The sequence below is a fragment of the Patagioenas fasciata genome, chromosome 6 (assembly GCF_037038585.1).
Source record: "Patagioenas fasciata isolate bPatFas1 chromosome 6, bPatFas1.hap1, whole genome shotgun sequence".
In the NCBI taxonomy this organism is placed as follows: domain Eukaryota; kingdom Metazoa; phylum Chordata; class Aves; order Columbiformes; family Columbidae; genus Patagioenas; species Patagioenas fasciata.
The window spans coordinates 31,146,379-31,218,048 of record NC_092525.1 but is presented as its reverse complement, the minus strand read 5'-3'; the positions used below and the strand labels follow the sequence as shown (position 1 = coordinate 31,218,048).

Below are 71,670 nucleotides of genomic sequence, written 5' to 3'. Positions count from 1 at the left end.
GGGAGGAGCGGTCGGGACGGGGCTGGCAGTGCCCGGCCGCAGCGGCAGGAGGAGCTGCCGGCGGTGCCACCGCACGGCCGCAGCGCTTCTCCCGGAGCCGCACGGCCCCGCGGCGCGCACGGCGGTCGCTAGTGCCGTCCCCCAGCGAGCGCCGCCCCGCCACGGTCGCCGATCCCATTGCGCCCCGGGCCCGCCGGCCGCCTCCGTGCAGCCCGGCGGCGCGGTCCGGCCCGGCCCGGCAGGCCGGAGCATGGAGCGGCGCGGGGGCCGGCAGCAGGTGAGCGCCCGGCCGGAACGGTGCCCGGGGCAGCGGCGGTGGGAAGATGGCGGGGGATGGTGGAGAGAAAAAGTTGGGCCGGCGCCGGGGGCCGGACCTGCCCCGGGCCGTGCGGGGCTGCGGGCAGTGGGAAGGGGGTCGCAGTGCGCCTCGCTATAGACGAGCTGCGCAGGTGTTGCAGGTAGAGGACTACCAGTTGTTTGCCATTTTAAGTGCAAGGTTATGCTTTTTCAGAAATGTCAGGTGTTTGAAACTTTATTTTAATTTCACAGGAAGTTTGTCTTTTTTTTTTTTTTTTTTTTTTTTTCCCTAGGATTCTGGAGATGGTGTTTCTGAACTAAGGGAATGGAGACCAGTCATTTACAGAAAGTGCACAGACACCCTCTGGTTGCTCCTTTTTTTTCTTTTCTGGGCTGGTTTGGTGAGCGTGCTTTATTTTCTGAAAGGAAAATCAGGTCCAAAGTTAATGGTGTTCTGCACTAAATCTAAACTGAAATTACCATCACTCATTTGTTCACATAGTGAAAAAAATTGAAACCATGTTGGTAATTCTGTGGAAATGCTTGTCACTGGCACATATAGACACACCCCTCCAGCAGTCATACAGTCATACATTACTTAACAGTATTTGTGGCTTGTATCCAGCATTCTGCACTGAAAGAAAAAAAGTTGCATGTATACAGTATTCCCTATACTGATGGCAATAGACCTGTAATGTCCATCTTCAGAAGGAATGCCAGAATTTTTCTGAAAGCATATTTCAGTTTGAGTTACAGTGCCAGCTCTTTTCTTCTTCTGAGAACAATTAATAACAAATATGTGTGATGTAAATAAACTGGATCTGAAAATATTTTGTTATTGTAACCAGTACCACATACACAAGTAGTATGTCAGCTTTAATTGTGGAGTCTCTGCAGAGATCTCCATATTAAGATGGCAATAACATGCACTCAATATAAAAATATTACTTAAGTAGTTAGACTGCAAACATATAAGCAAAAATGAGACTACATTGGGGACTAAGAAAGCACATACTTATGTGTTTGAGTCTGAGACTCAGTTTTTGCCCAGATCCCATCTTTAGTCACAAGTGTTAAAAGTAAAAAAACAAAACCAACCAACCAAAAAAAGACCAAAAAAAACCCAAAACAAACCCCAAACAAATAAAGGCTTTAAACCCTCCAAGAAATCAGTTGTGCTGGATCTGATATGTGCAATCTGTCTCCAGCACAGCTGATATTCAGCAAAGTCTTTGTGGTTAATGTGGGACTGAGAAGAGCTGCTGCTGCCAGCAGTTGGCCTGTAGCCATAGGGCTTAGTATATTGTCCTTGGTGTGTGTGAAATGTGGTTTATAACCCATGGGACAGAGGAGACGACTGAATCACTGAGTTCTTCAATAGTTGGAGTGCTGTAAATAACCCTCCAGGTAAAGTCATGCCCAGGGTTTCACCAGCTTCCCAGAAGAAGAATTACTACTTCTTGGCACTCAGAAAGGATCTTTTCAAGGGGTGTTTTTGCCCTCATGGGGTACATGGGCAGGGTTTAAGCTCTATTCCTAGGCAGAGCGTCTTATATTGACTAAGAGTCACTACTGCTTGGCCAACGGAGGTGCTTAGCTGCTGCTGGGTAACAGGGAGCTGGGGCTGTGATCTAACAGCAGGGCACCTGAAAGATCAGTGCAGTGTCACCTAACTCCACAGTGTGGCTCTCCAGGTTTTTCACGTGTGTCAAAGAATGAATCTTTCTGAAATTTCAGGTAACTTGCATTTTAATGATAAGTAAATTCACTAACAGCTGCAAGGGCTCAACATATATTGCCCAGGTGTGTCTTGAAGGGCACCCTGGAAAATTAGAAGGAGTGAGCACATAGGAAAAATGACCATTTGAGTGACCTTGCTTAGTGACACAAACAAACTTCAGTAGAGGCAGATTTTGCACCTTACTACTACTTTCATATTATTTTAACCAAGAGCCCTATCTTTCTTCTCCTGTGATACTCTGTTTGATTTATATACTTTCAGTAATAGATGAGGGAAAGCTTTAAGGAGGCAATAGGGCTAAACTTGTCCATATTACTTGCTCCAGCCTTGGGCAGAGGAGTGAATTTTAGATTTAACTGTGTGCATCCGCAAGACAAAAATACATGGGCTTAGAAGAGTATTTATTGAATGGGAAGGAAAAGATATTGTAGCATGATTTCACATTAAAAATATTTTAACAGATGTTTATAACTGGCTATGCTGTGATGGCTGGTGCAGCAGAAAGACTTGTGCTTGGATATGACAGCTTCGGGAACATATGTGGTAGGAAGAACACTCCTGTAAAAGGGGCACCCCTTTCTGGACAAGACATGACTAATAAAAAGTAAGTACATCAGAGAATGTCTAAATAAATCAAATGTTTGAGAACTTAATAAGATATACATCTTCTAGATGTCAATTATATACATGTATATGTATACATGCTTATATTGAAAGTCAAAAAAGGTGTGACAATGGTACAAAATGGTGAAACTAGAAAGTTAAGACAGAGTTTGAAATGTGCTACATTGTTATGCTTTATGCTGGCTTCTTCTTAAATAAAATCTTAAATAGGACTTTGGCCAAACCAGTAGTCATTCTTTGTGGCAAATCTTTGTACTTAAGAAGTTGCATGTTGAAGTTTCCACTCATTCTGTTGACTCTCATGAACTTGTCCTTGTAGAATGGCACACACCTTTGCAGCTTCTCATCCCATTTAGGAACATAAAATCAAGTGTACAACTATAGTATATTTTCAAATTGCTTCTGAAATTCTGACTTCAAACTCTATTTTTTCCATTATATGTGGAAAAAAGTTTCATTTGCTTTGTAGAGGTTCAAAAAGGTGGAAAGAAGGCTCAGAATTTGAATCTATAAACAGCAGAAATCTTGTTTGTTGAAAAGAGAATCTTTTTTTCTTTCTAGGTATGTGTTCTTTCTGAATTCATGCAGCCTGGAAATGCCAAACCTCAAAATCAGTTCAGTTTCCTTGTGCGTGTCTAGTTGTCCACAAGAGCAACTCAACTCTTTGGAAGACCTCCAGAGTTTTGCAAGGAACAATGGTGTGCAACAGGGAATATTAATATCTCGATGTATCTGTAGAACAGTTGAGCAGCTTCCGCTTTTTTATTCTTAATATTTGCTACGCTAGGGAGTAATTTCTTACTGTTAATTTCCTGCACAGTCCATGGCAACAGAAAATAAAATGGCTTTGTTTTATTTCAAAGCCATAGTTTCTAGAAGTGCTACAGCTCTCTTTTGCAAATTCAAAAGATGTTGATTAATTCCTGCACTTGCTGAGATTATCCAGCAGAAATCTGGCTGCTGAGAATGAACTAATGCGGTTTGGTGGGGCTGCCAGTAGGTGGACAGAGCTCATGTGCTGTTTGAGAAACTCGTCCAACTGTTCGTTTTGAATTTAATTAAAACTATGGCAGAATTATTAATTCCAGAGGTACACACATGTTGTTGTCCCTTTAGACATCAGATCCCAAAGTTTTCTCTTCCACTTGTTATTTTTTTTGAATTTTATTCTGGTGTTCAAGATGGATATGACTTTGGAAGTAGGTATTGTACAAGAGACGGCTCCAGTTCATTTATGTCCAACATGTAAATATAATAACCTGTAGCCTAACCCTTATTCCATAAGGTATGCATAAACTGCAGACCATGTGAATATTAATGGCTATTTTTATTGGAGGTCAAAATTCCATTCTTTTTTGTTTTGTTGTTTTGATTGGGAAGGATTGCTATTTTAATTGACAGCATCTGTTTTAATTGCATTTGGGGGTATAGTACCATCATTTGGTATGTACAGAAAGCTGTAAACACCTGTGATATAAGTACATTCAGTGTAACTTAATATAATTGCATGAAATTCCATCTACACGGTAAAACTGCTTGCATGTTTATCTTGAGGGAGAGGGCTGTACTGCGTTTTGAATGGCTTAAATGTATCCAGCCTTTCTTTCCCAGAAGCATTATAAAATGGAACAGAGCATTATGAGCTGAGTACCTGGTAGTATTTAGCCTAAAGCCTAGAAAATGTTAAGTTTCTGGATAGATATATATTCTGTTCTAAATCATGAGGGGTCTAGTTCTATTGTAGTTTTTGTCAGTTTAGGTTTTTCTGTTATGTTAATGAGTAGGAACTTAAAGTACTGCACTGTGGAACAAATAGTGTGTTTGCCCTCCAGGAAGATCAGTAAATGGTAATCAAGGTTAAGTCTAGAAGGAAAAAGATTCCACAGAGGTTCCTTTATATTTACCCAATTAACTAATTTGTTATTTACATATCCACTGGAATATCAGGGATTAATATGGCCTGCTAAGGGATCAAAGCAGAAGTGTAAACAAAACTTAATTGATAATGTGTTTTTCTCTGGAACTGTAACAAATATGAAATTACCTTTTATATTTTTTTATAGGTTCTTGTCTTTGCATTTACAACCTGAACATTTCCAGTTACACACTAAATCCAAAGGCAGCTGAACTGTGTCCCGCACTGCCAGTTCCACCAAGGTAAGAATAACTGGGTACTTTGCAACACCCTTGAGTCCGAACAGCTTCTTAAGGATTGTTAACTTCCTCGCGTTTTGTATTTGACTTGATGCTTCGCAGTCAGAATGGTTTTGCTTTGTTTATTTTTTCTGTACACGTCCTTAGGAGTTCTCATGTATACCTGTGAACACATGAGTCTCCTCTCCCACAGAATGAGCAAGGACTACATTCCCTCCATTCCTCTACTGTTTAGAGATTTTTTTCTCTCCAAATCAGGGGAAAAACTCTCCATATGAGGAACAGCTTATCTCCTGCACAGACTTTTGCTCTCTCCCTCAATGCCAAGGAAGAGGAGCTGTGGTCTTGGGCCTTGCTTACTATCCTGAACCCAGAAATTTCTATCCACTATTTCATAGCCAGCTGGCTTGAAGCACAGGTCTGTGGATGGCACTCTCTTTAGCATTTGGCATTTGTGAGTCAAAATCCTTAAACCCGTGATTTTGAATTCCACTGCGTCATGAAAATACAGCAAAGAATTGGAGTCCGCATATTGGCAGAGCCCTCATATGCTCTGAACAAAATAAAATAGAGGAAAAAAGCAAACAGAAGAGAACAGAGGACACATAAAGACATTACATACAGTGGATCAAAGGAGAGCATGTAAATTGATGAAAAAATATGTGATATTTTACTTATTTCTTTGACTTCTTAGGGTTTTTTCTTTTTGGCAAGGAACTTCGGAAAGTTATTCATCTTGCACAGGAATATTTCATAGTAGAAGAAAGCTGGTCAGAATTTTTAACTGTTGATGAGCAAACCTGTCCTTTTTAAGTATGAATATGTCTTTGACTGTTGTAGTACAGCGTTGGTTGCTGAAGTGGGACATTAAATATATTCAAGAATCTTGATTGGGAGTGACAAATAATTTCTTATGTAAATATTTGGTGGTGTTAATTGTACCTTACAAACATTGTTTTGTTGTGGCTTTCAGAATGCTTAAATATCATAAAAACAGTACAAGATGTTTGTGGCCTAGAATTGTCTACAACGTAACTTACATGCATGTTAGCGTGAGTTTAGTTTTTACATAAACACATGGGAGCAAAGCAGTTGAACCCAGACTGGAACAGGAATAGGAGCTACACGCTGATGGTGATTGACATAGTAGTTGGTTTTGTCCTCTGGTTGATCTTGAATGGATATCCTGGAACAGTGGCACAGGCATGATGCTGCTAGGAGTTGATATTTTGCAGATGGAACATAAAAGTACCATTTGTTAGAGACCACTCCATGCGCAGTGCCGTGTTGTGTCAGACTCCATGTGGAGGGTGTCCTGGGCAGGGAGGTTGCCTGCCCCGTTACAGATCAGACTGGCTGGCTGTGGCTGCAAAACTGTTGAGGCTGCCGGTGGGCTGCTACAGGGGGCTTGAAAGAGCATGGTAGAATGGATCTCCCTGGTTTTGAAACTGTCCAGTAATTAATTTTGTTTAACCATCTTTGTTTTTAACCTTCCAGTAAATCTTTTCCATTATTTAATCGATGTGTTCCACAAAATCCTGAATGCTATTCCAAATATGCATCTGTTTTAATACGTATGGTTAATGAAATGGATGTTTTCCATCGAATTCTAAGTGGAATATTGGCAGGAAAAGATACTGTGATAGGACTGAGTGTCCTTGCACTAGGTAAGGTTATGAATTAGATATAAATAATGATATTAAATTAAAATGTGAGGTTTCAAATGTTTTGATTAACTTTATGTTTTTAGTTCAGCAGTGATCTTTTTCATGTTTTCTGGGCAGAGTTGTTTTTAAGAGTGATTGTGTTTTATAAGGAGGCATTTAGTAGGCTGATGAAATACAAGTCTGTGAAATATCAGATTCTGTGTTCTTTGATATGATCATACACCTCGTTTCAGGGGACTGTAAGAAATTGTTTTTGAAAAAAATGGAATCAACATGAACATTTTAACTTAAATTTTATACAAAGTATTATTGAAAAGCTAATAATTTCCAAGATGAAATATTTTAGTTATAAGTTCATTATTAGTAAGTTATAGGTAATTGTGTTTTAAATGTTAAAAAATTTGCCAGCTTTGCTAAATGGTGTTGCTTTTGAGACTACTGTTTATTGATGAAAGCCCAAATTCTGCAAGAACCTTATATTTATTTTAAAAGTATAAAGAGTTAAGTTAAATGTGTTGTGACGTTCATTCATAATAAACTGATTTTGTATATTTTTCAGGCTTCTCTTTTATACTGGTTTTAGCCTTCAGATTCATTCGGACACTTCTGGTCCATACTTTGATTGCACTAGTTGTATTTGGGTTGTTATGTAAGTATATTTGTCTTTTAGCATATGCTTAGTTAAATGGATCATCTCACTGAACTGAAGGAGAGGCAGCTGAACAAACAGCTATCCTTCCTTTTTCTCCATGGCCATCCTCAGTGACCTTAAGCTTACCGCATCCACTTCCAAGCTGAGCCCTGCCTGCCTTTGGGTGCCAAGATCTGGCTGTGCTGTTCCAGCTGTTGAGTGTGGGATGATGATGAGTTTTATTTTTTTTGTAGATGCCTGGAAACAACATTTCTTTTGGCAGATCACTGCAGTTATTAAAATGCTGCTATTTCAAAGAAAGTTCACTAAAGTTCTACATTGCCTGCTTTAGAAAGGGAGAGCTATAGGAATGTCTCCACCTAAAGCTTGTCATTCCATAAAAGTTAGCTTTGTATCTCCTCAATGAAGTTATGTGCCTGAGCTTTAGAATAACCACAAGAAAACCAAACATTCTGCTGTGGCTTTACCTCAGACTAACAGAACATTATGCGAATTTTCTCTGTGGTCGTTGACACTGTGCCTCTCTGCTACGTGACAGTCTTCCTGAGCTGAGCTTGGGTTAGGCAGAAGGGCGAGGGATTCTCGAGGGAGACTGGGCAGACATCAGCCTGCCAAGAGCAGTGTGCCGCAGCCTGGGGCGTGCTGCCCGCCTTCATCCTGCTCTTGTTTGCTCAGTTGTCTCAGGTGTTCTCTGGTGGCTCTATTATGACTACAAGAATGATCCCAGCACTGAATTGGAAACAGAAAAGGAAAATGTAAAATTTCTACTTGGATATGCTATCTTCTCAACAATAGTTACTGTAAGTAGCATTTTACCCTAGGCAATGGCAGAAGCTGTAACTTGAAACTTGAACTACTGTGATTCTGCAACAGTAAAAGTAATTCCTCATTCCTTTCAGATTTGAAAATGAGAATCGATTATAAGATCTGCTTACACTCATATAAATAGTTTTATATCTTCATTGTGAAGTTTGTTAGCACAGGACTCTGCCACACTTCAACCCTGTCCAAACACTGTTACCGTTGGTGGTATAGAAATGCAAGAATTGCGTTCCATCCCTATTCTTCTCTGCATCAGCTAACTGGAGAATCATGTTGAGTGAACATATGGGCACTGGCTCGGTATGAACATGAGATCTGTGGATTCAGCCCACCGTGTCAGTAGGAGAAAGGAGTGGTAGTTCTTGCAGACAATGAACAGGGTAGTGAAGCACAGGCAACAGTGTCTAGGCCTTAAGTTATTGGGTTAAATTCTGCTTTTTTCTCACTGAACTTGTTTTCCAACAGAAAACCTGACTGTGGCTTGCAACTTTTAAAGTTATTTTTTCACTTGATGTTGCAATGTTGAAGTCATTGCTCAATATGAGCGCAGAGACAATTTGTATTTCATGAGACCTTTGATGTCTCAGAAAGCTTTTCCAGTGCACAGTAAGTTTGTGTAAATTGCCCTGCTGTCATGTCTTGGTGAAATCTGTACCCCCTGATCCCACATTTGACAACACTGCTACTTTTCTTAAGGAGGGAAAAAAAACACCAAACAATTTGTCTTTTTATTTCCTGTAACAGGTTATTCTGATTTCCCTTATATTTGTACTAAGAAAGAGGCTTCAGTTCACCGTACAGCTCTTTCGAATTGTTGGTAAAATCATTGGCAGAATTCCTTTCCTGTTGTTCCAACCACTCTGGACCTTTCTGATTCTCATTGTGTTCTGGGTATTTTGGGTTGCTGTGCTACTTAGCTTAGGAACTGCAGGTAAGTATATGCTTTTCATATTTTTGGATGAATGTTATCTGTTTCCTAGATTCATCCTAGATTTTTGCTCCTAGATGTTTTGTTCTTTCTCAGTTATTTAATTTTTTATTAGATTGTGGTAGGTACAGCATATGTTTGATATATTTAAATAAAGTAACAGGGGGAGGAGACAGCTTTTAGTGGGGTTATTATGAAATGAGTATGTTAATGTCCTCTGACTATAAACAGTTGTCATGGAGGCAGAATGTTGTTTTCTGAGCAGTGGTTCAGTGACAACTGCTATCATTATTTAGACTGGTACAACAGTATTCAGATTAATCCAGAGATTCTTGCAGTTGTAGGGGAAGTGATCCCTAGAAATAGTCAATCTCAGTGAAAGATCTGCAGTAACAGATTTTGAGTATGAAACTGGTATTACTGAGGGACATACTTCTATGAGATCGGTCACTGTTTGAACCAGGGTAGTTTGGATGCTGTTCCTCGGCCCAGCATTGCACTATCCCAGGGAGGGGGAGGTTGTTCTTCCATACGGCGTCACCTAAAGAAGGGAAGCTAAACTCTGCGTAGCTCTGGGGAGAACTCCTAATGCAGACATCAGCCTTTGTACATAGGAAGCATTATGATTTGGGGTTTGGGGTTTTTTTGGTTTGTTTTCTTTTTAAATTTCTAGGACCACTGCTAGGAGTCAGTTGTTGTCTTTTGGGCTGCAGCTGATGCAGAATTGATGCGGATAGAGACAGTTTGTCATCCCTGTGTTTATTCATGGGTTTTCTGTTTTCTGAATTCTGGCAGTGGTTTCTGTGTGGAAAATCAAACATAGCCTAGCTCTTCAAGTGCTTAAGTGTTAGCATTTCATCTCATGTTTCCACCATCCCTTGAGACAGTGACTGCAGTAACTCCTCTGCAGGCTTACAGATTCCTGCTAGTCCAGAAAAGACTCTTAAGCTTTCTGTAGCTGAGCCCATTTGGCAAAACTGGCAGTATTTCCCATCTCCATGGGTCCAGTACCTCACTCCTCTTCCATCACATCTGCTTCCATCTCAACCTGTTAATTCTGGCTCTGTACAAGACTCACTTCACTTGTAACATGAGAGTCCATCCGTCTGAGTCCATCCTGGCATTGCACATCCCTCACCTGTTGCTTAAACAAGACTAGGATCCGTTTTCCTCCAGCTTTCTTTGGAGAGTCACGCAGGTTTGCAAGGGTGTCTCTGTTTCTGCTGGCTTTCCCTCAGTAGTTCATGTCTGTCAGAGATGGCTGCTTGAAATACTTGTCTGGCTGATAATCTGCTTCTGCTGCAAAAGGGTCGACCAAGCAAGGCCAAATGTCAAACCTGCAGTCTCTTTGTGAGTTGTTCCTGGTGGACTAATTAGTGAAGCAGATTCACTTTGCTTTAGGTGTCATAGATATTCCTTTTCCATACTTCTCTGAGTTGAATTTTCCATTTACAGAGGCAGCATTACATATGAGACACCACTTTGTGTGGTTGTTAGCTTGTCTGCAAAATCTTCATCCCATTTATGCCCGTATCAGGCAGGCAGCAGTAGTTTTCAAAGTGGCCTTGTGGGGTACTTGATCACTGGTTCAGACCAGTCCTTCATAGAAAGGAGCATCTCCTGAGCCACCGGCCACCTGTTCATTTCATGCACCTGCTTGGATCAGATGCAATTTAAAATAAACATTAACCATAGTAATCTAGTAGCAGGTAAAGAAAATGAATGATAACACACAGATTTGCTAAATATATAATTAACTATAATTATTAGAAGAAATAATTACATCCTTGATGTTAAGCCGGGCTGGCCCATTACCGTTCACTGGTTCTTTTAAAATGCACATGTAAGGATGTGAAGCTTGCCCTTGTTAAATCTGAGTTTTGAAAATGCCAGCTGAGTCTGTTGTATCCAAAAGCACCACAATCAAGAGTAGAAGTATTTTACGTTGTATGACAGAAACAGCTTGATGGTAAGTGCAGGATGGGGAACTAGTCAGGTATTTCCTGGATGCTTTTACATTTACTTTGCAAGAAAGTATTGACTTGCACATTATACCCCAAAGCAAATTCCACATGTATTCACAGGAAATAAAAGTCAGTGACAACGGCCCTGGAGAGGATTTTTATGCATTTTCCACGTTGTGCCATTTTGCTTCATTGGTTATATTCTCTGTTTCCTGCAAGACACCTCCATTCTACTTTTTGGTTTTTTTTTTCCCCTGCCTCCTCGGGGAGTAGGATTCAAACACTTTGTGACCTGCTGTTATATTCCTAGTGCAGCACACATCTCTTGGCTCAAAGGTATTTTATTTTTTGTCTTCTCCCTAGCGTAATAGGAATGCTGATGTTTTCCAGCGAATGATACAAACAGTGCAGTACAGAGGGCAGCATAATCTTGCTGCACAGTAATGTTAAAGTTTCTAGGATGCTCTCAATTTTGAAAGAATTGACTTTTTGGAGATTTAGCATAAGAAGAGAAGGTCATTTCCAGGCATTTAACTGTCAATATATTGCTTATATGAGGAATTTAGTAAAACATGCTTTTTGACTGCGATCTTCTGCTTGGATATTTTTAGTGTAGATGTCAGTCCTTGTAAGATTCTTCTGTTAACAGCAAGCATGTTAATATTTAGAAGAGAATGTGCATTTGATAAATAAGCCAAATCAATTCTAAGTTACAGCCTAAGCATGAATGCAGATGGAAAAATGCCACTCTATGTATTTGATTATTTTTCTGGTTAAAATTAAATTCTATTAATTTTATTGTTTGTAATGACTGTTTTTGTTAAGGTGTCCATGTTAAATGGTGGCTGTTCTTACTCAATGCGTGTAAAGGGAGTTGCTAGCAAGGTGTAGGGGTTGAGGTGTTGATGTAAATAGCGTGTGAATGACCTGCAGCAGCCGCAGTGCCCACTAGGCGCCGATCGAGGAGTGTGGGGAAGTCACTTCTGAATCTGCTTGCTTGTATACAGCTGCTCTGGTTACAGAGTAACTCCTCCTGAGAGGAACTGGGAGACAACAGGGGCAATTGTAGCCTTTTAACGATCTGGGGAGGTAGTGAAGGAATGTTTTATCCAGCTTTCAGGTTGAGGGGATTTGTTGAGGTGATGCAGGAGGTTGGTATTGGCAAAAAGTATGATAGTTGTTTGGATTTCCAGTCCCATACCATACCTCAGATTTGTTTTGTACTTCAGAACTTGGAAAATGAGCAGTGGAATAGATTTGATATTGAGAATATTCCTTTAGATTCCGTTTCAAATTTTCGACCCAAATATGCGTCCTCTGAAATGCTGCCTGTTAAAGCAGCTCACAGGAAGGTAGCTTGTTGCGAGTGGTTTTAATGTTCTAGGATGACTAATACCTACACATCCCGTAAAAATAAATAAATATAGTACTTTATGGATAATAATGTATTGGCAGAACACCTTTGTATTTTCTACTAGTTTTCTACAATTGCCTTGTAAATGGAAGACGTTTCATTTGGGTTTCAGTTTTGGGGACTTTTTGTAGTAGCCGAGAGTACTTCTCTGAAGATCTCCTGAGATATGCTCTCTTTGAGTAACCGATTTTCTCTGTTGACAAATAGTTGCCTATCCAGAATTCAGTTTGTAAAATACAGGTGGTGGTTTTCTTGGTTTTGACAGTTTGACTTTTCTTTTTTTTTTTTCCCTCACAAATACATTTTCTGGGGCTATGCAGACTGTATTTTAAATGCAGATATACCAAGAAAACTGAAAAAAATGAAATGTTTACAAAGACGCTAGTCTTTTGTCTAATACAAAGAGACAGGGAAGTGAAATTGGCTTGCTGCTGTGGTGCACCTGTTCTTAGTGTTTTCCCTGAATCTTCTCTAGTTATATAATATTTATAGCATCTCCAGATCTTACAACTCTGGAGCACTTGATACTCACTTCAGCTATGGTGCACCTGATCGTTATGCGACCACACAGACAGCGTATTTACATCCTCTCCAAAAGTTAGTGTTACTCTGAGGAAAGACTGTCTTCTTGGGAGCTATAGGGAACTATAACCCACACTTGGAAAGGTACTTATGCATATGACTAACGCGAAACACATGGATAATCATATTAAAATCAGTAGGACTACTTATGCATTTTAAGACAGGCACCTGCTTAAGTACCTTGGTAATTCAGAATCTGTAACAGCAGCAAAGACTGAGTGAATTCCAGACCTAGAAAACTAGGAGAAATGCCAGACTCCATGAGACTTGAGACAGCACAAGCAGTGGCACCAGTTAGAACCATTAGCTGGCTAGGAATGGAATTCAGCTGTGCTTTGGAAAAGCTGATATGTCTTAGGGTCATTGAGTCTTATTGTTTGCTAATTTGTGTGGCATTTCACTGCAGAACTGAAGTGGCTTGTGGCACAGCAAAGCATGTCTTTCAACTTCCCAGCATGTGGAAACTGTGAAGTCCACATGGCATAAATACTGAGCATGTAATGTGGGATGAGAACACGGTGTTAAATGGTTGTCTAATGAAGGTGCATCCTACAGGCAAGTAAGCAATAAAACTGCCACATAGGGCTGTGCTGTAGCAAACCCAGCGATAAAAATGTATTTCCTGCAGGGCCCTTGACATTCCAATTACAGTCAGATAGCTTAGCTCTAAATACCACTACATGGAAAAAAAAGCTAAAAAAATAACAAATTCTGTTGCAGGAAGCATGAAGATTCAGTGTATGATGCCAGAGCCTTTCCTTACTTAGCAATGAGAAGGGCTCATCATATTTTCATGTTAATAGGAGCTGATAAACAGGCTCTTAGCATTTTCTGGTCAGTGATTCTTTGTTTCTGATAAGCAAGTTGCTGAACTAGACTTTCCAGGAATTTTCATCCCTTACGACAGCCTATTGCTCCAGGCATCAGCAAAATTTTGCAGCAGCAGTTGCCAAATAAGGGCATCTGACATAAGTCTGGAAGTGCCAAAATGTAGCTAATGATGCTGCGTGTGCACACAGACTTTTGTGTCATTGCCTTGCTGTGCTGACTGCCATAGTGGCACAGCACTGGGCTGCAGAGTCAGATGGAGAAACTCCTCTGAATTCTGCTACAAACACTTGTGTCTGTTTGCGTTGTTAACAATAGTTCTTTGAGTTGTTTGCAGCAGATCAACATTTGTGCTGATCAGATGTTTTCAGATTTGGTGATTCAGCTGTAGCGACTTGAATTCTTCACCAACTTCTTAATGTTACAACTAAGAGTGTATAGTATAATACATCAGAAAGATTCATGATTATGTAGTTGGAGAAAGAAATTCTGTTGACAAATGAAACCATATTTCAGGGCTTTGTTGAGAAAGTTTGGCTTGTGTGAATGGGTAGATCGCAGTGGGGTGATGAGGAAAATGGCATATACTTTTCTCAACAGGGTAGCTAGAATAACTGTAGAGTTTATCTGTGCTGCTAAGATTGCCATATGAAAAACAGCATTGCATGCAACTCTGTTGACAAAATTATGCATGCATGGCAGATCCAGAAGACAGGGTATCAGTCAGACACAGATGTTTATGTTGGTAAACAGGTGCCTGTGAAGTAACAAAACCAGTTTACCATACCTAGACAGCAACGCGATCAATGGTGAACTCACAGGTGGATGTGCAGCAGAGCACAGCGCTGTGCACGTGCACATGTGTAAAGCTGGCCAGGAAAGACAAAGCCAGTACTGTTGTTACTGCAGGTGATTATTTCAGTAGACTGGTAAAAAAAAAAAAAAAGAAAGTGGAATTATTTTATCATGCATACACTTGTCAGTCTTCATGACAGAACTACAGAAGCAAAACCTTAAATGCGCTTTTCTTTGGAAAAGAAATGCTCAGGTGGATTGTATGGTGGAAAATGTGCTTGATTTTGCTACCAAATGACATAACGTCTTTGCATAAAAATGGGGAAGTAGGAGACCACCTTGCATTTCATTGACCTATCATTTGCATCAGAACAAGAAGGAATGGTGTAGCACATAGCCTATTTTAATGTACCGAGGTAAATGAATCTATCTTCAAATATTCGCTTTAAAAAAAAGGAAAAAAAAATAGGAAAAACATCTTTTACATCCAAACTTAAAACCAGGGAGGCAGGGGATGGGGAGGAATGGCTGACAGTTTGTGAGATGAGATCTGAGATATGAGTAGTAGTTTTTTCACACCATCAAGTATCTTGCTTAAAATACACTTGAATATAACAGAAGCAACAATATTTCTGTGAATGACCAACTATGCAGCACTAGAAAGAGCTTGCTTGTTTAGCTAAAATTGATAACCTTTCAGGAAATAAAATAGCTAGAACACGCATCTGTGTTTGCACCTCAGCAAAGGCTGCCTGGATGAACAAGCCTGACACAGGACCTACAAACTCCTCCCTGAGGCCAGCTGTACTGTGCTGATGGATGCAAGGCTTGATGATGAGTGCTGAGAATAAGATTGACTCAGCTCCGGGATGAATGCTTTGTTTATAGGCTATAAATTTATTCATAGACTGACTCTTTCCTTCTTGCCTTTGAATAACCAATAGCTCTTCTCTGAGCATCTAATTTTGCAGTGCTACTATGGAGTAGATGAATAATTTTCATAATTTACAGACAGACTGTGATTCTGAAAAGTTATAAAGCTTGTCTAAACCTGATGGCTTTGTTGAAAACAAATCTTCATTGTTTCTATTTGTACCTATTCTTGAGTATTAAGTCTGTGGCTATAGAAAAATAGGTCAGAAATAAGTGAACCATTTCATAGATAGCTTTGTATCTGTGGTTGTGTTGAACTTGAAGGTGGTACGCTGCCCAGTGGGAGAACATAAAGTATTAAAGCTTAAGATATAATGCTTTTCTAGCAGTAATAGACAATTCTGTGTCTCAATTTGTTATTTATTTCATGGAATTAGAGTTAGAAACTGCTCACCACCAGAAATCATTCTATTCTGTGGACGTGTTTATCTTTAAGGTTAATAGACTTAAGGCTTGGTAAGATAAAAAAAATAGCAGGTTATGGGCCTAGAGACCTTTAACTAGGAGAAATATCCTGGTGCCATTATCCCCTGACTAGACTTCTGAGTCAAGTGGCATAAATAGGATTGCATAAATAAAGGTCTGGTTGCTAAGTTTTCTAAGTTACCCTGACCTTTTGTGAAAAACCATCTCTTGAATATGGAATAAATTATTTGCTATTAACAGAAGTGGAGACAGCTTTTTTAGGTTGAATAAGTGAATTTCTCAATGTTTCTGAATAGAGCAATAACATTGGAGCGTGTACTAACATATAGATGTCTGCTTTTTATCTTTTTTTGTTCTGAGAGGTTGCCTTTATGTGCCTGCATTTTACACAAAGATTGCAAAGTATGGAGAGTAGAAAACTAGTTGCCATGTTCTAAATAGTAATAAAAATAATTTGGTTTTGTTGCAGTGGTAAGTTGTGCATCCTTAATATTTTTTTGCAGTCTTTCTCTTTTGCTTCTTATTAAAAAAAAAAAAAAAACCTAAAGCATTTCATAACTGACTATGAATTTATTTCAAATTTGAATGAAGAACATGAAGATTTCATTTACTTCTGAAGCATTTGATTACTCAAACCTTGAGTAGTATTTTCTCGGAAGTCTTTACTAATTTGTGGCTATCCTCTTGACCTTATTGGCAGCTGTGTCTCAATCCCAGTTTAAACCTAAGCTTTTGCTTTTTTTAAGATTTTATTTTTCAAAATTCCACTTAAATTACAAAATTTTGGCTCTCTGTTAGAATAGGTAGAATTAACTTGAATTTATTTATCTCTAACTTTATTGAAGAAAAGTTAAGAAAAAGGGTACAGAAACACTTATATGTGTTTTTTTTTCCCCTTGTCTGGTGTGTTATGATAATCCAGTGGTGTAATCCCAACTCTAGGTACTGCACAGACAACTCCAGGAGGACAGGTAGAATACAGAGCTCTGTCTGGAATTTCCTACATGGCATGGTACCATTTCGTTGGCCTGATCTGGACTAGTGAATTCATTCTTGCCTGTCAGCAAATGACGATTGCTGGAGCAGTGGTTACTTGTTACTTCAACAGGTGAGTGCAGAATAGCGCCCATATAGTTGGGGGGATTTTCAAGCATTTATTTTCAATCTTTCTAGGCAAAATAGTCTCAAATAGACTGCAATTGATGTCAGTATCTTGGAATATGATTTAATATAAAATAATGTTGCTTGTTGCAAGACCTTGAGTAAGATTTTACACTGTGTATGATATTGATGTGACTCACCCCTACTGCTGGAGTTACCAGGCCAAACTGATCCTTGATACAAGCCCACAGAGCTCAGCTGACTCTGCTGAAGTTACCATTCGTAAGGCACAGGCTGCTTTTGACCCTTTTCCAGGAGGCTGCATTACCTCCAAATGGAGATGCAATATATAGCTCCTTAGTAATTTCATGTATTCTTAAGCAGTTTGACCTCTTCCTAAGTGTTCATCGCTGCTTTGAGGTTCCATTTGTCCTGACTGCATAAATACCTAGTCTGTGTAAACAAATTTTCTTGAATTTTATATTGCCCTGAAATGTAAATGTGGAGGAAATTAAGAAAAATCCCTACTTGTCATGGTCTATACTGTTTTCTAGACTTGCAGCATTGTAAAATGAAATTAAGTTGGTTTCATGCACTGGAGTGGTGCTATTCTGTCATTGTGGGAGAAGGTCTAAATCTCACAATACATTGTTGAATTTTTTGACAGTTAAGTAAGTATTATCCTGAACACTTTTTTGTTTCGAAGTATTTCATAAGCTCTCTCACCCTCATTGCTCTGTTCCTGTATGCCCAATTATGAGATTTTTCTGATCTGTGAAAAACTCTGGCATTTTAAGGCATTTCTTCATTTGCATTAGAGGAATATGGTGATAATCTCAATTTGTTGGAAAAGTAGCCCTTGAGGAAGGTGACCTGGGAGTGAGTCAGGCAGCGTGGCAGGAGTGGTCCTGGGGGCCCTGGAGCACTGGCCTCAGCTGCCTGCAACTATGGGGCTCAGGCAGCTCAGGAAGGAAGCTTTGGGCTTCCCCAGAACCTAGGTAGCAGGTTTCTGTTAATGGTCTCTAGAATCTATCCCTGATGTCTCAGTTGCTGATAGGAAGACCCCCTGCTGAAAGGTTTCCAAATGGTCAGCTCCCCCCTGCCCAGCAGAGACAGCAGCACAGTCCCTGCTTGCAGCCGGCAGCGGCTCTGCTCCAGACAGAGCTGCACAGCTGCAAGACCTGCTAACAGCCAGTGCCCACACATGTTTTAAGAGATGTTTTGTCATCCCATCCAAAAAGCCAAGGCAGGGCAGTGTTTAACATGTATCAGGAGCCTGTCTCTGCTAGGGTTTTCTACATGGCCAACAGCCATGCCGCTGAATTGGTGTTAGTAAAAGAGCAGACAAAATCTCAAATGCTGATTTTTCAAAGGTTGAGATCTGTAGAGTGACACCATCTCAAACTACTATTTTACATGCCATGATAGGATCTGTAAAGAGAGGAACTCCCATTTCTTATGTACTCTCCTTTTTTTCCTATTAAAGCAGTGATTGCAAGTAAATACCATGGCTGTGCTTCTGTGGGTGATGTGCTGCTCTTCAAAGAAAAATTGTGTTCCTCAAGGTTTAGCTATTGGTTCAGCTTTAGAAGCTGAATGCTGAGGCAGTAAGTGTTCATTTAAATAGGCTTGCTTGAGAAAACACAGGAAAGAACAGTTTTACTGACTTAATGGGTTGTGTGCTACAGTGCATTTTGATACAAAACACAATATAAGTCCCTCAGGCAAAAACACTGTCCATACCTTCTTCACACAGAGCAGGGAAGCACCTGCTGTGATGACATTTACTGCTCTGTTAGGGTCTTCCGCTTTCCAGCTATTTTTTGCTGTTGCAGGAACTAGATGCAGAGCACAGAAGGTTCCTGCACCCAATTGTATTGAAATAATTTTGTACCTCTACAGTTAAGCACTCCTCTTGCATGCCAGGTGACATGTACTGTGTTGAGATAGTTGTGCTTGGAAAAGGAAATGCAATTTTTCTGTGGTGGTGATCCCTCTTCCTGGCATTTAGGCTGTCAGCATAGATCTGCGGAGATGGGGAGAGGAGGGGCTGCTGCAAGAGCAGTCGCACCATCGAGGGCAAGGGTTATCTCAAGCTGTTCCAGCAATTCTGAGTTTGTCTGCTGTGTGTTTTTAATGTATTCCCTGGGGCAGCATCATAAAGGCATGTCACAGGAGTTTGTTTATGATACCTCACAGAGAGGCTTTCTTCTTGGCTTGTAAGTGCTCTGAGGAAATGGCACGGCCTTTCCCTGCGGAAATCTCCTTCCACAGCACATGCAGAAATGTGCTGCGCAGCCAACAACCAAACTGCAGTTTCAAATGGGGAGGGCAGGGGCTCAGTTTAGCTGGATTAGCTTTACAGGTAGCATATATTTAACCTGTAGTACCACCACTGAAAATGGATTTTGCCTCCTTTTATTTCAACTGAAACATGAATACGTGGAAGATTTTATTAATTTAATAAGTAGAACTTTTTTGCTTAATGGTTACTTTTTATGACTTGTGAAAAGGGCTCAGTCGTTCAAAAAGGCTTCTTTGTTACTATTGCTGTTTTACATTAGAGTTTATTTTCATCTTGGTGTGCTTAGGCGTTATGTGTATATTGACCTTTTCAGCGAAGTGAGGCTTTTCCCCTCTCTGGAATTAAAGGAAGGTGGTATAGTAACTTGACCCAGGTCACAGGCATCACTGTCCTGTCCATGTTTGAGCTTGTTCGATAACAGCACGTATGTCACTGCACAGGGTTGAAATTAAGGAAGTATATAAGCATTTGCAGGATTGGGGTTTTCCACTCAACTCTAAGGTGTTCAGCACCACAAATTCTGATAGGTTCAGTGAGAGGTGAAATACATACATCTCCCAGTAAGTCAAAAATCCAGGTTTATAAATTTGCACTAAAGTCATTGAGAGATGAACTAGGACCAGATTTTTAAAGGATTGCTCCTCCCTTATCAAATACATCTGCAATATTATGAGCATCCTTAGCCCTACTTACGTACTTGACCTAACCCACGTAAAATAGCCAGGAGCATGTATGTAGTTAGACCCGTCCCTGGAGGTTTTGAGAGCAGGTAAAAGGGCAGTTGGAAGTACACTCTATGGATTCTCTGTTAGTCTGATAATGTCTCTTCTATTACAAATCTTGTAATTTATTGTATTTGCTTAAAAACTGGGGTTCGTATTTCCCTGAGGAATACATGATACATTCCTTAGCCCTTCAAAAGTATTTTACAAGAAGTGTCTTTTTAGACAGTCTTTGAAACAGATCACAGTTCCAAATGGAAGAACAGACTTTTAAAGAAATCCTATTTTTCTTTTTTTTTTTCTTTCAAATGTGTATGTCTTTTGGGTGTGTCAAGATTTCAGTTTTTCTTCACACAAAAAAGTGATTTTTAAATGAAAGCCGAGATGCATGTGTGATCATTAGATTCTAGGCACTGTTAAGAAAGATATTAAGTGTCACAGGCTCACAAGAAAATACAGTTGGCAGCACTGAAGAAAGAAAACTATTAAAAGATGATGTGGTATTGAGTCCAGTTTCACAGGATTTTGGAGCAGAAGTGTTCTGTGTAAATCAAACAGTCCCATGGTAGCATAAAATAGGAATACCAAAGAGGAAAAGCAAGCTGTGGCCCTACTCAGTCTTGTAACCAGTTCTATCAGGCAGATTCCTGTTTTTCCCCGATACCTTGTGTGCATGCGGTGGAGTCTGCATGCACAGAGTTCGGTGCACAGTGTGAACTGCCTACAAAACCTTATACATGTGGCTGACTGTATGCTTGTGCAGAAGTCATTTCAGGATTGCAGCCATAGAATATATAGAGCTTGGTGAAGCTTCATCCTTAAGGGTAAGTGGATGTAGGTGGATGGTGGAGCCAATCTGGATCTTCCTTAGAGTCACGAGCATCACCTCTTGTGTTTACCTAACTGTTTTTCGATATTTTCTACTCTGAGCCAGAATTACAAGGAAGATCTTTGTTCTTTTTTCTAATCTGTTTGGAAGCAAGGCAAGAAACCTTGTCAGACCCTGTTCATGTGAGAGTTCCTTTGCTAGGAAATGAAGGTGTGGAAAAGCATCCAAATGTGTAGAAATTTATCTAAACTAGACTCTAGATTTTGACATTCCTGCTCATTAACCAACGTGTTAAAAATATCAAAACCCTTCTTCAGTTCTCTCTTCAGTAGCAAGTCAATTATTAACACAAGACTGAACTTTGTCCTTTCTGCATTTCTCACCCTTGGTAAACATATAACTTGCAGAAACTTAATCTTTTATATTCCAAGATCTAGCTGAGACTGTCATATGTAAGGTAGTGTATGAGGGGAAAAAGAAACAATGGTACTGTATGGATAGAATAACGCATGTATATTGCGATATATATGTTTCTAACACAGAAACCCGATGACTTAAAAAAAAAACCTGCCTTATTCAGTATTAAATTCTACTATCCCCCAAGCTGATCCCCTAGTTGTAAGACCAAAAATAATAAATGCAGCAATGGCTTTGCTGGAATTTCCTATTTAAAATAATGTGGTATATTCACATATTTAAATACAACTTCTCAGCTGCAAAGCATTTAGTGTTTTGAATGAACTGCAATGATACCTTCAGGATTCTTGCAGAACTGTGATGCCTATCTTGATGTAGTGTGTATGATTTAAATCCTTCCTAAAATGAGGATTTAATGAAAATATGTTTATAGAGCTTTATAACCCCAACCAGTCATTGTCTTATCACTGCCTTTTTATTTTTTAGTTTCTTGTGCAAAGTATTAATTTTTCAAGATAACAGAGATTTTGAAGGAATCACTTATGAAAATGGGACATCTTATTTGTGATATGAGGTCTGATCTTTATTTAACTGCTTAGTCAAACTGCTTCTGGTTCTGTTGCTGAAGTAAATTTTTCAGGGTTGGGCCAGTTGCTTAAGAGTTCCTTTATAGAAGGGCTATTTATGACTATTGATCAGTTTGTTGGGTTTATTTTTTTTAAATATTCTGCAATATTTCTTAAGGTATTTATAGTGTGTATCTTGTGGATTTTGGCTTTTTTCAGCATTTGAAGAAGGGTGTGGAGTGGCTTCAAGTTCATTTTCTGGTTTTCATATAAATTCTTGAGAGCTGTGTCATACTACTCTCTGTAAATGATTGACATTAAACTGACCTTTATAAGGGAACCAAGAAAATAAAACTTGTATTTAGGCCAATTTTTTGTCTTTGCTTTTTAATTTTGGGAAGCACTATTTCTCCAAAACAATACAGATTAGAGTGCAGTAGAATTACAAACTTTTTAGGCCAAATTATAACGCTTAACATATAGTATGATATTCTTCTTTTGTGTATTCCATTTTAAAGTAAATCTAATTCAGTGGGGGAAAAAAGCATTAATTATCTGAAAAAAAAATGTAAAACAAAATTCAACCAAATTGCAACAATGGAAGTAGATGGACCTCAGTTTTACATGTGAGAGCTTGTGATTTTTTTTATAGTTTTAGTTTTATCACTAAAATAGAAATACCAGATTAAAATAGAAATTACCAGACTAAAATCTTACAGAAACAACAGTCAAATAAAAGACTGTGGAGAAAAAGAGAAGTGACAGAAACTGGAGAGAGGTGTTCAAGGAAATGTTTTTAGCTGTTGTTCACTTCTGGTGTTTTCCATTGTAGTTTTTTTCTAGATATTTTTCCATTACTGAATATATCAAAACAGTCATTGCTTAAGAATTAAACTAATCCAATAAAAGTTATAAACTTGGCAGCTTTCCTTTGGACTAGGGTGAACATTCAGATGAAGTTGGTAGAAAAACTGGGGTTGTTCAAGTGGGAAAGGAGATGCAGCTTAATTATTTAAATTTCCAAATACTGAAAAGGCACGATGTATATCTTCTTAAATAAGTTCCTGAAACATTTATAAATGGTTTGTTTTTCTTTCTAGAGATAAAAATATCCCACCACCTCACCCGGTCCTGTCTTCCATATCAGTTCTTTTTTGCCATCATCTAGGAACTGCTGTAAAAGGCTCACTTTTAATCACAATACTGAGAATACCAAGGATTGTTCTCTTGTACCTTTATAATATCCTAGAACAAAAGGTATGTATATACTTCTGGAACACTGTAAAAATGAAAAAATATTCTTGCTTACAGATGGATGATACAATGTGGATTTTATATTTTATCCTATTTTTTTTCAGGAAGAAGGCTTTTTCCATCTGTTTCCTTTTTTTTTCCTCCCAGATATTTTTAAGAGCAGAAAACAACATCAAAACACACTTTCATTTAGGGTTTATATATAAAGGTTTTTTTTGAAGGATAAAGGGAAAATTTGGCAGAATGCTCCCTTTAAAATCTTTGCATAATACATTTTTAAAAAGGAAAGGTAAGAAAGAACATAATTATGGCATATAAAATATCTCTTAGAAAAGATTTCATCTGCCTCGTAACATGAGTTTATAGAAAGAATGTATGAAATAAGAACTATTCCAGAGATTTGTGTAGGATCCAAACCACATCTTTTAAGATCTATAAAAAATATAGCTGGGGTGTTTTGATTGTTGCTTGCCTTCTATCTTTCACGCGTCTCTACATCTCTTCTGCTAGAAACATACCATTGCAGTTAGTTGTGGATCTTCGGCAAGGAGAGAGGAGTGTCATGACTACGAAGCTCTGACTTCAGAGAAGGATTTAGGCAAAGTTTTTAAATGTAGGTCTTTTCCTCTAGAGTTTACCTTGGCCTTGAAACATGTTATGGGTAGTTATGACAGAGTATTTACATTGACCACCACTGGTACCTATGAAGCATGTGTGCGGAGTATAGTGTGTGAACGCTTAAATAAAAGTCCCTTGTAATAAGACACTTGAAAAATGTGTGTCTGGGTTTACGTGACTTTCATATGAAAGCCTTGGTTATAGAAGCTGGTGAGCTGGCTCAACTGAGAATGTTATTTAAAGATGATAGGTGGGAAGAGTTGTGCTAGAAAGAAGATAGTTTCTGCCTGTAGAGGAAGCAGAATAAATAAGTGGATTTGTTTGGTATACAGTTTTGTAATCTGAATAGCTGTAGAAGATTTAAGTAGCAAAGAAAGATTATTTCCATCTATAGCAGGGCGCTACAAGCGCCTTTTGGTCCAGTTGCCAAGCATCCAGCTGAGGATGTGACATGACCCATAGCTGTAACTGCTCCTAAAGAGCCTATAAAGTGCTGTTTAAAGGCCCGCTTGTGTCCCCAGTCCACAGAAGGATCCCCCCCCACAAAGTAATCCTGCTCCTTCCCATGAGAGAAAGGACAGGCTATGGCCCATTTCCTTCAAAGATCTTTCCATCCGGAGCTGGAGTAGTGATACTAAAGGATGGGGAAGTGATGCTGCATTCTTGTAGAGCTCACCCAGACTTTGCCACTCTTTTAAAAAAAGCTGCTGTTTTCTGTGAAAATGAGGAAAAGCCAGGAGTGTGCAAGCTTGCAGATGATTTGCAGATGATTTCTATGCAGCAGTCTTCAAGCAGAATCAGAGAGGAGATTGCAGTTGAAATCCCTTGCTCTAGGTTTTAGTAAATAGTACTTACTGAGATTAATACAGTTTTACTAAAATCATCTCTCCAGCAATGCAGGGCAAGATTAAAGTATTTCTCTGCTGTCAGGAGTTTGCATGTACAGTCACCATGTTAAAGTAATTATTACTGGAGTAATTTCAAGAACTTCTTTGGAAAAAAGTTGGGAGATTCATGGTTTCTGCATGAACAATGGCAGTTGTGGGGACCTGAGGTTTTCCTATACTGACTGGGACACCTCTGCTTTCCAAAACAAAACAAAATCAGTCTGACCTCTGGAAAAAGAAGGTTAAAAAAGGCTGAAGTATCACTGAACTGAATTTCCTTTTGCTGAGAAAAACAATCAGTTAAATTTAGAAGGCTACCATGGCTACCCAGATGTCTTTTTCCTCACTTGCTTGGTAACATCTTTATATGACGAACAGTTCTGAGCTTGTGATGTGATGGGAGTAGGAAGGGTGGAACAAAAATTGAGTTTTCTGCTCTGTTTATGATATGAAATTAATATAAATCAATGGTCTATGAAGGATCTGTTCTAATGCATGCTTTTTCCTCTTGCCCTGGAAAATGAATGTATGTTCTAAGTAAATACACGTGCATCGATATAAGTCCTTCTGCCCATTCTTTTATTTTTATTCATTAAGATACCAGTCATTTTAAAACGTGAAGGTTTCGAAGTCTGTTGGTGTACTCCCTGACTACTGCTAAGTGCTGTAAGGGTTACTGACTTGCCTGTCTGTTTTGTTCTCCAAGCAGCTGTTAGCTCACAAAGCTGCTTGCAGCACTTATTTTCTTTTCCCAGAGAAGAGTCTTCCATCCACAGGAAGACAAAAAAAATAGCTCATCAGTCATTAATACTGAAGGGAAGGGTCTGAATTAAAAACAGTTCGTGTAATCCAAAAGGAAATATGTGCTGCCTAAGTGAATGCTTTATTGGAAGAGTCAGTCACCTGTAAAGCAAGTTTCTTCTAAAATGGCAGTTTTGTTTGAGTCTAATTCTGTGTCCAGTCACCAGACATTTCATTTTATTGCAGGAGAGTGCATGTGCAAAGTGCCTGTTCAAGTGCTGTTTCTGCTGGTTTTGGAGCCAAGAAAGTTGCTTAAGATACCTTAACCAGGTACGCTCTGTCATCTGTCTGTCACTGAACCATCTGCATACGTAGGCTAGGAACCATGTGTGCATGCTAGCTCTGCTTAGTACGATTAAAGTAACACCAGTGCATGCACATCCAAGTTACCTGCTGGCCAACTAAACTGAACAAACAAAAAAGCCTTCAAGTGTAGGTGGGAATTATTGCAAAGAAACAGAGAATTGACAAACATGCAAGGTGTGAGATTTTAGAAAACATATTAGGAGCTTGAGATGGCCTTTTTAGGGGGCCACTCATGATTCCTGAATGTAAGAAGACACAACATCTTCTTGAGTTGTGCCAGACAGACTACTGAAATGTAGAGGGCCCAGGTGGAAAGAAGCAATGAAGAAGTAAGAAACCCACCTGGAGCTTGTCATTAAATTGGATACAGTATTTTCCACCTGAAAGTCCTGAGTAAAGAAAGTTGAACTCCTGGCTGACTTCCATTATCAATATATCTGGGAATATGATCCATGATAAAAAAGCCGGCTGATAAAATATTATCTTTCTTTGAAAGACATCCTTATTCTGTTGGAAGTTTTGTTTCAAATTTATTTTTATTGGAAATGTATGATTTCTGACATACAGCAGTTTTTCAGATACTTGACTCCTAGGTTTTCCTTCCTGATCCTTTTCTCCAAATGTTTTCCAGCTCTGTATACATCATTGTAAATAGTTAATTTTTCTCTTTGTCAGTCCCCTTTTGTTATCACTGGTGATTGCGATATTCTTAATGTGAAATGGAATCAGATGTTCATGCTGATTCCTAAGTCTCTGACTGTTGCATTCTTTGTTCTCATTGCTGTGGGCAGTAGTGAAGTAAACAAGACAATTCCGATAAAGGGGCTGACTTCTCCTCTAAATTAGGTGCATAAATTAAGCTTAATCTTGGACAACTACAAAGAAAAAGTTTTTCACTTAGTTCAGCCTAGATTAAATATTTGTGCAGTGAAATCTTGTTCTAGACAATGAGTTTTCCAGACTTAGTTTTTTTAAGCAGATCTTATGGTCACAGCCTTGGTGAGGAATCTCAGTTCGTTTTGACTCCAGGCTTTCTATTTGTAGGGCCCTTTCCCCTTGGCTTCCTGCCTTTCAAAGAGATATCCAGCATCCTAGTGTTTACTTTCTCCAACTGTTGTATGCTATGTGTTTGTTAAAAGAAGAATTAATTACCGTGATGTTCTTCCTTTTGTTTCAGAAGGCTGTATTGTAGCTCTTGTTCCCTTAAAAGATTTCCTGTTTCCTAATCTATTGTAGGCAGATTTCTGTTTTTATACGAGTTGTGGTTTTCAACCTAATGATCGTAATACTGTGTTTGCTCTTAGAGAATTGTTTGTTTGAATATCTTTTTGGCAAAGATGAGGGTGTTCCACGTGCTCCAAATCCAGGGCAATTTGGGCAAGGATTAGAGAAGAAAAGCAAGAACATGCTGTAAGATTTTAGTTGAAATTTTATCTGTATAAAGGGGCAACATTGGTCTCAGGTCATTGCATTTTGTAGAGTAATTCATGTGTCTATTTTTTTTTCCCTATAAAGAATATATTCCAGCCCATTTCTTAAAAAATATGTATTTTGACTCAGATTGAAAACCTTTATCTTCAGTTTTGCAAAATCTGTTTTCAAATTTGAAAAACAACAAAAAATCCCACAACAACCACCAAAAAACAGGGCTGAAAGAGAGAGAAGTCTGCTGTTTTAAACATCATATGGTTTGATTAAGAGAGGTACTGAACTCTTAGGGGCTTTTACTGAGATCCGTGAAAGCTGCTGGGTACAGCCTTAACATTTCACATGGGTGTTGAACATGGATTTGAGAGTAGGACTTGGGAGGGGTTAAAAATTGGTTGTACCTATGTTTCTAACATTTTTAAAGTATTTTTTAGTTCAGGTTTTCATTTTTGTGTGAGTTGAAATTACTGAAATGTGGAACAGCTGTTATAACAGTTGGTCCAAAGCTCATGGTGTGTGTTAACATTCCTTACTATATTTTTGCCTTTTATTCTAGTATTACTTCCACTATATTAATAAGCATATAATTACTTGAAACTCTAAAAAAACCCAAAAACTTCTGCATTATTTTCTTCAACCTGTTATTATATTGTTTAAATGACTTAGGTTATTTCTGCTCCTTCATTCAGAAGTTTAATTGAGATTAAACACAGCCTCTTGTTTTCCCTCTGGGAAACCTGCAGATGAGAAGCAGGTGGTGGAGGAAGTAACGCTGGTGGATAGAGTGCGAGCTTCTTTCGTCCCGTGCAGTATAGACCAAATGTTCTATTATAAAGAGTACTTTTTGAGCTGAGATCCCGTCTTTCAGGTGGGATTTAACATTGAATTTGATAGTTGCATGCATCCCTGAAGTGACTTGTTCTCTGCAGGCTCGGCTAAGTTTTGTTCAGATCTGGACCTTAACTGAAAGGTGGCCAACAAAGGTACCCTGTCATCTTCCCATCATGGCAGAGTGCTGTGCTAGATGCTGATGGTTGCCATATTTCCAGTGGCGGTTGTTGGAGGAGGGGTAATGTAAACCCAGCATCCTGTGCAGATTGCAATGTGGATAATTACATTCTGCCTTCCTAAATTTCTCTTGAATTTGCAACTGGATCCTGTGCTAAACTGTGGTGTAGTGTTGCTATGTGCTGTTAAACAGTTCACTCCTTAAGCTGTTCCATTTCAGTCATGGGCAAAGTGATTCATGTGTGTGTATAATCCATTAGTAACAATTGTAAAGCACTCTGGGTTCTATCTGGATGAAAAGTGTTTTGTGAATATGAAGTCATTATCCTTACTTGACAGTTCTGTTTGCCAACACTTGTCTGATTTACCACAGATTTTTCATCTTCTGGCTCTGATGGTTTCAGTATGTTCCAGATAAACATATCCAATCATCTCAAGTAAAATCTGGGAGACTGAAATTTCTCTTCCGTAAAAAGAGTATACTGTTTTTTTAATGTGGTTTGGGAGCTACAAGGCCTGTCTGTCTCCTGCTTTCTTAAATTGTAGTGGTAGTCTTAACTTTTGATACATCAAAGCGCTCGCCTTTTTTTTTTCTTTACAACCTTGTTGCAGTGACTGGTTTTTTTTTTAACAATATATCTATTCCAGGATAGTTTTGTTTTTGTCTTCCTGCTTTGGGTTCATCTGCAGCCAGTTGGCAAGCAGCCACTGCAAAGTGCAGCACGTAGATTTCTGAAGGAGCAGCTGAGCAGTGTGTGGTTTCCCTGTTTTGATCAGCACGGTTCCTTGCAGTGTGGCATTCGGGGCCCTGTGGTGGCCATTGCTGAGGTCGGTGGGCTGTGAGCCTGCAGTTGCTGGTCTCGAGACCATTCACTGATCCTGAAAGCCAGCAACTGTCTACTGTGAAAAAACAGAAGCAAGTCTGTCTTGTGGTCATATATCCATGGCAGTTGATTGTCTCTTAAACTTTGGATGGAAGCCTATCAGGAGGCTGTGGTTAAATGCCTTCTGGAGAAGTGACCTAGATAAAACCAAAATTCATTCATGCTAATGTAAGTACAGTTCTTCTGCACACTGCCAAATACATTGTGCCTCATCCCATCGAATACTTCTTTTTCCTCCCAAAAACAATATTGCAGTTTAATGTTATTGGCAAAATTACTTCTAGATGTTAAGCTAAATTTTTGATTCTCTTGAAAATGCGGTTGGCTAAAATGTTCCTCTTCAGTTAACTTGTATTTTAAATATGTTATTTTGCCTCTAGAGCCTTTAGGTATGCAATAAACAGGATATAAAATTCCTTAGGTCTTTACTTTCTCTGTAGGGTGAATCATGTAGGGAATAGGGATGAACAAGACTAACTAATTCTTGCTTTGATAACCTTTCTCCTCTCTGCTGTCCCATTTAAAAAAAAAAATAGAAAAGAGAGAGAGGGAAAGAAAATAAAAAACGATGAAGTGAGTGACCAATGATTCAGTGCTTTTGAGCAATTTCTGAACAACTCTCTGGAAATGTTCAGTTTGCTTGTATTTCAGAAATCCCAAATGAGAACACTGTCGCACTAACGGCAGAAGCCACTGTAAGCAACTCTGGTAATCATGATGCAATGGGCACTTAAAGCAGGATCCTTGTGGTTGACCCCCTGTGCTTGAAATCGTAGGTGTAGCAGTGAGATACTGCAGGAGAGGACAGCCAGCTGCCCTCCCAGGAGACAGTTGTGTTGGTCCTGCCCACTGGATGAGAGCCATGGAGGGAGCAGATGACACAGAGAAGTAGGAAAGTTGAAAGACAAGATCTTCTCCAGTAGGTCCAGCCTGTAAATATAAGTTGTAATAGAAATAAAAGAAGGTTGTGCTTCTCAGACTGCTTGTGAAAATTGGGGAGTCTATTGCAGGGTTTATTATAGATGGCAATTAGCCTAAGAATCAAAAACAACTGTTTGCATATTAGCTGTCTGATTATTTGTTAGAAGTGGGGGAAGAGAATATTCTCTGTGTGTTTGTAAACCACAGGACTATAGCCTTTACTTAACAAGGCTGCAGAAAGGGCAGGTTCGGTCTGGAAAGTATGAGATTAAATACTTGTACCAGACAGAGGGCGATAAATGCCATTATACCAGTTGCTGGTTAGGTGATCTGGCTTCTCTCACAGAGGGGAACTGGAATATCCTGGTGTGTGTCTGCTGTGACAAGCGAATGGTAAGAGCAAGGCCATTAGCCATCTATGAGTATATCAAGAAGAGAAACAGTAGGGAGGGTATAAGAGCCAAGGCAAGATCAGCAGAAGAGTGAGTAGATGTAAGCTGTTAGTGAGTAAATGATGTCTGGAAGTTGGAAGAAGGTTCCTAAGGACCAGAGGGACAATGGTCTGGAATAGCTCCAAATGTAAGAGCTGAGAGAGACAAAAGCCCTGAGTAGTTTTAAGAGGGAGCTCTCCACTTAAGGGAAGAAATCATATAATGTGCTAATCTGAAATAGCCAGGGACTGGAGTGGCTGAAAGTCCCTTCCAGTCTTACATGTCCTCAGCACTTTGGTGGGGCCTCACAGGTCCACATTGCTCTAATTTCCCACTGCTATCTGTGAGACACGATGCATCTGTCTTGCTGGGTCGCTAACTGCTGTACAGCAGCCACAGAAATGTCATTGCCTCTTGCTACTGGATTTTGTTTTCTGAGGGGATTCCGCTGTGACACTTGCAAGCTTGGACATTTAAAAGTCCTGCCTGAGCTGCACAGCAGTGCAGTGGGTGTAGCCAGCCAGGGCAGCCCCCAAGAGAGTTGGCAGCAGCAAGATCAGCTTAGGCTGAAAATACCAGCAGAGCAGAAAAAGCCAAAGTAGGATGTGAGACCAGCATGTCTCCTGCTCCTTTTTTAGGAGCATTGTTGCTATGGCAATCCTCTTCCCCAAGCTCATTTTATTAAAGCAAGTCCTAGAATGGTGGACGGAATTCAGCTGTTACACAAAGTAGCAATTATTCACAACAATTGGGGAACTTATGGCCTGGATCTGAGCCACAGCGCCTTTCTCATGAAACTAGCAGGTCAGTTCTTCCAAGACCCTTGACATTCTGTGTTGGGAAGCACAGAAGGATGTATTCTTTAAATGCCTTTTTTTTTCCCCCCCGTACTGTGGTATTTGGAAATATGTAAACATTCACATTCCTTATTTATTCATCCTAGCACTGAGAAACTAGTGTCTAGTTCTTAGGCTCCAAGCCAGAGGAGGCTTGTGTTCTTCACAAAGGTGGTGATATGGTACCAACTTGCTGGTACAAGGAAAAAGACTTTTCCTGACCCACTGTCTCCCACGCTTTCTGGGCAGTGGCATACTGTCGATGCCACTGTTACTTGCTTGTCACCATAGCAGAGACTACCATTGTAAAACATGAGTTCATTAAGCAAAGATATAACCCATAATATTGGCCTTGTGTTGGGCCAGACTGAATCTCTGTCTAGCTCAGTATTCCGTCTCCAAGAGCGGCTGTGAGTGAATGCTAAGGTAGAGTGAGTGTTTATTTCCCCGTCCCCAGTGGCTGCTTCTGAATCCATTTTCAGCCTAGAGACTTCTTGAGCTGGGTTTGTTTTCTGTGTGTTTAATAACTCTCAGTGGATTACTTTTCCCTGAATTTTCCCAGTCTCGCTTGAGCTCATGTGAACTTTTAGCAGCTAGAGCATCCTTTGTCCAGCAGTTCACAGCTTACAGACTTACAGTGAAGAGAAATACCATCTGTTTTCAAAGTTGGCCCCTACTGCTTCATATGGTGCTTCCTCTGCCTAGTCTTTGTTCTGGATAGAAACAGTGAGCCATCTAACCCTACCTACCCTCTCTGCATTTCTCCTGACTTTTTAGCCTTTTCACCGCATCCTCCTTCAGTCATCTCTTTTCCAGACAGAAGAGCCTGGTGTACTCAGTTGTTCCCCAGACAGAAGACATTCCATACCTTTTGGATCATTCCTTCTGCCCTTCCCTCAAACATTTCCAAGTCCACTAGAGCTTTTGTGCATGGGAAAAGATAAGATGTTCCTTAAAAAAGAACCAAACCCAAAACATTTAAATAACCTACTTCTAAGTGATAGCAGGTTCTTAACTGTCGGTCCTCTACCATCTTAACCTTCGCAACTGTCTTTTCTTTACAAGGGATTGGGTTGTTGCACATATTCTGCAACTGGAAAATTAATGGAATATCTAAGCATCTTAGTCCAAATTACAAAATTATTTGCAAATATTGGTAATAGCTTGCACGTGTTAGGTGTTCTTTGATGGGTAAGGATGAGAAGTCATTTGAGCTCATTTGTGTGCAACTCTGAGTTTCATGGAAACATGCATTTGCTTAAATGTTAGACAAATATTGTGAGTACATGTAGATTTCTGTGTGGCTGGATGGGATGAGAGTATGGAGTTTATATGGGAAACTTAGGAATTGTGAGGAAAGTGTATGGATCCACAGTTTAGGCTGAACAAGAAACCCTCCAAATATATTTATATTTTTTTTCCCAGAAATGTATTTTTTTGCCAAAAGATCTTCAGCTTGTACTAGTAACATTCTTGCTTCATGTGTGACAAGGACTAGTTTTGTAGCCTTCAGCAGTTCTCTCATTTCTGTCTCTATCATATTCCATCTACAAGTTTGGATTATTACCTGGCTGCCTTTCTTGCTTAAATGTTATGACTAGTTGATACTTATTTGATTTGTTGAAGTTGTGATTGTCATAAATGCCATTTTTTATCAACTGGTTTGTAACATGACAAATCCCTATGCAGGTAGTATTCAGTCTCCAGCAGTATTTTCAGTCTTTCCAAGATACCTGTTCTAGTTAATAAATATCAGAAATTCTTTTCATTGCACATTCCTCAGATACCAATGTGGCTAATTCTAGTGTGCAAACAAATGGTTATTTATTTTAAGTTTGGAAAGAGTTGTTGTACAAGTGCACATGGATTTTCAGCATTCTTTTTGATTTTTAAAACAGGACATTTTTTGCTATTTATAAAGAATACAGAATCTCTGATTAATTTATTGGCAAAATTTATACTGACCTCACCAGATCAGGATCTGGTCTGTGGATTTAGTTCTTAAGGGACAGAAATAAACTTAGAAAACCCTTTTCCACGTTGTGTCTCAGTTTCCTGTCTATTAATGGGAATGATGGAACAGACTTAGCTCACAGCATGTTATAAAGATAAGTCTACCCGTGTTTGAAATACTCGGTGACAGCTACAGACGGAAGACAGAGGGATCCTGACTGGAGTTCATCTGCCCTGCGCTTGTCCCGAGGAAGGGGCACCCAGTGAGGCTGGCGCTGGCCCTGCCGAACCACCCGCTCTCCGCTGCGTGTCCTGGGCCCAGGCTGCTGCGGGCAGGCTGGCGGGCAGTGGGTTCCGTGGGGGTGGCGGGGGGCTGCGGACAGAGCTGTGGCTGAGTGAGGTAGGGGACAAGGGTGCTGCTCTTTCAGAGGGGCAGGCAACCGGGAAGGCAATGGTGGTGCAGCCGCTGCCTGGTGGACACCAGCAGTGCCTGGTGGAGCCAACGGGCACACCTGTCTGCCGGTCCTGTTACAGCCCTCCCTGGCGACAGGAACAGTGTCAGCATAGATCAAAGTTAGCACAGAAAGCATTGTTTCCTATTTAGGAATGAAGTGAGCTTGCTTGTTTAAACAGATTTTTATGCAGATACTCTACATGTTTCTGTAGAGTTCAGTGGAGTCTTTGATTTTTCTTAGAGTGGGCAATAAATCCACGGTCTTTATTTGTACTTTTTCCATTTATGGATGTATTTGCTACTATGCAAATACAGTATTTACGGGATGTCACTGTTTCCTTCTACTCTTTTTGCTTACAGTCAGAGGAAAAAAAATCACTTGTCATATAGAAAATAAATAATATCCACAATAAAGAGACAAAGGATCTTTGCATATTATTTCTTTCTTTGCAATGTTTTAAGATAATGTCAATATAGTTTTGCTACACTACAGTACATTACAAAAATTGCTATAGGGTAAAACTGGACTCTGCAGAAATAAATGTTCTCTGCCTTCAGATATCTGAAGCTATTTTATATTTTGATTAGTAAGAAAAAACCAGATTTTTGAACAGGAACTGTTTTGCAGTAGGCCGGTATAATTTACTTTCAGCAAGCCAGTAATTTTTTTTTCACTTCCAGGTGAAACAGGAAGTAATTTAAGCACCAAGTACATGTTGGGGTGTATAAATTCTTTCAGAACAGTAATCCCTTGTACACTGTGATTCCTACTGACTGTACCAGATGTAACTAGTATTTTGTGGCATAATCACCGTTCTAATATTTTGAGTAAAGGGAAACTACTCATAAGACTTGCTGGTAAAGTTCAGCGTATATTTTTCAGGTATCTTGAGTGCTGTTTTTCTAAGCTGGTATTTTGGACACAGTTTCAGATCTTTGTTGAGTTCTATAAATGGGACATATATGTCAAGATATGTACAACAAGTGCTAAAATAATCCACTTCATGAAGGTAAATATTCTGTGCTCCCCATCTGCCTTGGCAAGTCTCCACAAAGAGAAATCTTGTAAAATTTTCAAGACCTCAAAAAACTGTGAGTGACCCTATAGTCTGTTCAATTCTGGATTTTTTTGCGACATAACACCCACGGTCTAGTCCAGGATCCTTTAGCTGTTCCTTTCCAGTCATTTTCACAATTGGTTTCATCTTTCATGAAAAGGTTTATTTTATGGCTAATAGCCATGAGCTTGAATTTCAGTAGTGTATGAATAGTTTGAAAGGGCTGTGTATAAAAGCTTTTGTATCATCAACTTTTAAATAACTTGGTAACTACATAAATTGATTTGTTCCACTTACATAGTTTACCAGCAGTATTGGTGATAGATTCATAGAAAATAGGCAAGTAAGTTTGGATAGTGTGACTCCAGGCAAGTAAGTGCTTTGTAGTAGTTGTGTCATATTCATTAACAAAAATTAGGGTAGAGAACTTCAGTGTTCTGAAATAAATTGGATAGGGGCGTGTTCAGAAATTTATTTAGTCACTATTCTAGCAATTGCTAATGGTGGAAATTATGTAGAAAAACTATTTGAAAATAGAAGCATCGTTATTATAGTCACTTAAAAAGAATTTGCCATATTATGCAAAATAACTCTTTATATTCATAAAATCAGTATTTTCAATTAGAGTTTAAGGCTTTGTATTTTGCCGAAGTAAAATCTAGATTGTAAGAGTCCTTTTTTACTGCATTATTATCTTCTCTTATTTCAGCATGCATACACAACTACAGCCATAAATGGGACAAGTTTTTGTATGTCAGCAAAGGATGCTGTCTTGATTTTCACGAAGAGTTCTGCTAAACTTGCATCCATTAGCTGTTTTGGAGATTTTGTGCTATTTTTAGGAAAGGTAAGAGTACTGTTGTGTAAGAATGAAGTGAAAAATCAGGGTTTGATTCTCTTTTCTTGCACCCAAAGTAAGTAAGGTTTATCTTTGTTAAACTCAGTGTCGTCAATGCTGTAAAATGAGTTCATAAGAGATGTTTGAGGAATTTAATCCTTCTCATGGTCTTTACAGAGTTATTTGGTTGCTTTTCAGCAGTGTCCTTGGCGTCCCTTTTATAGTTCCCATTGCAATGAATCTTTGATAAATATGTAGTAAAAGATTGCCTCTGCCCTACAGAGTTTACACACTGAGTAGGACACAAAGTGTGACAATTACGTGATGCCAGAAACTGCATACCTTTCTCCTAGATGAGATGTGCTGCTAAAATATTGGTTGTAATGTGTTTGCCTTAGGGGTTGGTGGAGGGTTTTTTTTAAGAAACATTTCTCCATGATTAATGAGGCTGCATTTCTCTCTTGCTACCCTTTACAGGTGTTTGTTGTGTGTTTTACTGTTTTTGGAGGGTTGATGGCATTCAACTACCATCGCGAGTTGCAAGCTTGGGTAGTGCCTCTGTTGCTGATTGGATTTTTTGCCTACCTGATGTCCCACAGCTTTCTCTCTGTGTTTGAAGTGACAGCAGATGCCATGTTCCTTTGCTTTGCTATTGATATGGAAACAAATGATGGATCTGCAGAGAAGCCATACTTTGTGGATCAGGAACTGCTGGTAAACCTCAGTGATAACAGCAAAGATATGTGAGCCATTCTGAGCTTTTGGGGCTTTTTCTTTCCCCAAGATGTAGTATTTTGAACTCCCAACCCGTGCTGTTAGCTTTCCAACACCTTAGAACAAGATGGGCTCAAGGACACAAATCATATATGAATTTATAAACTGAAGGAGGTGGTTCCCTCTGACTCCTGTGTGCTAGTTGTGATCTGCTGCCTTCTTTTAGATCATACCCTATAAGCAGATTTGATTTAGGAAAAAATTTAGATTGGATATTAGGAAAAATTTGTTCACAGAAAGGGTTGTGAAGCAGTGGAACAGGCTGCCCAGGGCAGTGGTGGAGTCACCATCTCTGGAGGTGTTTAAAAGGCAGTTAGACGAGGTTCTCAGGGACATGGTTTGGTGCTAGAATTAGGTTATGGTTGGACTTGATGATCCTGAGGGTCTCTTCCAAGCAGAATGTTTTGGTGATTCTAAGTAACGACTGACTTTGCAGGCCTTACTAGATATGTGTTTAATATATTTTTGGTAATAACAAATATAAATAAATAGATAAGCTAGCTGCAAAGACCCATAGGGTGCTGTAAGGTTAGATGTTTATATTTGTTGTGACTTACTGTACAGTGACAAGCAAAAGTAAAGAACAAGGAGCTTCTTGCTGCCAGCAACAGATCAGGTAGCCATCCACATCCTATGTATGCTGTAGTTCTGAAAAAGCTTAATGCAAACTTCATCCCTATACAGATTCTTTTGGCAAAATACTGTCTTGTCTCTTGATTAAATTATTCTGCCTCTGGACTGATTGTTCTGTGTCTTTACTCTCATAAATGCTGTATTGTATTACAAGCATTTGTGTGGAGAATCATTACGTTGCTAATAGTGATGGAGAGCTTTAATTAATAGCTCTATCTGAAGCATTTGAATACATATATACTATCGCTTTCATGTTAAGAGAATATTTGAAGATGCAGATGTTTTTTTCCTTTCATGCTGTTTTTGCCAGTTCTGTCTTTTCCTTCATAAACCATGAGACAAAGAAAATCTTAGTAATTCATGAAAAACAAACTCAGCAGCCAGAATAGCTCATATGATATGAATCTTCTGGATGGATCTCTTCAGGACAGTGTCAGAAGAAGTGGGTTTTGTTTTGTTTTGGTTTTAATGCTGCTGTTAGATTCCCTGTAATTTTCACAGAATTTTGTTGAAAACAAAAACCGACAAAAAGGTAGGCTAAAGATAGGCTTAACCCCTTGTACGGAAGAAAGCAGATAGATAGATATTATTTGGCCTTGATTCAGAACAGTACTTAAGCACGTGTCCCGAACAGGAATATGTTACTGAATGGAAAACTCTAAAACCTTGACCTCTGTTCTTCTCCCTGTGTTTTGCCAAATGTTAAAATAGTTCTTAAGCCAATTCTACTTCATGAAACAGAGGCTTTTCCTTCTCCACTTCCAAACTTTGTGGTAGTTTCTCTTTAAGTCTGGTCTTAATTCCTTGTAATTAGCTATGCCCTAGGGCCTTGGGTGAAGAGAGGACTTAGCCACAGGGGTAAGGAGTCTTCCAAGCAGGACAGGCTGTATAACCTTGTATGGAAAAACTGGGGGCAGCACGTCCAAACTCCTCCCCATTGCATGATCAAGAGTAAGGTTACGTAGCCGAGAACTTGGAGTTTCCCAAGACATAAAGGCATTTGACTAGAGGCGTCTGTGTTACAGTCGGGCTACAAAGATCTGGGGGTGGAAGGGAGGCTCTGTGGCCCTCAGGACAATATGCGGCAGTGGGTGGAGGGCTGGGTGAGGGATTTCAGACACCCAGTGTCCTCATTCCTGTGGCAGCAGATGCAACAGACATTCTTGATTCCTCCTTCCCAGTAGCATTCCTCACCCTTGCTGTCTCTCCTGAGTCCCTCCTGGTGTCATGCAGTGTCTTCCAGTTAGGAACCAGCTACAGTTTCTTAGCCTTGGGCTAATTATCTTCCTTCACCAGGTATTTTTTATTTACATAATGGTTTACATTCACAAATGATCTCACCCTGGTTTTTGCTTGTAGACTTTTGTGAGTCAGAGTAACAAGTTAACAGAAGGCCAAAGACACAGAAGCACGAGACCTTTCCAGGACAATGAAGATGGGACAGAGCTCCAACCTATGGTGAGACAGGAGTGTGGGATATGTATTTATCTGCCAGCTAATGTGTTTGGCTTTATGTCCCAAGAAGAATGGATGTAGACTCTCATGTATCTCCTGATGTCTCACAGCAAGCAACATGCAGTATCCTGTTTTTCCTTCTATTGCTTTCCCTCCTCAGGAAACCCTCTGTGCAAAATGGATGGATCAAATATTTGTTCTCACCCTTCTTCCCATTCCCCAGTGTGCCCAGCAGAGAAAGATCAGACAATGGCAAGGGATGGGAGATAAATCCTGTTTAGATAGTCCTTCACATATCTGCTGTAGCAAAGTCAGAAGAGTGGTGGGCTGCTGCTGGATTTCACATTGGAACTGCTGAAGTTCCAGAGCTGTAAGAACAGAGTCTTCCATCTCCATCCCCACCCTGCTTCTTTCTTTATTTTCCATCCATGTATATATTTACTTACTCTCTTTTATGCTGGGGTAAAAAAGCTGAAGTGCCAGAAGGGATTGTTCCCCCACACCCAGGCTTGGGAAAGTCCTGAGAATAAACGCTCACTAACTGACATCTGAAAAAGTATTGCAAATTGCCCAACCTGAGAGGCTGCCCTAGCAAGTTCAGAATCTGGACTGATTTTCCCCAGCACAGGGGGGCCAAGCACCGGCACCTACCAAGCGCCCCAGCACCTGTACCTGCTGGACACTACTACTTCTGTCTTGTGCCCTGCTGGCTACTTCTGACACAACTGTGACAGATCTTGGTGGGTTTTCTTTATCTCCTTTCAAGAGGTACCAGGCTCTAGCAAACTCTCACACAGTTTTGTGGGCATTCTACTATAGGCAGTTGGGCTACAGAGCACTGCTTCAGTTTATTGCTACAGGGAGGGATGGTTGTATTTCATTTTTCCATTGTTTGGGTCTGTTATTGCATTCTTCAGTAATGTTTTTGCCAAGCACAGAAACCGGGGTGGGGTATTCCCTGCGAGAGGACTGTGGATTTGAGACACAAAAGAACCATAATTATTTTCCCAGTTTACTCTTACGGCATTTAAATGCAGTAACAGGACTAGTGCTATGCATTATTTGACTTCTTTTTTCTCTCTTTGTAGACTTGAATGTAAAGTGCACCACGAAGCATGAAGTCAGACCACCAATAGCAAAAACAGTCAGAGAAAAAAAAGTAAAGGCTACCAGTGCCCCAGGACAAAGTATTCGTTCTCTAAGTCTCTGATGTACCTTCTGCTCTGGTAAAATGACACACAATGTTTGTATGAATAATATATTTTGTGTGTCAGCACATCTGATTTTTATTAATATACTTGTTATCATGGGCTGAAAGTTGTTAATAAACAAACTCCTTGTGAATTTCTATGTTGTCTGACTGAAAATACGAAGTTGACAAGGTCATGGAGCTGTCTTTTTAATTTTTTGGTGTGTCAGCTAACATGGGGTTTTTCCGTGCTTCTCTGGGAACACTGGCCCAGTCACCTCTGGATCAGTAAACATAGAAACATTTGTAGAGGAGGCACTCTGAGATAACTGTTTCCTGATTTATTCTGTATATCTAAACAGCCGGTGCAACAAATTAAGGAACAGTGCTGAGCTCATCGATGGAAATTACCCTTGGTAGAAATTCTCTCTAGTCAAGATAATTAATGGTTATGACGTAGGTGTCTTTCTTTTAATCATACTCTTTGGGGAGTGTTTTTACAAGTTAGTATCATTAACTATGCACTGGCTCCTCTCCAAAGGGCACATAAGGAATAGTCCCTTTTTCATAAATAAACAACTGCCTTCCCTTTGAAAGCAAGCAGAAAAATTTGTATCTGGATTTAAAGCTTGACAAAAAAGTAGCAGATGAGCAGTGGCTGGACAAAAATAAAAGGATGTTATAAATAATACTTTATAGAAATGTTAGCTGTAACATGGATGTGAAACATAAAGTATCATGGAGGAATGTAGTGAAGAGACTGTCAGGGCTTTAGTCAGAAGAGGAACGTGATTAAGTGTAGACACTAAAAAAAGAACAAACCTTGGTAAGTCTGTCAGCATTTTCTTGTGTGCAGTTCTGAGGTCTCACTGAACTTCGTATCTGGACCCTTGTTATGATGCACGTTCGTGGGCTCCACCTCATTCTGAGTGTGGGGTGGTTTTAGATTTTACTCGGTGGCATGTCATTTTATTTTCTTTGTTCGAAAGCTTCTCTCACATTTCGTTTGAGGAGAGGTTTGAATGGGAAGATGACTTCAACCAGGGATTTCAGTAAAGTACATAACAGTATAGGAAGTGAGACATTACTGCAGGTAAGTGACTCATAAGCTGCCGTAATGAAGATTGATAAACCTTTCATTAGTCACAGTATGTGACATACAGAAAAGCTTATTGATGGCCTGAGTAACAAATGTTTCAACTAAATACTGTATCTGGTCTCTTGCTGTCGAAAGGAGACTAGTTCTCTGCTAGGGAAAGCTATTAAACACTTGCTTTTTATTCTTCATTTAACTAACTTTTGTTAAATATGAGATGCTTCAAGAAGTTGAGGAATATCGGATAGATGATGAAAAGGAGAAAGAAACAGATTAATTACTTTCTGCCTGGCAGGTGAAACTGATGATCTACTGGCTGTGACTCACTACCTCTCATTATTTAAAACTGTACGCTTGGGTACTTCTGCTGCCCGGCTTGTGGATGCTGTGGGAACAGAAAATCAACGCAGAACAAGCAATAGCTCTCTCACCAGGAGAAAGTGTGCTGGTATGGTACTTACAGAGGGGCAAAACATTTCCTCTGCCACAGGTCCTGCTAAGATTACTTCCAAGTAGTAGTGTCTCCACAATGTAAAAATGATGTTTACCAATTTACAAGCCACAGTAGGTTTACTTGGAAGCAAAAAACAAAAAACCAAACTGTTCTTATTACACTATATTTTGCCATTTGTATTTGATATTCACACTACATGTTTTGGCCCTTGCCTCAGGAACTTCCTGGTGGAAGAAAGTGAGGGAAGTTTTTATATAGGAATGTCCTCATTTTCAGACAATCCCTAGATGACCTCCATAGGTCCCTTCCAATCTCAGCAATTCTCTTCATTGCAATTGTGATGCAGTGTTATGGTCTTTACTGTAGTTCCTGGGTGGAGAAAGTACTTTTAGACACTTACTACAATGTTTGGTTTGCTTTGTAAAGAGGAAGGTACTGAAAAATCCCAATTAAGCTGTATTTGAGTGTGTTGGATTTAAGGAATGCTCTACTGCCCTAATCAGAAATTACAACTGTGATAATATGTTTTGAGAGTCACTTATATTAATAGTTTTACAGAAGAGTTCTGAATGTATATCTTTTAATTAAATTTTGTTCACAAAACATAGCTTTATAAGCTTTATAGCTTTCAGGTGCAACACAGGACCTCCCAGCCTTAGAGACATTGCACCAGCAGTTGTGTCAACAACCTCCAGCTGTAGCATTCCTGAGTAGCAGAGTCCTCACCTGAGGCAGAAGGATAAAGCACCCCTAGAGAAGCTGATGCTGCTTAGTGCTCGTTTCTCAGTGCTGCCTTTCCCCGCAGGCTCCTACAGAGCGGGCTGGAAGGAGGTGGTGGGCTTGGGTATTGGTACCAGTTCAGGTACTGATGGTTGTCCAAGTCACTTGTGGTATTTCACCATCTGCCCCACAAAGCAGCCCAGTACTGTGTGGACTCCTTTCCTGCCGCTATGAAGATTGGATTCAGAGGTATGAAAGTTACTTTTATAACTATATCCTTAAAAATAGGAGATGGGGACTACCGGTGTCTGTACACCAAGAAATGACTAAGCATTCAGCTTTTGGTCTTGCTTGGTGTCTACGTCAAACTCTCACTTAATTCAGTTATGATTCCACTGAATACCTCTGTGGATGAAAGAGCAGAGGCATACTGAGAGCAGTTTGTTGTTTCCTCTGTTCAAGTACGTACATAATAAATGTGTGCAAGCAGTTTAAACTGTAAGTTCTGGATTCAGAAAGAGGAGGGTGTGGTTCAGGCTTTCAAAAAGAAACCCTGCTTTCACCCAAACTGTGAAAACAACACATGTTTTCTTGTTGATCATAGCGCTGCCTTTCAGCATTCAATACAATAGTTCTAAGTTGTTAAATACCAGTATTTTGAAGGGGGGAAAATGGTAGAGTTCAAGAAGAGCAGGTTTTAACAGACGTCTTGGTAGTAATTCTCTTGCCTCAGGTGCAGGGCCTTGATCAGTGACCTCCAGAGGTCCTTTCAAATTTAAGTTTTGTGAAATACATAAGCTTAAGACTTAATAAATAGATTAACTGAAAGATCACCACATCAGACGCAAAGAGAATAGAAACTAATGGAGCAAAGCACAAACAATTTCTAGTCTCAAGGGAAGAATCCTTCACAAGTACAGAACTTGCAGGTAAGTTTAATCTGCAGTAAATATATTTAAAATACCTTTTTTTTTTTTTTTTTTTTTTTTACAAGGGTTAGGATCAGTAATGGTGGCCCCCATTGATAGCATACTCTTTTTTTTCCTCTGTTAAAACCAGTCCTGGTAAATTAATAGAGCCACACTCCACGGTGAGAAGGAAGCATTTTCCACTTAGGAGTAAAGCTCTGCTGTCAGTAACTAAAGGACTCAGATTGCGGGCCAGCAGGCGCAAAGATTGGGATGTCTCTTTACCTGCTCTAAAGCAAGGGCATTGTGAGTCCTCAGAGTGATGGTGCAAAGGCTACAGGCTGAAGCAGACATGCTGTTAAATGTGCAGTTCCTCATTTGCCTTGAGAAAGGGCAGGGATTTAGTGAACAGTATTTCTGGTCACAGCCTCACAGTCATGTAGCGGGGAAGTGAACTCTGCTGTAAAGGAGCTACATTCCTTTCCTGTGAAGTCACTGTCACTCACTCCCAAGAGACTTTTACAAGGTTATTAGTTTAAATCCCATGGAAAAGAAAGAACCCAAACTGCAACAGAGAGCAAGCAGTTCTACATTACCCTTAACACAGGCAAAGGCACTGCTGATTTGGGAATAATTTCTGTGGCATCTAGTCTTTAAGAACGGTAGCACAACAAATGAGACAGGACTTTCTACATACCTTTAAGAAAAAATATTTATTTATAAAAATACACTGGGATCAGTTTGAGAAGTGTGGCAATAAATACAGTTCGAGGAAGAAAAAGCATTTCTACATGGATATATTATGGCACAATAAAAGGTAAATGCACCATCAATCATGGGACTTCTGTTGGCTCAAGACTTTGTACAAGCTCCCTTTTTAGTAAGATAACTATTTCTAAGTTTGGTCAGTGTTGATAATGGAATGAATACACAATCACATATGCACACTTATGTCTAATGCAAGACTTACCATTAGCAAACATTACCTTAGAAACATAGGAATGATATTTAAATCACTAACATGATGTCTTAGATTTAATTGGCATAGACCACAATTAACTTTAAGCATGAAATTCTTTTACCTCATCTGGAAAAAGAAAAGCTGTAAATATGTAAAATGAAGGCTTAATGTGGTATGTAAATACCTGCTTAAGTAGAGATTGTGAAAATGCATAGCTCCTTATTAGACAACCTGGCTGTACAAGAGCACTCCCCCTTTCACAGTATTCCTTTACTTCATATGCAGTTATTGTTTATGCTGTACACTACAACTGTTACAGCACTAAAGGCAACTAGACAGGGAAGGGGCAGAGAAAGGAAAAGGAATGTATGTAAGGCAATATTTCTTTAGGTACGTTAAGCGTAGTGTGTAGGAAAGACAGGTAACAATTCCACAAGGCTAGTTTCGTTCTTACTGAATAAAATAATGGACTAATACTGAACTCTTGAGGCAAAGCTAATAATCAATGCCCTGGTCACTGTACTGACCATGGTAATCTCTTTGATAGTCATCTTGGTACTCTCCATGATAGTCATCAGGGTATTCTGCCTGATAATCGCTATCGCTGATTTCTGACCCGTTAGTTCCTGTCCCTTGGCTGCCGTTATGAATGACAGGTTCTGTTGGTGCAGCACAGTACTTGGGGTCATATACTTGTCGTCCAAGCCCATACACACTCATTCCCTTCTGTGAAGCTACTTTGTTGGTACCCATTTGTAATGAAATAGTTGAGTTATCCACAGGTTGCAATATGTGCTTCTGATCATAGATGTCTCTCCTGGTACCTGGTGCCAGCATACCCGCCTAATAAAACAGGATTGTAGAGGTTCAGTAAGCAGGTCAAGACCTGTGATTACTACATTTATGATTACAACAAGTACACCTTACTGGAAGTGCTAGAAAGTAGCAATTAAAGTAGAGCAAAACACAGCACAGCAGCTGTGTTTACCTACAGCTCGTAGGTAAGTCACAGAATAAAGTTCTTTCAGAAATGTCCAGTTTGTTTCCCTCCTTGGAGAGAATGTACCAAGTGTTCAGACTGAGGTAGTGCCCAGGAAACAATTTATTTTTTGCCTCTGTCTGGTTAATACTGGAAATGAAATTACTGTTTTCTTCTAGTATAACACAGAACCAATTGGGAATTCTAGAGGCAGCAGCTCATTTTTATGCCTTAATATATTCAGCACAGGACATGCTGGTTAGTGATAAGAAACGTCAGTTCTTTCGTTTTACCACGTAAAAGTACAGCTGAGCTTTACCCTCTTGCTGCTGCCAGTTAGACTTTGCTACTGCACGCCACTCAGGGACTCTCCTACCCCACCGGGTCTCCATGGTACCGGGGTCACACGCAGTCCTGCTTACCTGACTGGCTCCTTTGTTAGTGCCCATCTGTAGGCTAATTGTCGTCTGGTCAAACGGCTTATCAGTTTGCATTTTTGGATCATAGAGGTGTCTTCTCGTTCCATAAGCAGTCATGCCTGCCTGACTGGCACACTTATTGGTGCCCATCTTTATCAGGGGAAAGAAGAGATGGACAGAAAAAGTGGGTTTTATTTATACAGCAAGCACGGTCTAAGGAAACAAATATGGTTGGTAATTCTGATGGCTGGTGGCAAAAGTAATTATGGTGCAGGCTTTCCTTGACCACTACCTGTAATAAATTACCCTTTCTCCATACTGAGGTTCAAAAGGAAAAATAAACGCAACTGTCAACCTAAGGGATTTCAGTGACTGGCATTTGCCCAACTGCATGTACAATTAGAATGGCTGTATGCATCAAAATGTAATAATTCACTTTTATTCTGGACAGTAATGATTTAATTGCATCACCATAACTTCTTCACCACAAGAATTTTAAGATTTTTATAACAGTTATTGTGGGTTTTTTATGACTATTAAGGAAAGTGGAGAGAAAAAAGGTTACTACCGTATAAGGAGCCTTAGCCATCCAAAGACACCTACTTTAAAACCACTGTATGGGACAGAGGTGATACTGCTAAGATTAGCTGTTCTTTCCCTCCTTATCACTCTTATTGCAGGTTTAAAACAAACAGAAGAATTTTCCAGTCACTCACTTGAGTTTATAAAGCAAATTAACTGCTTACAAGAAGTAAAATCTCATACCTCCTTCTGTGATAAGAATATTTTATAATTCTGCAACTGTTTTTGCATAAACAATGTCAGTTAATCAAAACAGGAAAGTCCTTCTCAATTATAACAGATTAACTGCAAACTCAAATTTCACACTTACCTGCAGGCCAATTACACTTTGACCAGCTTTTAGTTTTCCTGCATCAAAACTTCGTGCTTGTTTCTCTGCATATTTGACACCAATATCAATTGTAGTGTGAAAACCTTTGGTTTTTGCCTATTTAGGAGGAGGGAAAATATAGTATTTAGTGTATGAAGTATGTTTTCTGCTACTGGAACACTGGTTTTCCTGACCCCGGGCTCTCAAGTGATACCACAAACAGGTTCATCTCTTATGAGAAACTCTGTGCTGGGGGGTGAGAGGAGGTAACGGTTCCCCAGGCCATTTGCAGGTGGCAGCGCGAAGTGACCCAAGTATCTTGTCAGCAGGATATTCTGCAGGGATTAGTGTTCTGTGAATGGAGACACAGCTCCTGAGCAAGGCCATGTGCAGTCAGGAATTATGGCTCTGAACTCCCAGCCTTCCCTGGAGGGATGCAGTAGGACACAGCCCTCAAGGGCCACCTCTGCAGCATCTCGGACTCGCAACACTATCCGTCCATCCCCCGCAACAGGCCGTATGCTGTTTTCTGTATCTACGAGTGGAAAGAGTGCATCTGGACTGCCGTGTAGATTTGTGCCAGTTCCAGGGATACAAATACTTACCAGACCTGCTAGGGCCACTAAGGTAGTCTGTACTTGAGTCATATTTCCGTTTTCAAAAAGATCATTTGCTTCAAAAATATCATGTGGCTTCATGCCGTAGACTTGGATGGCTTTGATAAAATTCCCAATGTTCTCCAGCTAAACAGAAACAAAAAAGCCAGTTTTCTACTCAGTGTTTCAATTTAGAAACTAAGTAATTTTAAGGCTTTCTGGTGTTGGTTTGGTTGGTTTTGCTTGTCTAAGTTCATTGCCTTATACAAACTGGATAAAATGGTTGATGTGGTTAGGAGTGACTGGTAGGAAGTTTGATATTATTTTTCATTAGTTTTAATATTGACTTAGAAATCAAGCTAAGGTTTTATAAGGCCCAGCATCTCTTCATCAGTGAGAATCATATACTTTGTTAGAGGGGTCTTTGACAAAACTGCCTCAACTGTGCCCTTCTAAAAGAAATCCTGATCTAAAATTTGCTTCAAATTGGAAAATTCACCATAGTGTCCATGCTGTTTGACTTCAGCCACTGATAATTTTGAGTAAAATATAAACTATGTGGATAGCAATAACATTTAACTTGGTTTGAAGGTATTATCTTGCACAACTCCTGGGACAAATTCAACTAAGCTTTTGGGGTTTGTTAGCACTTTTTAGCACTCTGCACTGTAGAAATTGGAAAGCAATGTGGAATATAAGGAGTAAGGACTGAATTTCATTTTTCCTTCTGAAGTCTTTAGAGGTATTCAATTTTTTTTAAATAAAAATTCTCCACCATATTTAAAGTATTCAATGCCTATAAAAACAAGAGGCTGATATAGTGGTACTAAGCTAGACCCAGCAACAGTAAAGGCAGTCAACTCTAACCAGCAACCCTGCCAATGTTTGTTCTAAATGCATGTTGTCTTTGATAGCCCCTTGTGGGGAAAGTGCTCCCTAGAACACTCATAGGAAATCAAATCTGGTTTGCACCATATTGTTTTCTGAATTCTGTTACACAACCATTTATTCTGAGACTCTTGAAGTCCTCTCCCTCCCCATCCTCTCCAGCTGCTTTCTCAGGAGCACACTTCATAGGAATGTCCAAGTACAGGCAAGCTGTTGACCCTGCAGTACTGCCTGGATGGAAAGATCCAGTTGTGATTTAATAGAGAGTTAACAGCTTTTTTTTAACTTGGAAAAAGCCCTTACTATATGTCACTATGTTTTTCTTCCATCTGAAATTTCATCTAACAGTTAAAGCATTGCTATTAAATATGTATACTCAGCTACCATTTATGTCCAAGCTCAGATATAGTTGCTTTCTGTCAAATGCTGTTCATGTATGCAGTATCCTCAATTGTTGTGTATGTATCATAAACAAAACTTGGTGCTATTCAGATTTAAGGTGTACCATATCCACAGCAAATTTGTTAATACAGAACGAAAGAACTGTCTGAGAGTTGGAGGGGTTAGAGGTGGAGTTTTGGGGGTTTTTTTTGTTTTACCTGGTGCCAATTTAGTTTTGATTGATTAATTTTCTTCACTGATCCTGGCTGCAGCTTATTTATAAGCCTGGGGAGGTGAAAAAAAGGGAAATGCTTAAACAATAAATCTCAACCTTATACCATCTGTGCAGGCATTATATATTTTCATTCACGCTTTATTAGTTGCATTACTTTCATCAAAATGGTTAATGTTCTGGTTTATACAGAGTGCCTAGCTCAGATCTCATGTCCAACAAGTCTAACACACCATAAGAATTTTTGCGTGCCATTTGATTATTATAGAAAAGAGCTTCACCATTAAATTTAGAAATCTTTGCTGAAATATAAAGGAGATTTAAGGTTTCATTCTTCTCCACAATTTCAATGAAGCTGTCTCCCACCCTACGGTCAGCTAACTTTGACTGTTATTGTTGATGTGTTTAAAGGGGGAGTCTTCAGAAAGTCCCTCCTTATTTACTCAAAAGTGGAAAACTGCTAAAAATAAGGTTGGTTAATAAATAAATGCTTACTCGCATAAGATTATGCCATCTTTTAATCCCAGTTGGAAGTTTGCACCAATGCTCAGCCCTGTAACCTCTTCTATCCAGTTACGCAGATCTTCTTCTATCTGGGGGTCATATTTCAGGGCAATCTGTAACACAAGTAGTTATAAAGTTACTTCATGAGAGAAAACTGCAACTGTTTCCCCCCAAATCTGTTTCAAAGAGTATGCTACAGGGTTTGGCCAGTACTGTGTTTTATGTATCAGGGTACACATGTAAGTCTTTATCCCTTTTACGACAATGTTTGTGGCTTTATTAAATCTTTATTTGAAAATAGTGCTTTGAAACACTTAACAGTTCTTCCTACTGTAAGAATTGCTGGAGCTCATGAGTAGGCTTTTGACAGCTTTAGAGGAATGATGACTTTTTCAAAAAGAATATTCTACCCAAGCTGTGCTTTAGCAGGAACTACGGAAGTGAAATAGTGTGTTATGAACACAAGAATTCTGAATTACCGTGTCATCAGAACTACTGCTCAAGTGCAGATTTCTACACAGGAACTCTTATTTAATACATTATAAGTTATTCTGCCGAAGATTATTAGGGTGGGTTTGCTCTTTTTATCGAGGTTATGATTAACAGAGATGAACCAGTAAGTTTTGCCCTTGTGCTACAACATTAAGAGTTATCTTGCTGGAGATTTTAGGGGTTGTGTGTGTGGCTCTTTCAAATTTAAGCTTTAGTGTGCCTGCTATTTCTCTTTGGCCTTGCTGGAAGACACTGATCTCATGTCTTAATTGCAAAGTTAATGCACCATTACTTTACAAAAAGAGAACCTGAAAGTTCAGCGATGTGAGCAGTTAACAGGCCCACGTGCCACACTCTGCCCTTCGTTCCTCTCCCCTGAAGAGACTAAAAGCAGCTCAACCTTCCTTCAGCCTAAACCTCTTACTTTTGCAATACTTTTTAATATTGGTGAGTTGCAGAAAAGGAATTCTGTCATTGGAAGCATTCCTACTTTTCCTGCAAACAAGTTATCTAGTACAAGATTTTAAGGCGTAAATAAACTCCACTAGTGCAGAGGTTGGCAACACACTTGAACCTTCGTTAGATGTTGTCCCACATGGGTCAGTGAGCAAGACGGGGAATGAGGGAGCCACTGTGAGAAACCTGACAGGCCGGCACAGAATGTACTCGCATTACTTCTAACTAACGGAAAATGAGCTCAGCTACTACCAGTTACTTACAAATTCCTAACAAGAAACTCATGTAAAGCTGTTCACATTCAGATCAAAATGAAAAGTTCAGACTTTTTACATATAGTCTTAGACTTCAGCCGAGAAAGGCCAGATATTAGCAGCTATTTATACTACAGGAGATTATAGTTCCAACCAATCTGAATTACTTGGATAGATGCGATTTCTACATTTTGGCTAGCGTTAGTAATCCCAGACTCCAAACTGACCAAACTAAAAATTACAGTGTTCTGTTCTCTATTTTTCTTCTAAGGGGAATGGAAAATTCCTGTATCTCTGGCTTTACTTCAAAAACTTCTCTGAGTAATACTTATTTTCCTTAGACTATTTGTAGTAGTGGTGCTATGGTGCCTTAGTTACAGATCAGGATAATGGACTAGCCCATTGTCTCATTCAGATCTTGATTGAGATGTAAAATTTTGTGCAATATTCTGTACAAGATAACAAGTACTTGAGTGCTTAGACCAAGGCTGGTCTAAAATAATCAAGACGTCCCTTTTCTCGCTGAAGAAAAAAAAAAAAAGGAAGAAAGCTGAGGTGATAGTGTGAGGAAAGTGTCATGATTTTTTTTCATTTGATTTTTATTCACATCTTTTGGATATTAGGCAGCTGAGAAATGGACTAGAAAAGCGAGCTGGAGTTCACAGTTGCATAGGGGGAGCTGCTGTGAAGCTGCGCAACCCCATCATTTATAGCGATGGGGTAACAGCAGGGGGTGGGCAGCTCCTTTTCTGAGAGGCTACCAGAAAGGTTAACATTTGAAAACAGTATATGAGGAAGCTGTTATCATTTTTCTCCTTCCTAACCTGCTGAATACCTTACAAACTACTTTTCATGCCTATTTTTATTTCCTATGGAAACAAGGCTTATGTGATCTTAGTTTGTCTCCCACAGAACATTTGGTAGAACTCAAACTAGCTTGTTCAGACTTACAGAAGAGCAGCAGTCTTGGACATGAGGTCAGTTATTTTGTGTGAAAGTAAATATTTGTGCAAAGGAGACTGATCCCAAAACATCCCCAGAAGAGTGAAACATACCATCCTACCCTTACTACACAGTAGAACATAAAAAGATCTTACAAAAGTGATCTCACCCACAAAATCCTAAGCTACGTGTAGAGATGAGACATACAGGAGATAATACGTTTCTGTGCAGCAGTTCAAAAGGAAAAACAGGATTTGTAGAAAGACCAGAACTTGGTACGTTCTGATATGCCAGTTAGAAGGGAGCGGACAATTTGGGCTGTTCATTTGTATGTTGACAGTTCATGCTATGTGAAATTCACCATTCTAACCTGCATATGGGTACAGAGAAGGGCTTAAGCTAATTTCTTCCACAATTCTTTAGTTAGAAATGTAACAGATATTTTGCTTTCTGAAAATTCAGGCAGTTTCTGTTTAAGTGCAGCTTAAAGGAAATGCTAAGTCATAGTTTAGCCATCCTGCAGCTGGAATAGTCTGGTATACAACTGGAATTGTCTTTCTACAACTTCATTTATTTTTAAACACTAGGAATAGCTTCTTTTTTTTCTTCTTCTTCTTTTTAAAGAGGAAATTAAGTCTGTGATCGTGCCATCAAGAGACACGTTTTAAACATCTGACTCTATCTCCTCTGTCCTCATATTAGAAAAAAAAAAAAAAGAGAAAAAAGTAAATATGGAAGCCAATAAGAGTGAGAACCCTGAAGACTTCTGCAAGTGTGGCTATTTGAATCTTTCTTGGCAAGCATATAAAAGAAAAAAAGAAAAGGCAAAAATTTTCATCATTTAATACTAAGTGCATTCCATATTTGAGATTACAACTGAGCTGACCATTAAATTGCTGCCCCATTTTTTGGGGAACTTAGAAGTAATCGGATGGAATTTTATCACTTCTCCTGGAAAACATTTACTTTATGCTGGAGTACTTTCACATGGGTTCAAATCTTGAGTGTTTCAAGAGGTTTTAAAGTGTCATGCGGTATCATTACAGTGCTTATCTAGAGATAGGAAATAAAAAATGTTTATACATGTGAGAGAACTTGTCTTATTGCCACTAAAAGCACTGCTATTAAATCTGCTAATTTTCTGATTTTTCTTTGCTACTGTACAGTTTTACTTAAATTTGGGCAAAGCTTGTGTTTTGATTTTGAAATGGTGGGAAACTATGTTATGAAGAGTGAAGCGTGTTGATAGTTTCTGTGAAAATTAATCTATCTGAAAAGCTAAAGACATGGAAACTTAGGAGTCTGGTTTTAAACATATGACAAGAAGGGGTTAAGTAAGGAGAGTGACAGGTCAGGCATTACCAGGAGCCAGGTTATGCTTGCTCTGAATCCTTAGCGTCCTCAATCCGATGGCAAAACCAGGGGTTATGTAACACTAAGTTAGTGAATACTTCATATTTTCCACATGCCTATCAGTGTCGCTCCAGTTTTCCTCTGATTGCTATCTATGAGGGGAAGTTGGAAGCATTGATATAAATTGAAAAAATGGTGGCTTTTTCCATTACTCCTAACATGCCAAAACTTGATCCATTCAAAGTACTGAACTTCCATGGAAGATACTTAAATCTTACAAGTCCATAGCAAAAGAAAATATCGTCTACTAAGGCAGCTTCATTCAAAGTATTCGTCATCGGTGCCATGAAAAAAGCTACAGATCCAGAACAGTGTAGAAAAGCTTCAATTGTAGTAACGGATATAAAGATTTTACAAAAGTTTAAAATCAGATAGCAGGAAGCCAATTGTTAATTATTTTGTTATGACAAATCTTGAAAGATACATACAGCTGTAAATGCTATTCTTTTTGTTGATGCTTCAGACTTATAGTTAGAAATACCTTTGAAAGGAAAAAAGTTAATACAAGTGGTGAAAATGATGGGTGATCTAAGCTGGTTGGAGGAAAAGAGTAGGTGTTACTTGCTTATTACAAGTTCTCGACTGCTAGTAAAGTTCAAAATATGGAGGAGTTGTCTTTGTATTCAGTTTAGAAAAAGCTACACAAAATTTGATGATTAACTGAAAGGTAATCTTTTGCATAATAAGAAGTAGCAATTTAATAGTTCTACTACAAGTAGTCTTTAGAAGACTGACAGTACATATCACCATGCTACTGAAAGTCACAAGTAAAAAGCAGTTGCAGAAAAATTGGGTTCATGTATTGCTGTCCTTTTGAACTTTCTAATTTGATTTTTAAAAAATAATTCACTTATTTTCAACTATAGCTGTATCAAATCCCAACTTTAGTTAGTTACAACTCTGCAAAACACTCCATGTTGTATCAGAATTTGTGAGGAGGGAGGCAGAAATCTAGAAGACTTCTCCATGCCGTAAGAGAACATTTTGAGTGTGAGGTTCTTCAATACCAATTAAGATCGCATTAGATTTGGCTTTTTCCTGAGCTTCACACACATTAATGCGATTTTAACATAATACCAATGGACACAAATTTAAGTTTGAGGAACTAAAATGTCTCATGTGCTTATCCTGCTAAACAGTGACTGTCATGTAGAGCCAGCACTAAAGACTGCCTCGTTAATGATGCAGAAGCAGCAAACTCCAGTTACACTAGTACCAGTATTTCAGCTAAAAATCTTTTTTTTTTTTGTATAGTAATCTTCTATTACAGATAAATTAAACACTACTTCTCTGTTACCAAAAACTGATGCACTTCAATTATAGGGCTGCAGTTGTTGTTGAGTAGAAAGACTAGAACTTGGGGATCCAAGAAGTCACTTCTTCCTCTTATTAGGTCATTCCTGTTTTACATGCCAAGATTCATCTTTGAATGTCAGATGCAGCTAATAACTAGCAGGTGATGTGATATACACACATCTATGCCCATGTATGCCTAAGGCTAGAATCCTTGGGTTAAACTGTATTCCTCTGGCAACTTCACACCCGATTCTTGCCTCTTGTTCTGTTCAGGTAGGACTTTCCTGTTTGGGACCTCTCACAGTGTGAAACCCCTCCCTCCATCTGTAGCACAAGAACGGCAATCATCACTGTTTTTATCAAGTGTATGGAGTCCTGGAAACAAATGAAGTTATGTTGGCCAACTTCAAGGGACACAGAGAGATCATTAAAGTTACTCAATGTGCCTGCAGCATGTGCAGTTTGAGTGATGATGTTAACCAGTATTTCACACCATAAGTGATATCATATGGACTTTCAATTGTCCTTTTATACTAATTTTTTCCAAATCACACAGTACACACTGTACACTAAGGGCTGTGTATATGCCAAATCTCCAGTTTAAGAGTTCAGCTGTCTATATTGCTATTACTCTGGAAAAAAACTGTAACAGTATCTCAAAAAAGAGTTTAAGCACACTGCATAGGTTTTTAAAAGTCACTGAGACTTAAAAAGCAGGTTATGAAAGATAAAACTTTCGAAGTTACACGTCATGTGATAACAGTTGCACTTCTTAGTTCTGATGAAATTTTTGACTAAAGCTTCAGGCTTTATGCCCCAACAACAGGGATCAAATGTTTAATGTGCAGCATGCTAAATTTAAAGTACTAGTAAGCGTTTGAAGAAACTGCTCTTTGATCTAAAGTTTTAACAACAAAAGCACCTGCTTGTCAAAGTGAGTGAACATCTCTATCACAGGAATGGTGTTTGCCAACAAACCCTAAAATTTATATACATATAAAAGTGCAGCAAAATAGGTTGTATGTTGCTGTTTTCCAAGGTAAATAAAGTACAGGGCCACATACAGCAAGAGAAACACTCCAAGATAGTATATGAAGAGGTTAAACACATACTTTTCCACAAAAATGAATAGAAAAATAAAGCCCTCAGTTTTAGGTGTTAATATTCTTCATAGGATGAAATTTGGTGTGGTCCATATTCTTGCTTGAAGTGACACAAAATTAATAGTTTTTCAGTCAAAAAAAGACTGAGTAGAGAAAGCTTACCAGATTTCTTATAAGTATGGAAACATATTCATCTCATACTGAATTTAATCCAGGTTTAGCCTTTAGTATTAATTTTACTTTTACACATTTAAGTCATAAACTAATGAAAGCAAATAAAGATAACTAAGGGAAACTCCAGCTTTTAAGACCTAAATTTTATGTTTTAAGCAGCAGTTTGTTCCTATACCAACTTTTCAAGTTTTATTAATTTGTAAGTAAGTGAAACTGATTTTTTTTTTTTTTAATGCTTCCAGTGGTGCCTAAAAACACTTTTTGCATTGAAATAAGTACTACGCTCAGGAGTGATTTGTCTTGCAGAAGCCAAAGATACCCACAATGATACTTCTTTATTGTTTGCTTGGCACTAGTTTCCAATTAGATCTTTCTCCTTCCCTTTTGAAGGCTTTATGATGGCAAGGGGGAAGATGAAAGCATAATTATCTCCTGATATCAAGGCAGAAGCTCTTAGAAGCCTTTACTCCTCAGAAGTGGGAGTGAGGCAGGTTACACAGCCAGTCCCAAATTATCCCCTGGAATTGAAGCTACCGGCACCTGAGTTGCCCCATTCTGTTCATCACCTGCTGTTACAAGACGCAGTTCTGAATCTCATGTCTAAAACTTACACAGCAAAACATCTGGGACAAAAAAGTGTTAACAGCTTGCTGGCTATGCATATTACTAAGAAAATGGCACAGAAAAGTAAGTGTTATTCTTATAACCAGGAAGAATGGTTTTCCAGCATTTTTTTTTTTTTTAATTATACAACTGAGTTAAAACTTCTGCATTAAAAGTCTATGGTGTCAATAGATTACTGTACATACCTAATTTGCAGCTTTAATTGTGAGGGAGAGTGAGAAGGACATAAACAATATTTTTCTGCTCTACAGTTTTAGTTGTCTGGAGTAAATAAATGGCATACCCTTTGAGATGGAGAACCTAAGACAATGGGAAAATGCAAGGTTTTGATTTTTACTGAAAGTGGGTTAGAAGAGGGAGTGACAGGATACCAAGGTTATTGTCACGCGGAGCTTCTTGCTATCTGAGTTACCAACCTAATGGCCTTTCTTCATAAGGACAAATTCAAATTCCCTGCTAATTTCATGTATGTTGACCAGGACAGCATCAAAAGCAAATGCCAGAAGAGGCATATTTGTGCACAAGAAACCCAAAAGTAAAGGGAATGTAAAAATCCAGATGAAAACCAAAGGGAGAAATACTTAAAAAACAGAAAGCCACCATTAAATATGCCCTGGTATTTGAACATGTATTTTTTTCTGTCATTATGGACTGTTGCACTGTGTTAATGCTCATATTGAAAGATCTCACTATATCCCACTACACTACCTAGCACACAAAATTTACAGCTGCATCCATAATATTCAACAGTACTTTTTTGTTATTTGTAGTATCATTGGTAACTTGCCAACACCTCACTCTTTTCTCTGTAAATCAAAATTTAGACCACTATCTTTAAATGCAGATAAATATTAATTCAAAATTCCTGGCACTCTTCCCATAGGCATCAGTTTAAACTCTGTGGAGTAAGAACAAGTCATGCCTCAAAGTTTCCAAGTCATCCTACAAGTAGGATACCCACAGTCATGCATGGCGTTTGTTGCCAGATCAGCAGGCTGGAAGAACTAGGTGTTCTACTCCCTGGCTGTCCAGTGTGAGTTTTTGGCAGCTTGCAAACTACTCACAGAGCAACCCCCACCATCTCTCCCCTTGAAGTGTGCTAACAGCTCAGGTGTGTGCTTGCCTTGGCCCAAATTGTGGTTCTCTCTCACTCTCTGCAGCTGTGCTACTACAGCGCTCTTCCCTCCATTTTAAACTTTCTCACACTTCTTCTCACAGTTCTTGTTCTTATCGCTTCTTGTCAGAGTCACAGTTTTCTGGCTTACAACTCTAATTCTCCTTAGTCATCAGCTTCCACTTCCAATTGTAGCACCTTCTGGTCCTGCCACCATACATCATACTTCTTGATATCGCACTGTATCTTTAGTCTGTATATTGCTGAACAGTTTATATTTCTTTGCAGTATATAGTTTTAGTAATCTTCACTACCTATTCTTTGGAATTGTTGCTATTTTCATTTTAAAAAGCACTGGGATATGAAGTTTCTTCTCAGCTAAGAGTGTGTTGATCCAGCCTGCATCACAAAAGCCCGCTATTCCCTGAGGAGAACAGATTCTCTTGGCTTTGAAACCCACATCCAGTCCGACTGGCTTGAGCTGTGATACGACACAGCAAACCTGGGCAGGATCCAACACCACTAGCTGGGAGGTCTTCTGAAACAAAGTACTGAGCATGGCACTGGAAATACTGGTAACCTGCTGTCCGGACAGACTGCAGTGATAGCTAGTTGCTCTTGTTTTGGGGGTGGGGAGGAAATAATCTAACAAAACAATCTGGTGCATAAACAGGGGAAAAAAAAGAAAAAAAAAAAAGAAAATCTGAAAATAACCTAGTTTTCCTAGCAGTAAACCAGGAAGTTCCTCTGGTTAAACAGCTCTCAAAAGCTAGAAGGAGCCTGCAATACAAACAGTAAGATCAATGATCATTATGTCTTTCTGAGAGTACTTTTCTGATCTATTGCTACTACAGCAATCATATATTCTTTCAAGTTTACTTATTTTTCTCCCCCAATACAACAGCTTTTAAAATATGTCACATTACAAGCAAACTATTGAGACTCTGTAGCCCTTTTCCAAGGCCCAAGTGTGTTGATAAGCCTTCCCACTTCACCTTCCAAATAGGACCACAAAATCTGATTATTTTAGCCTGAGTATCTCTCCACACCTTTTTTCGTCTCTTCAAACCCCCTTCACTTACCAACAACAGCAGGATTGTGTTTTACAGCAGCATGCAGCTAATTAAAACTCAAACACACCTCTCAAAAAAGTTAGTTAAAGGAAAGTGAAGCCTGTTGATGCAAGCTTCGCTAAATGTTACTCAAAATGCACATTGCCTCTTCAGTAAAAGCACAGCCTGTGCTGCATTTTCTCAGCACCCTTTTCAAAAGTAAACCTCAACACTGCTGCTTTGGCACCTCCTTTGCCTCTGCCCAGCAAGCTCGGACACTTGACTGTTTGCTGCCACTGGAGATCCCAGGCTTGGGCTTGACTGAGAAATGGACCAGATGATGTGGCAGGTCCCACGGTAAGAGGCATTTCCCAGCTAGTGCTCAGTGTTTCCCACCCAGTGCCCTGGATCATATTTGGTCACTTGTCAGCCGCCTCTGTTTTAAATCCATGAAACTCCCATTTGCTGAACAGGCTAATTGAGTTATCTTGACAAGTATTCATAAGGAAAATACAGATTTCTCTCATTCTTACCACCGCTTCATCTTTGCACAAAATGATTCAATCTGTGCTTTTCGTAATTTAAGTGAAAGATACAATTTATTGAAAAGTTCTTTAGCTTCTACTAGATAGCAAAGTCTGCTAGATTCACCTTTCATAAAGGTAGTAGATTAAAATCTCTGGATCCACACATAGCACATTTTTCTGGTTGAGGTAAATCTTCCCCATGTCCAGTTTTCTTAGCAGAAGCACAAGGAATGCAGATTGCACACCCTAAGCTTTAGAAGATCTCAACTATCAGCTGCTTCATACTATTGGTTTGCTTTACTACCACCAAAAAAAAAAACCCAACCAAAAAAACACCAACAACAAAAAAAACAAGGTAATAATGAATTCAGCATAAAGAATAAAACATAAAAATCAGCTTTTGCTGCCCCCTGCCCTCCAACCCCCACCCCCTTCCTGGGTGTATCTCTGATCAATTTAAGTTCAGTAGGTGACATACAATGTTAACCATACTCCAGGAAACACCAAAAATACTTTGGGTATGGCCACCCAGGCAAGTTGTGCTTTAAACATACGAAAAGAGTTCTAAGAAAAATATAATCTACAATTAATGTGATATTAAAAAAAAAAAAAGCTATGACCATAAACACATTAGAAAATGTTTACTTAATTTTGTAATAATATCCATCTTTAAAGGCCTACAATTGACATTTAGAAGATTACTGAAGGAAGATGAAATTCACGTGAAATTTACATAGCTCCTATGGGCAGTCCTATATAAATCATAAAATCTGTATAGCAGACAGCTGGACAAGTATCTTTTTTTAAGTTTATTATTAGAAAGACTTCTAGCTCAGCTTTTTATTTAATGAAAATGTAGTTTAAGGTATGGAAAAATGAAGCTATAAGCTCACTATACTGAAGTTTATAACTAGTACAAAAGAAAGTGCTATTGTTAAAGCAGGAAAGACAGTCAAACTGCTAAATAAGAGGTTCTGGTTAAACACCCTGTAGTAACTTCTAAACCAACATTCAGCAATCGAGCAGGTGCAGGAAGAACAGGCAGCACTGCCGGGGTGGGCGGCGGATGCACAAACACACTGCATCCAGAATTCTGGGTACCACAAGGTCAGCTGTAGTCTCGCTACGCTGTGCACCTGAATTCACTGCAGGTTTGACATGCACGAGCAGCAGTACCTGTGGGCAACACTGTACTGCAAATGGAGTGTGAGACAGGTCTCAATCCTCAATCATTTAAGGTTCCATTATTCTTCCGTGGAACAGAATGCTTGGGTGCTCTGACTGAACTCTAACTTTGTTAGTTATGTTTTGTTCCCATTCTTTCCCATCCATTCAGAGACCAGTTATTTAGCCCTGTTTAATCTCACAGCTTTTTTATTAACTCTTTATTAAAAGCTGCTAGATTTTTTTCAAATAGAAGTACCTTTCCAGATCACGAACATTTTCACAGCAATATTTATCAATGATAAAGGATGCTATCAAGACAGACCATAGTAAAAAGGCAACAGTCTTCATTTTCTTAGAAAGTTGCTTGTACTTTTTACTTTTATCAGTGCATGACTAATACAATGATGTCAGCAAGGTAAGGGGACATCTTACAAAAATAAGCAACGAACATTTAGTCTTAGAACACCAGATGTATCTGCACTACATATGCTTAATTGACTTAACACCGTAGTGACGTTCACATATCATATATCATGTAACTTCAAACTGATCCCACACAGTTATAAAGTTAACCAAAGCAGTGGCAGCTCAAGCTGGTCACGTGGTGGGAATCTCAACAGGAGCCACAGAACAGGTCCTGCTCCAGCACATCCTTCAGCCTGGTGCATGCTGGCCTGAGCTCCGTGTTCTGCTCCGTCCATGCTCAGCTCCGAAGGGACCTGTTCTGCAGGGGCTCTGTTAGCAGTGAGGTCAGAGCTGCCTTTTACCACAAACATTTGCATATAACCAAATCCCTTCCCAAGTGCAGGTGTCTGCTATCCCTTATCTTCTGCTGGCAAGGCTTCTAGCACTTTGTCAGTTAATTAGGGACAACAGAAAAACACTTTTCAATTAAATTACTGTTATTCAAGCAAAACCAGAAATACTAAGATGATGTTCTCTATCTAAAAATAAGAGACTTTAGCAGTGGAAAAGTCAACAGGACAGCAATATAACAGGACAGCTCTCTTGACAGGAAAGCAAATAAAGGGTTTTTTATAGTAGTAATATCGATTTTTTTTTTTTTTTTTACTCAGTGAACAGCCATGGTCCAAACATGCAAAGCAAGGTAGGAAGACCTGTTTAGAATCCATCTATAAGTCAACCAGCTAGGATCTGATACAGTAGATCAGATCCTCTTTTCATGGAAGCATTTCAGAACAGCAAGGAAACTAAGGCAACACAGTGCAGAAATAGTTAAATATTCAGCTGTGCCTCACTGCTATGGCCCTGAGAGAGCAGCACTGCGCTGCCAGGGTCGGCTCTCACTGCCAGATCCTCCACTGTCGCTAATGCCTTCCCAGCTCTGTAACTTACGCATCCAGAATCATAGCTGCTTCACCAAGGAGATGGCATATATAAGGAAAAAGAACTTTAATTATGTCTCTGCTCCTAATATCTACTACACTCTGCACTTGTTGGAGGAGGAGGGAGGAAAAAAAAAAAAAGGAGGAAATAAGGGAGAGGGAAGTTTGAGGGGTTTGTTTATTTTTAAAGAAAAAAGGCCCCAAACATAGAACCCCTCGCAGAAAGTCAAAACTGTTTTTGAGAAAAACACTGTAGTTCTATCCCACTAAAGAGAAACAACGTAAGTTACTCTGAGGTATTACTGCAAAATCAAAAATACTCAAAAGACAGCATTTGCTGCTGAATATAGCTATACAAGTTAACAGTACTTCAGAATCAGATACTTAGAAATAGCATTTTTAAGCAAAAGAGTCCCTCTTAAAAAGAGAAGGATTTTCACATGATCTCACTTAGAAAAAATCTGTTTCAAATTGCCCTACGTGTCCTGGCCTCAAGCCCATTTTTACTGAAGGCCTTTCCTGTACAGTTCCATAGGGGATGGGAATCTCTACAAAGTTTGCCTTAAAAGGATGTGTCATATGCAGAGTGTATATGGTGTTACGTAGCTACAGAAGCTAACAATTCTGAGTACAGTGAAGTTTCTATCCTTTAGTCTTCAAGGTGAATTGTAAATCAGTTGGAGGCAAAAAAAAGCCTCCAAATTAATGTTCTTACAAAAAAAGCTGAGATGAGGGGGAAAAAAAAAAAAAACACCAAGAAACAAACAACACAAAACCCAACTGATGTGGCATTATCTCAAAACAATGTGTGCATCCATCCATCTTTTAAGGGCACTGACTCAGCAACAGGAATATAATAGGTATTTTTCTCTAAATTTTAAACTAAGTCTAACTCTGAAACCACACAAAAAGCTGTCATCTGTACAATTTAAACAATACTGTAATGCAAATTAGATGTCTTATTTTCTGAGACTACTAATCCCATTTAATCGTCATGACTGTCAAACTCAATTTTCTTCAGAGGTGTTCTGGCCATAGGACTTACACTGTCAGGTTACATGTAAAGGGTGCAAGACTTGATACTTATCCCACACTCTTTAATGTTAATGTCAGCAAGTTTTATGTCTTTCTATGACCAGTAAAAGCTTAGTAAAAGTTTATTATTCCACCAGAAACAAAGTCACTATAATACATTTTATAAATTCACCAAAAGTGCTTTGAATTTTAAGTGCAGACAGTGTTGTTCCTGAGGTTAAACATAGACAAACTTCACAGCAAACATCCTCACTCCTAATTTCCCCTGGCACTGTGCTTTGCTGGCGGCAGCACTGGCAGTTTTGTCTGTGCCGTTCTCTGCCTGCTCCACCTCTGCTTTGATGCTCGGGAGGTAGCGGCAGCTAATCCTGGCTATGGATGCCATTTATTGCCTTCCTCCTAGAAAAAATGGTGTGAGCCAAGAGACAGAACTGGAAATTACATCCATCACACAGGGCTTACCACAGGACAGCAATACATATCTCACAGTTCAAGAACGGCTGTGTGCTCTTCCAAGTGGCAGTTTTGAGACACAGGAGGATTCCAAAAGACAACTGTCACTGTGGCAATGACAGGTCAAGGCTTACTAGGGATTTAAACCATTGAGAAAAAGAAATTAACTCCCCTGTCAGCTGTTTAGAGCAACAACTGCCAGATGTCACTCTGGTGGCTGCTTTCACAGGTTTGTTTCATCTCACCTACTTGCAGGCCACTGAACAGTGACACCAGAGATGGGGTATGCCTACCCAGTGGGGCTGTGCAGGGGCTCCCCAGGGCAAGTCCCCTTGCTTGTGGGCTTGGGCAAGTGTGCAGAATGGGCAATGCTTGGCTGACAAACACAGGAGGCTTTGATCAGATGGCAGGAGTGCTAACGTCCAAAGTGCTGGCAAGGGAAGCATTTGCATGGCAAATTACTTGCTTCTGCTTATCACAGAAAGAGATGTATTGTAGGTATGAATGTCAACTCAGTGCTACATAGGTTGTATCACTATTAGTTTGTACCTGCTAGTAGGTCTACTTAATACTGCTGTAGTATTGATAATTCTATTGGAGTAGCCACAGAATTAGAAACCTATACCTGATACGTGCTCAAGAGACCAGACCTGTCCCTGAGACAGTAATAGTGAGAGAGGAAAACTGATTAAACACACCAGGACAGGCAGGGCAGACACTCTGAGGTAGACAGTGAAGGATGAAGATGAATGGAGACACTGTAGTTAAGATTCTCCACTGCTGGAATACCTTCCTCCTTTAAAAAAATAATCTAACCAAAACATGATTTGGGCTGCTGCATTAATACTTCTCAATCAATATGAGAACCCCTCACACACGATATCTTACACTAGAATACAAATTAATAAGTTACTACTGCTTAATAATTCTGACATTTCACTGGGCTTCTTTAAAAAAAATCCTCTGCAAAATTTCCAGCAAAGGGGTAAACTCACAGTTCAGCAATTCAAGTGGCAAACGTTCTCAGAAGTGTAAGATGCTTCTGCTCAGAAAAAGAACACCATGTGATTTGCAAATGGAGCATCCAGCAGGACCATTTGATAGGGAGTGTTGTTGAACCTTAGTTACTGAAATTCAGTATTGTCAGTCAAGATAAAAATAAGCATCAGAAAGAAGTACCCAGCAGTGATAATGGAAATCAGTTGGAAAATACTCATCATCTGGTTGCTCATACGTTAAAAAGAGAGCATCTTAAGACTGATAAAATACAAGTTGTCATTGTTTAAATCACTAATGTGTTTTAAGTGATATGTGTAGTTACTCCGCCAAACACTAAGTTTAGCTATGGAGTTATTTCATTGTCATATTCATGTTTTGTGAACAGTTTTGCTGTTGACTGAGTCATCAAAACTGTACCATTAAGTACTATTATGTTGAATGCATTCTGTGCTTTTAGTTGACTGTTTTATTGACTAAATCTACAGTAGAAATTTTCATTCAGTACTTTGTTCATCTCTGTATTAAAATTATAAAGGGGGTTTGGGAGCTGCTATTAAAAAAAAAGGATGCTTGAAGGTTAACACACTGAGAGATTTCTGGAAGACAAATACAAAAGACAAAGTTATAAACTTGTTCATTTGAACTGCAGATTTGTTACTAAAGCCTGGATCCAACTGGAAAAATTTCACAGTTCTTTGGAAAAAATACAGAAATTGGACACAAAGAGAAAAGTTTCAGTGCACAATGAAGCTGATTTGTAGCTAGTAAATGTGATGTGATAAACTATTAGAAATCATTAATTAATTGCAGCAAACTGAAGTTCAGTGCTTGATCCTGTAAAACCCTTCTGCTGCTTCCTCTAAAATTTCCTTTCTAAAATCTCATTGTATATATTTCTATTATAATATTTCTGACATAATCAAAATACTGGATTTTAAATTTATCCTCCCTGCAACAAACATAAGATTTTTATTATGGAAAGGTCACACAACCTAATTTTATTTTAAACTAAATACCTGACTTTAATTCCAAACTTGTAAATTGAAGATATTACTACTTCAAAAGCTACATAGAATTCTACGTGTAAGACAATTGGTAATGAAGAAATCCTATACTGACAGTTATCAGCACAGAAGACACCCACCTGTGCACTCAAAGCCTAAGTTCTCATTGCCTTTATCTAATGCAGTCTTCATTTTTATTACATCCTTTTAGAAAACATCAATAGAAATACTTTATCACCAGCAAACACTCCTACATAAAACTGAGTGAGCAAAGGTTTGCTAAAGGAAAATAGTCTATGGGAAATGTGGAAGGGTAAAACAAGTATATAGTAGGAGCAGTTACACTTTAGGAAGGAAAAGGGTATTATTACAGTTTTGAAAGGAGGGGTGAGAAAGAGGAAGGGGAGGGCATAACAGTCCAACTACAGGCAGCTAAAACTTCATGTAGCTTATTAAATCACTAGCTAAAAAAAAAAAAAAAATCTGAAAGATAATGATAAGAGTCTGGTTTCCAGTTAAAAATGTTCACAAAAAGGTAATTTTTGGACAAATAAATTTGTTTATTTGGCCTGAGCAAGTGAAACACACTACAGAAGTCTTCTCAGCACATTCAGAAGGAACATAATAATCATACCTGGGACTGGTTAGCATTATTTACCACAGACTTCATTGCTTTTTCATTAATCCATATTTGCCCTCAAGAAGGAAAGCAGGAAGCACCACTGTCCTCCTGCACACTTGCAAAATAGGAGATATTTTGTTTACAGGCTTCATTTGTCTACCAGCCTCTAGTTTATAAAGTTTATTTCCCCCCTTTTCCATATCCCTAGCGCTTGACCTCTCAGGGTGGCAGCCGCAGGGACTAACTCACATCAGTTATTTTGCTGTCTTCAAAAACTTTAGAAAATGGTCCTGGCCAGTGCCAGGTTGTGATGGAGGGATGGATTGGAAGGAAGATGAGAGACCAGAGTCAAGGCACGGGATAATCAAATGCTATGCAAAGTTTAAATCCTCATAAAGATGTATTTCTGCCCATCCTTCCTTTCACATGGAGATGAAACTGGCAGTCTATCAAACATAAGAAGTGGAAAAGATAAATGCCTGGCTGATACAAATACTATTTCCATGGGCGGGGCAGAGTCACTAGGAAGCAGTCGAGTGAACTGGAACCTCTCCTGCCCAGCGTTCCTGTTTGCTACACACCTTACACAGCGACACAATGGAGCAAAAGCTGCTGCTAATTTCTTACCTACCCCAGCTGTAAATTAGAGACAAATATAACATTGGTTTGTAGCTTTATCTAACTACACCATCATCTCAAGCTATGCTAACCTCATACCGCAGAAACTCTCCCATTGCTTAAGAAAATTATTTATTGCCTGCAGAAGAAACTCCCCTTTCAATCAGCTTAAAGGGCTCCTCACTGAATATTTGTTTTGGATCAAGTATCTTCTGTGATCTCAAGTAAACAGGGAATCAGCTTCAAAGGGATTACACTGGTTTGACTACCTGCACATTTCTCATGCAGACAAATTTCCTTACAGCTGGGAACCAGTACACAAACTCCATCCTCTTTGTAGGAATGAGGAAAAGAGATCCATAACAGAGACCAAACACCTTATCGGTGTACCCTAGGGTAAAGAGCAAAACAAGAGAAAGGTGGAGCCTCTAAAGGACAAAAAAAAAAAAAAAAAAAAAATTTCTAAAAACCAAACTAAACAAAGTTAAGCTTAGAGATGGAATCTTGAATATCAATTAAACAAAATTCTTGTAAAGCATCAGGATGTTATATTCATCTATTCAAATACCATAGCAAACAAAAGGTTTCTCTGAACACTAATTCGATGTCAAATGAGAAAATAAAGAATAAAAACCAAAACCAACAGACTTTTTATCCAGCACAGCCGGGCCCTCAGGCAGCATAGCTATCAACAGGAAAACACTGCTTGAGGCTTAGCACTGAAAAGTCAAACAAGAGCATCTAACTTTGACCATCATTTAGGCAGGGAGGTACCACAGCTACTTACAAGCATCAAACCAACACATTAAAAAAATAAAACCTAACATAACACAATAGTTTGCACAAAGGTCCATGATTTAGAATGTGTGATTGAGATCAGTATCAAAAAGTTGTCCACCAAGAGCTGGAAACTAAACTTTGTTCTTCAAATCTTTATGAGACAGAAGGATCTGGAAAAAAAAAATTGCTGATGTTTACAGAGACATTATTCTCTGATCCTCTAGAATTATACAGAGAAACAGACATATATCTAATGCACAGACTCATGTAAAATAACTCTACAGGACGTAAACAATATAGGTGTTTATAACGTAACTGCTTTGAAATTTGACCTCTTACAGTATAAGCAGCATTCTAAAAGTTCAAAGCTATATCTTTTGCCAGAGTTTTTGTTGTTAGTTGTTTTTTTATGTTTGCCTATTTTTTTAAGGAGGTGAGTTCATTTGTCTTTGCATTTTAGTAACTTTTTATGACACTACTGTACTGACATTTCCGAGAACTGCAGCAGAAGCCTGCACACAAACTGAAGCTGCCACAGAACATCCATCCCTCTGCAATATATTTGCATTGAAGAATGCAGAGAACATGAGTGAAGTAACAGACACGGGAAGATAAAGTAGAAGACTCTTTGCATAAAGGCATAAAATACACCCGTTCCAAGCTCTGTTGGAAGAGTTCCTGTCAGGAGGCCCTAAGGAAGCTGATGACAATAAGAAACTGAAAGAAAGAACAAAGAACTTCTTCCCATCTTGTTCCCATAAGGGATCACTGTTAAGCCTATATGATTCTGTCAATATTTTTTTTATAGTAGAAGGGCATTTGCTTTCTTCCTAATTCCCATGCAGTAATACACAGCATATGTTTTATTGTCTTTTTTCAGACTGTAATAGATAAGCCACTGTAATAGATAAACCACTGAGTTTAGATGTTGGGAGCAATCACTCTGGAAGACATTTGGTTACATGATGTCATCAAATTTTGGAGCAGAACCCCACAATCATCCTGAGAAAGCCAATAAAGAAAAAACAAAAGTATCTTTTGTAACATTTCCAACATATTAACTTAGACTTTCTACATAACTTACAATGTTTGAGGCAAAATACTTTCCTCCCTCCTCCCCTTTCTACTCAACCACAAGTAAAACAGGATTTGGGGATGTGCTGAAGTCTGAAACCAGACATGTGTGAAATAACCAGTTATTAAATACCACATTCAGAATTTAAGCCTGTGAATAAAGACACAGAGCACTAACTTATCCCTAGTTATTTACCGGTGTAATTTTTTTTTTTTTTTTTTGCAAAGGTTCCTCCGCTTGTCAGGTTCACTGTAAATTAACTAACTGCATAACAGGACACTGGCATAAGCACTTTTTGTTCCACAGAACGTGAAGAAAAACCCAGGATAGGTCAGAGCAGCCCAGCAAAGCAGCGCACACGGGGCGCACCGCGGGCCCGCCGACTGTCAACGGCGACTCTTGTGCTGTTCCACCCGAAGCACCGGGCGCGGTGAGAAGCCCCTGTAACGGCGCAGGCCGGCCGGCTGTCCCTGCCGCAGCGCTCCGGGTACCAATGAGCGGTCCTGGGACCCGCGCGGCCCGGCGCCCCCGCGCGCCTTTGTGTGCCCGCGCCGGGCGGGGCGGGGCGGGGCCGCGAGGGGCAGACAATGCGCGGTCTGTGCGGGGCCCGCGCCGATTGGCCGCGCGCCGCCCGTGCCCATGATGTCATGCGGCTGGAATGCGCCGCGCGGGGGGCCGGGACGCGCCGCGCGGTTCATCTGCTCCGCTCGGGCCGGCTGCGCCCTGCCCCGGCACTGCCCCCGCACCGCCCCCGCTCCGCCGGCCGCCGCACGGGCTCGGGACGGCCGCGGGCCACAGCGCCCCGCCCCGCGGGGTCCCGGCCAGAGGAGCGGGGACAGCGCCCGCGGGGAACAGCGGGACGCCCCGTGCCGGGGCTGCCGGCGCGAGCAGGTGCAGCGCGGTACGCGGCGCCGCGCACGGGCCCGCCCGGTGCTGACAGCTCTGCGGTCCCGCCGCAGCAGCGAGTTTCGCGAGTGGCGCCGCGCAGGACGGCGCTGTCTCGGGGCCGGCGGCGAGAGCATCCTTCTCGCCCCGCCCGCCGGGACCTGGAGGCAGCGAAGCCCCGCGTCCCGTCCTGCCCCCGTCGGTCCGGCGCAGACAAAGCCCGGTCGACCCCCGCGCCGCCGCCCGTACCTTGTTCTTGACCTCGGCGGACAGCCCATAGGAGGGCCCCTTGTTGAAGTGGGTCATATCGGCGGTGTGCCCGCTGCCTGGGGGCGCTGATCGCAGGCGCTGGCGGCTCCGGGCTGAGGCGAGAGTCCGCCCGCGGCCGCGGAAAGTTCTAGTCCCTCCCTCCCGGCCCGGCCCCGCGGCCGTTGGGGCCGCCCGCGCCGCCAATCGGGGCGCGGGGCTGCGACGGCCCCTCCCGACCCGCGTGGGGAGGGGGCGCGCGGCCGCGGGGGAGGGGCGTCCGCCCCACCTGGCCCCGCCCCTCCCGCCGCAGGGAGCCGCCCGCGGGTCCGGCCGGGGCGGGAGCGGAGCTGGGGAACGTCAGCGGGAAAGAATCCGCTGCCACCCAGGGCCGCCGCGGGGAAGCGCCGCCGGGAGCTGCCGCGGAATGCGCCGCCGCCGCGGATTCCTACCGCATGCGGCGCCTCCGCGGGGGGACGGGACGGGGGGGGTCTTGGTGAGGGACCGGCGGCCCCTGCCCGGCGCTACACCGTCGCTCCCCGCCTCCCCGCCCCAGCTAGCGAAGCGCCCCCGCCGGGCCGGGTGACAGTGCTGGCGGGGAAGTCGGGGAGGACGGCAATGGCTCTCCCAGGCCTGTCCCGCACGGTGCGAGACCGGGGGCTCCCGCCCGCCGGCGGAGGGGAGGGCTCGGAGCCCCCGGTCTGAGCAGTGACCGGTCCCGGGAGGGGCTGGCTGCTGGGAAAGGCCTCGGCCGCTCACACAAATAGCCTTCCTGCAGTGCGTGATGTCTTGAACTACTTTTGAAATTCCTTTAAAAGGTTACAAAATCACAGGAAACTTTGAAAAATGCCGGGAGACAGGGAAAAGGGGCAGAAAAAAAGTGCGCAAGTCATTGCAGTGAGATGAAGGTGGAGCAGGACAATGGGCTCATCTGGAGCTCATCGTTTTTCTGGACCATGTTGTGGGCATGAATCCGTGCGAGAGCGGCACCTCTGGGTTTGGGTGAGGGTCACTCCTTCCCCACCACGCTGATGAACCAAGGCAGGGCTGTGCTGGCCACCACTGGGACAGGCAGCCAGGCCACTCTGCACCCGGAGTCCCGTTCCCCCTTGGAAAGCACAGGGCATGCGTGAGGTTTGTGTGCTGGGCATACCAGTGGGATCACACTGGTCCAGCCCGGGGAGCGTCTGTGACCGGCAGTGGGCTGTGGGCCACCACTGGCCTCGGCAATGAAGCCACTCTTGAAAGAGAGCACATATTCAACACTTGGCTCATTGAGAGAAGTGCTTCCCTGGAAAACCAGAACTGCGTTTTCTTCAGTGTTACTGTAACCCTGGACATACAAAGTAACCTTTGAAATACAGTTAAATTTCAACAAATTTGAAAGAAAAATAATCAGAAGACAATCCACCGATAGGACCAGCTGCGTAAGAAGTGAGCGGCAGCCTCTAAGACTGGCTGCTGGAGCTGTGGCCCGCCCAGCCGCCTACGTGGTATCCCCCAGAAGTAACTGGTCTGTGCTCCCATTTCGCAGCAAAAGTTCAGGACTAAGTGGCTGGTCTATCTCCAGTTGAAACTAGTGGGGCTCTTTCAAAAGATGTGCGGTGTGAGCCCTGTCAGGCTGTAACAGTCCTGAGGGAATCGCAGGGCAGCCAGGAGGTGGTTTTATACTGTGATGCTGTGGATCAGCCCAGCTTAAAGTGCTCCACTGCTGCACAGCCTCTAACAAAAACAGCCGGGGCTGTTCCTAATTAAAGGAAGCAGAACTGCCTGAACTACCCATTGGGAAAAGGAAACTGTGCAAGAGAAGCAGGAAACTGAAGAATGGGGTGAGGGACATGGCGGCTCACATAAACATAATGAAAGTTCATTAGTTTTCAGACATTCATGTTGGGATAAACTCATCTTTCATGACCTCAGAGAACACATGATTTAGGGTTAGATTAAATATCCTCTGAAATCCTTGGAAATGTTTCCATTGACTTAAGTAAAGTTGGATCAGGACGTTATTTGTTAATGCTCTCAATCATTTTTGCTACAATACACAGTGGCTTGGGAAGTTTGAGACATTTACAATTGGTACATATTTTTCAGCTTCATAAATTATATATTGCATCAATTTTAAAACAAAATGGTCCTGATTAGTAGCAGACTAAAATATGGCATAATATTTTCTTGCTGGACAATCAGGTTTAAATTATCCTCTAATAAATCATTCAGCATTTTTATTTTTTACTGTATCTAAGCAGGGCACACATACCATTCAGTGTCTTTATGCTAATACTGAACATCTGATAAGAAAGCTACCAGTCTTTTGGGGCAACTGCTGCTATTTATTCTGTGATATGTTCACACCCCACGGGAAAATGTTGTGTAAGAATAGTTAAAAACACATTATGTTTTGAAAACACAAAGCAAATTTAAGCCCATCAATGCAGCAGAAAGCAGCTGGAGCATACTGGGCAATCTGGCTCATTATGTGTAAAACTCTTATCTTTGCCCTATTTTTCTACATTCCTTATTACTAAGGCTGTTTGTATGGAAAGAGGATTTGTATGAGAATTATTCCCCACCTGAAATCATAATCCTCTTTGTGACATTATAATAACTTCTTCAGCAACCACATGTAATATCATAAACATGCACTGATGACTTCAGTTGGAAACTCAGGAAAAAGAGCTCTGAAGAGACCAAGTCTGTTTTCTTGGAAACATGGACCATAATCTTACAAACATTCTTGCTCATGAATTATTGTAAGCATATGTGTAGCCCTATTAAACTCCCTGAGCCTAAATTATCCCTTGTGTAATTCCACTGTAATCTATAGAATTAATGTGGCTCAATGGAAAACTATCAAATACGCATTGTGATTTCTGTGTTCCGCTGCGTGTCAGGGCCATACTGAGCAGCGATGATTGAAGATGTGTAAGGGGGTGACTGGCGAGTCCTACACGTGGAGTTGGGCTTAGCCATGTCTCCTTCCCACCCATCTGATCCTGATAAAGGGCCTTGATTTAATCAACTGCCTCAGCTGAGGAGGAGCAGGATGATTTCCCTGAAGGATAGAGAGGGATAGTTTGTAAGAGCTAAACTCTGTATAGGAAGGTAATTTGCCAGGAGTAGCTCCAAGGGTGATACACAAGGAGAGGAGGAAGGTTTGCTGAGTGGTGTGGCTGGTCTGAGGGAGGGAACAGGGCTCCAAACTGGGGAGGGTGGTGGTACCAGCTCTGGGGCTGTGCAGGAGAAGATGAAGAGAACACACCACTGGGTGTGTGTTTGTGGTTGCAGGTGTGGGTGTGATTTTGCCCAGAGCAGAGGAGTAGGTTCCTGGGTGGGAGCTCCAGTGCTCCAAAAACAGGAGCACAGGAGGGACTTGGAGCAGGGAGTTGTGTAGCTTGGTGTGGGCAGGAGGTCACTGTGGTGACAAGTGGGTCCTGTGTGGTGCTGCCATCAATGGAGCTCGCTGGC

The 71,670-nt window shown here is 40.2% G+C and overlaps 2 protein-coding genes across 6 annotated transcripts in view; one reads left to right on the top strand and one right to left on the bottom strand.

Annotated features, from left to right (window-relative positions):
• SLC44A3 (solute carrier family 44 member 3) overlaps positions 1–39,650 on the top strand; it is a 98,549-nt gene extending 58,899 nt beyond the window's left edge. The window contains exons 1-16 of one of the 5 annotated variants that reach the window (XR_010651640.2): positions 41–277; positions 591–698; positions 2,500–2,642; positions 3,224–3,360; positions 4,726–4,819; positions 6,314–6,483; positions 7,043–7,132; positions 7,811–7,935; positions 8,702–8,888; positions 16,770–16,935; positions 22,868–23,024; positions 25,514–25,597; positions 35,316–35,453; positions 35,922–36,187; positions 38,211–38,309; positions 39,395–39,650. Coding sequence is in view for 4 of the 5 variants with exons in the window: in XM_065841666.2 (XP_065697738.2) it covers positions 251–277; positions 591–698; positions 2,500–2,642; positions 3,224–3,360; positions 4,726–4,819; positions 6,314–6,483; positions 7,043–7,132; positions 7,811–7,935; positions 8,702–8,888; positions 16,770–16,935; positions 22,868–23,024; positions 25,514–25,597; positions 35,316–35,453; positions 35,922–36,158; positions 38,211–38,309; positions 39,395–39,400 (1,968 nt within the window). In the remaining variant the exon portion in view is untranslated. Of the gene's footprint in view, positions 1–40; positions 278–590; positions 699–2,499; positions 2,643–3,223; positions 3,361–4,725; positions 4,820–6,313; positions 6,484–7,042; positions 7,133–7,810; positions 7,936–8,701; positions 8,889–16,769; positions 16,936–22,867; positions 23,025–25,513; positions 25,598–35,315; positions 35,454–35,921; positions 36,188–38,210; positions 38,310–39,394 lie in introns of those variants that run through there. The other 4 variants (XM_065841666.2, XM_065841669.2, XM_065841668.2 and 1 more) reach the window with 4 other exon arrangements.
• A 3,717-nt stretch (positions 39,651–43,367) lies between these two features.
• CNN3 (calponin 3) lies at positions 43,368–68,370 on the bottom strand. Its single transcript, XM_065842290.2, has 7 exons — positions 68,206–68,370; positions 48,517–48,638; positions 48,008–48,074; positions 46,530–46,667; positions 45,925–46,041; positions 45,036–45,182; positions 43,368–44,477 (listed from the first exon to the last, which is right to left on the bottom strand). The coding sequence occupies exons 1-7, from the start codon at positions 68,260–68,262 to the stop codon at positions 44,130–44,132; spliced, it is 996 nt and encodes a 331-aa protein (XP_065698362.1). The 5' UTR covers positions 68,263–68,370; the 3' UTR covers positions 43,368–44,129.
• Positions 68,371–71,670: the final 3,300 nt, after the last annotated feature.

Coding starts and splice junctions, on each gene's coding strand:
- CNN3 (XM_065842290.2), bottom strand. CDS start 68,262: ATGACCCACTTCAACAAGGGGCCCTCCTATGGGCTGTCCGCCGAGGTC. Junction 48,075..48,516: donor GATGGCATAATCTTATGCGA/GTAAGCATTTAT, acceptor TCACCTCCCCAG/GCTTATAAATAAGCTGCAGC. Junction 44,478..45,035: donor CTAACAAAGGAGCCAGTCAG/GTAAGCAGGACT, acceptor CTGTTTTATTAG/GCGGGTATGCTGGCACCAGG.